The 60,948-nt window shown below is 45.0% G+C and overlaps 1 protein-coding gene across 3 annotated transcripts; it reads right to left on the bottom strand.

Annotated features, from left to right (window-relative positions):
- Positions 1-4,743: 4,743 nt before the first annotated feature.
- Positions 4,744-49,977, bottom strand: GOLM1 (golgi membrane protein 1). Of its 3 annotated transcripts, none has more exons than XM_069961771.1 (11): positions 49,816-49,977; positions 42,101-42,213; positions 20,046-20,195; positions 16,848-17,027; positions 16,082-16,115; positions 11,978-12,071; positions 9,296-9,446; positions 8,349-8,472; positions 7,860-8,114; positions 7,059-7,181; positions 4,744-4,991 (listed from the first exon to the last, which is right to left on the bottom strand). In XM_069961771.1, the coding sequence occupies exons 3-11, from the start codon at positions 20,169-20,171 to the stop codon at positions 4,912-4,914; spliced, it is 1,167 nt and encodes a 388-aa protein (XP_069817872.1). In that variant the 5' UTR covers positions 20,172-20,195; positions 42,101-42,213; positions 49,816-49,977; the 3' UTR covers positions 4,744-4,911. The 3 variants fall into 3 exon arrangements, with proteins under 3 accessions (XP_069817872.1, XP_069817873.1, XP_069817871.1); XM_069961772.1 differs by having other exon boundaries at positions 42,101-42,210; XM_069961770.1 differs by lacking the exon at positions 42,101-42,213 and having other exon boundaries at positions 49,816-49,976.
- Positions 49,978-60,948: the final 10,971 nt, after the last annotated feature.

The raw sequence follows: 60,948 nt of genomic DNA, 5'->3' as shown, positions 1-60,948 counted from the left end.
GTGGTCTTCTGCTGCTGTGGCCCATCTGCCTCAAAGTTGGACGTACTGTGCGTTCAGAGATGCTCTTTTGCCTACCTTGGTTGTAACGGTTGGCTATTTGAGTCACTGTTGCCTTTCTATCAGCTCGAACCAGTCTGCCCATTCTCCTCTGACCTCTGGCATCAACAAGGCATTTCCGCCCACAGAACTGCCACTCACTGGATGTTTTTTCTTTTTCAGACCATTCTCTGTAAACCCTAGAGATGGTTGTGCGTGAAAATCCCAGTTGATCAGCAGTTTCTGAAATACTCAGACCAGCCCTTCTGGCACCAACAACCATGCCACGTTCAAAGGCCTCAAATCACCTTTCTTCCCCATACTGATGCTCGGTTAGAACTGCAGGAGATTGTCTTGACCATGTCTACATGCCTAAATGCACTGAGTTGCCGCCATGTGATTGGCTGATTAGAAATTAAGTGGTAACGTGCAGTTGGACAGGTGTACCTAATAAAGTGGCCGGTGAGTGTATATTGATGAGCAAAACTTATAAAATTAATATCAAAACTCAATTTTAAGTTGTTCTAAGATTTTTTTTTTTTTCAGGCTGGAGTCGGTACAATTTTTCCAACTCAGACTCTGACTCCAGCAAAAACTAGCTCCGAATCAGACTCCACAGCCCTGAATATAAAGTAATATAGCGTTTTAAAAGCAATGTATTAAAAAAAACACACACACCATGTTACTCTCCAGATAACTCTAACTGTAACATGTATAATAAGCAGGAAATTGTTTGCTAATCTTTAGCATCTGATTTAAAGTGAATCCGTGACTGCCTACAATGTGCTAACAGCACCACTGGATAGAACTGCTACACCCAGGGCCGATTCTAGGTTTTCTGTTGCCCTAGGCGAGACTTGAAATGGTGCCCCCAAACCCCTCCCCCAAATTAACAATTATTAGTTCAGAAATCTATGTAACCACCTGCATACACAGATATATACATACATAGATATATATTAGCAGCAATATCCAGCACATATATACAAATTGTGAATATATTACACGGATATATTCTTTTTAGAGCGTTCACCATGCAGGAAAAGTAATGTCATTTTTGTTTAGTTCAGATATTTATTTATATATATATATATATATATATATATATATATAGTTTTAGGGTATGTTCACACTATGGAATACGCTCAAAAATTTCAAGTGGAGGCCGTGTGGCGGACTAAGCTTGAAGTTCCATCTGTCCCACATGATATTCTCAAGCTTAATTCGTCATCCGCCCAAAGAATTGAGTTTGAGAATATCATCAGAGTCAGAGTCGATGGGACAGCTGGAACTTCCAGTGGAGTCTGCTGCACTGTCCCTGCTTGAAATTTCCAAACGTATTCCATAGTGTGAACATACATTCAGTTATATAAATTTTAGATTTTTTTTATTTGAAAAATAGGGGAAAAGTGATTTTCGTTTTTATAAAGTGGATTTTATAAAGGGCACATCTGCTGTACATACAGGGCAGATTAGACACACACACACACACACTAACCTCCTTTGTCTTCTCTGTAGTAGATGTCACATCCCAGGCCAGCAGTGAAGGGGTCAGGACATAAGGATGTATGTGGGGGGACAGTTTCCAGTCATACCTGCTGTGTGTGGGCTCTGCTGCTGTGGGGCTGGGCCTCCCTTCTCTTCCTCTTTACTCCGACACAGACAGACAGCAGCTAGGAGACCAATTCTTGCCCCCAGTGACTGTGCAACAGTAATAATCATTCAGACCTCTGCCACCATACTGTCCCTGCAGCTAGGGGCCGCACAGGGACAGGACTGTCTGTCACTGAGCTAGGGAGAGGGGCCTGAGGAGGCAGGAGTGCCTGGTGCTGTGCCTGCAGACCGGATGCAAGTGGAAAGATAACCAGACATCTTGCCACTTGCAAAGTGAAAGTAAGGGATTGTGCCTCCCCCTAGTGGAGCAAAGAATCTGCCGCCCTTAGACAGTAAGCTCATTCTGCCTCATGGCAGAAGCGGCCCTGGCTACACCTCACTTTGCCGTATGCAGAGTGTATGTGGCTGATAATGCAAAGGGCGCGCATACAGAATGCTAGGGCCTAGGGAATAATAGTCTCAGTCTCTGACCTAATTCACAGCTCAAATAAAGGTTTTTTTAAAAAAATGAAAATAAAAAGACTCAGGCAACAAACATTTGTTCTGAATGCCTAAACTTATATCTATCCAGTAGTGTTGTCAGCGCAATAGGCATTTAGGGGGTCACACACTCACTTTAAAGCTGATGCTAAAGAAAAGCAATCTGACTTTCTGATCGCCTACTGTGCTTACAGCACCACTGAATAGATGGGAGTATAAGCATTCAGAACATACCTTTGTTGCCCAAGTTAGAGTTTCTATTTTCATTAAAAAAAACAACCTAATTTGTGCTGTGAATGGTGCCAAAGAGGCGAAGCCTATTATTCTCTGGGCCCTAGCACTCTTACTGTGCTGTATGCCCACCCCATGCATAATTAGCCACATGTACTCTGCATGCTGTACTCTTCTTGCTGACAAAAGTGAATGAAAACTTAACAGAACTCATTCTAGATGGTGATATATAATGCCTGTAGGGCACAAGTATTTAAATCTTTTTTTTTTTTTTGCAAAATAAACAGAACAGCTACTATTTTAATGGTGTTTGAGCACCTATATTGCTTCCCACTGTAACAGTGCCTCCATATAGTAGACAAACCCCCTATTTGCCCCTTATAAGTAGTTTTGCCAAATATGTGCCACTCTGTGCCCCCATGTGGTATAGGAGATATTGTTTGTGCCTTCATCTAGGTAGGGTGTAGGGGTAGAGGTATAATGGGGTATTATTAGGGGTGTAGTAGCAACAGTTACTACTGCTACAGTTACTGCTGCTGAAGATCTCCCCTGCCATGTACAGGCGGCAGGGATGAAGAGGACGCTGCAGTGCTGGAGCCACTAACCAAGGTTCCCACCTGCCCGCTTTGGAAGTCAATGTGGCCCTGCACCTTGTAAACATGCTTCTCAATTGCCTGGTCAAGCTGTGGCTGGTGGCCATAATCTAGAGGAGGATGTACTGCAACACGGTTTCTCCCGTTTGATTGAATTCATGATTAAAAAAAAAAAAAAGGGGGAGATTTATCAAAGGGTGTAAAATTTAGACTGGCGCAAACTGCCCACAGCAACCAATCACAGCTCAGCTTTCAGCTTTGGTAAAATGAAAGCTGAGCTGTGATTGGTCGCTGTGGGCAGTTTGCACCAGTTTAAATTTTACACCCTTTGATTAATGTCCCCCCATAGATTTTAAAATTCTTGGCAAATTAATTCAATGAAATCGCCTAGCCCTAAATGTCTGTATGAACAGAACCATACTTAAAGACTCAAAAGACAATAATTTTTTTCAAATCTATTTTAATACTCAACAAAAGGTCATATAAATTAAACATTTGCTGTACAATTTAATTTTAGCAGATAAATACACAGTACCAACCCAGTTAAAGTATAAAAATAAAAAAAGTGAATGCAATCTACATAAAATTTATTGATCATCATTATTTTCCTTCACACTACCATTTCATTAAGTCCTTCTTTATGGTTTGATTTAAGCCACATTCACAGTTTATGAAAATGGTCATGTAAGTAGATTAAGGGATTAGGATGCAGATGGCGATTCTGGTAAATCACTGCCCAGCAGTACTATAAGTGGGACAACAGCACTAATAAAATATTGTCAGAAATCTTGAGCTCACAAGCTATGAGGTTCATATAAATGGAGTGCAATTGTTGAAACAGTAAGGCTAAGTCGGCATTGGGATCATTTGCTTTTCTGCATAGCAGTGTAGGGAAGAATAAGCAGCCAATGTATAATAAGCCTATGCATAAGGGCTCACGTACATGGCTGTATAACACAATATTGCTGTAGTTCAGTAAACAGTTTCCCCAACTCCTGATCCATAGTTCCTCTTTGTAGCCGAGATTTATACATGACGTGATCACTTTAGTTTCCATTACTTCCATGTGCAAAAAAGCATAAAGAGACAACTAGGTTAGCTGCAGTGTAGCACAAATATCAAACATGTATTAAGGCAGTGAAATTAAAAGGAAACAAGATTTTATGCCAGAATGATGCACATATAAGTGTGTGCTGAGCCTAAAGTGGTAGGTGTCACAAACTGGACGCAAAACTAAATGGCAGCAGCATTTGCACAGAAGACGGAGACAAGTTTACTAATATAATCAGGTTTCTACACACTCTAAAAAGAACCACAAAAGAAAAAAAACCTATTGGGGTTTTAGTGAAAGTTATAAGAACCTCTAGCTGCATGCTTTTTGTTGAAGTACCTGGAAACATTCCTTAGAATACACACAATGGGAACATGGCTTATATGTTTATTTTCTCATTGACCTATAAGGTACTAGAGTTAAAATGTCACTTGGTCCTCCGGTTATGGTCATCTGTATTAGGTTATTGATGAGAATAAATTTGTTATATGTCAATTTGTATATGTTGCCCTGTCCTTAAAACACATGGAAAAAGCAATAACCAAAAGTTTATCAGCATATTACACACTGTGAAACAGAGCAGACGTGTCTCAGTCCAATGTCCAGCCATTGCCTCTACATATCCATCTGAATGTGCTAAAGATCCTATAAGGCATTGTACTTTTGCTGAGATTTATTATTCAGTCTATGGTAAGGCTTAAAAATGGAGACGAACAAAATTACAAAGACTCTTGATTCAAAAAAAAAAAAAAAAACTAAAAGAAAAATTTAAAAATGGTCTTCCAAGTTTGTTTTTGTACACTAAATCAATCTTTAGTCCTCTAAATCATCGGCAATCCGGTCCACTTTAAGGCATCTCATGTTAAGGACCAATCCCAATGTAGAAAATAGAGTGGGAACAGCACGTTATTTTAGTCTTAAATCATCACCGTCCTCTGCCGGTTGCTTGGCTCCAAATTTCTTTAATGCATTTCCAGTTTTAGCTCCTGTGAAAAGAAAAATGAAAAGTCAGTTAAAGTATCTGAGTAATTAAGGAGCACTACTAAGAAATCTGCTGGACAATCTGTCTAGTAAATCAAATGTGCAGGTCCTGTCAGCTGCCCCAACAATGCAATGGTGGGAGGAGGAAAAGTACTTGAAGGCCTTTAGTGAATCTTGGAAAACATGGATACAGGTAAAGCCCATGTTATATGGGGCAATAAAAAGGAGCAAACGAACGCGGACCTGTTAGGTCAGCGCTCACCTGCTCCTTGTTCCCAGCTTGCTGCCGACGCGTGTAATAGCAGCGGCAGCTGGGGGGAGCTGCCCGGGTGATCGCTCGATCATCAGGGCAGCCTATAGGATATAGCGACGGCAGCATGGAGTGATGGCAGCATATCACTGCTATCTTAAATCATTGCCGTTTCAACATGTTGAAAGACAAAAGATCAGCCGACATCGTGCATGTTGGCTGATTGCTATTACACAAAGCGATTATCAGCCGAAATGGTCGGTATCGGCGTGTAATAGGGCCTTAAGGCTGCATTTAACTTCTTCAGCCACTGGTAATCAAATGCTGGAGGACACAAAGAATGCTTCAGTTGTGCATCTCTTATCTATATACTGGTGTCACCTGTCACTATACTCCTGTATGTTGATAAGCAGGGCATTGCACTGCTGCGAAATTATCAGTGCAAAACAGGATGTATCAGCTTAGGTTTAAAGAAGCAGTTCACAAAATTTTTTTTATTGAACTGGCACGTATACTCACCGCAGGGGATTAGTGTCCCGCATCGTGGCTTCGTTCCAGTCCCTCAGCGCCGTTCAAATCCGGCACGCGCTCACGCCGGCCGCTGTTGTAACTCCTCTTCTGTCTCCGGCGTTCAATCACAGGAGAAAGGAGTCAAAGCAGCAGCTGACGTGAGCGTCCGCCAGATTTAAACGGTGCTGCGGGACCAGAATGAAGCCGCGCCACGGGACACCGATCCCCTGCGTTGAGTATACGCGCCAGCGGGGGCTCAATTCTCTTATATTTATGATATAGAAAGAAAAATAGAAGCCCGTAAAATTTTACTCATATTTTAAGCAATTTGTGCTGCTTTTGGGAATCTGTCATCACTTTCATGTTGCCAGAGTCATCAGTGCAGTCCTCAAACCTTTTGCCTGCTCCGCCAACTTTGATTGACACATCTCCCTACATAAAAACAGGAAGAGATCCATCAATTAAAGGGGTTATCCAGCGCTACAAAAACATGGCCACTTTGCCCCTACTGTTGTCTCCAGTTTGGGTGGGGTTTTGAAACTCAGTTCCATTGAAGTAAATAGAGCTTAAATTGCAAACCGCACCTGAACTGGAGACAACAGTAGGGGGAAAAGTGGCCATGTTTTTGTAGCGCTGGATAACCCCTTTAAGGCTTCAAATAATTTGTGGTTTTGGCAGCATAAAATTGATATGCAAAAAAAAAAAGTCAGTGGAGCCTCATTTAGGAGTCTCGAAACACAGGACTAGCCAGACATCCCTCCGGGAAGGACCCAGCCAGGGGATGGCTCCTGTAGGGAAACCACCAAATGTAATGACAAGGGAAAAACTAAGGCCAGGTATCCATCCACAGACAGCTGTTTTGGGGTGTTGCTCCTCATCAGGGTGGAGCAGGATCCTTGCTAGGTGGGAGCAATACCAGGTACAGTCATTCAGAAAACAGATCACTGATCTCAGGGAGACCAGCCAAAAGATAACACTGTCAGCTGCTGTCCAAAGCGCTCAACACAGTGAAATCCTAGGTGCATTGCTTTCTGGGAAATAAAAATATGCAAAGAAAAAAAAAAAAAAAGGATGAAAGCATGAAATTGATGACAGGTTCTCAATATTACTGTTCTTTCTGATCAGGTATTAGTTACAATGTTAAAACTGTACATTCTAATCTAAATTAATTTTGCCTAGCAAAAATTATTGATCTTTGCTAGTGATCTGCTAATGATAAAAACATATCTAGTTTTCATATCCCAAGTAGAATACAGTGTTTTCAGTCACATATCAGGAGTCCAGTCCAGAAGGCTACAAGACATATGCCTACCTTTAGGCCTTTTATCATCAGCTCCAAGTTCCTCTTGTTTTTCTGTTTCAGATTCAGCCTCATTTGCTTCATCTCCATTGTAATCATTTAATTTTTCTTTGGCCTGTTTGGTTATCTTTGTGACTTAAAAAAGGCAAAGGAAAATAGGTTTACATTTTCTATACATTGTTTTTATTTTTCTTTGTTGAAAGGGACAAAGGTCAGTTTAGAGTAATTCCTGCTTTGCAATATAGAAACCAAAGTCCACTGTAAGCTGGTTATTAAGCTTTAAGGGTGTAGGTGAAAGAGCACAAAATTATCCTATTGAAGATGCAAAATAAATAAATAAATAAATATATTATAATATATCATAATGGCTGAGCTAGAGGGGGACTGTAGAGAGGTAAGGATTTTCATACTTGCAACCATAAAGCTATTGTTTTACATAGCCAGGGAATCCCTTTAAAATCCCTGAGCATGTAGTAGTCCAACGTGTACGTCAGAAGTCACCAAGGGGTTAAAGATACAGATTGCTGTATCTTTTTTGCAGCCCTTTATTTCCATAATTCCTCAGCCATACATCACCTATTACATAGGAAGATGTGCAGCCAATGAAAAAGGCTTTTTTAACTTGCTAAAACAAAGCGATAACAGTCACACATAGCAATATCGGCCTGTTCGACCAATAATTGCCCCATCTAATAGGGCCATACCTGGGCAGTGAATGGTGAAGTAACTTCTATGAAAAGTTCACTAGTTGTTCACATTAACCAACAGGAGAGAAAAGCCTGGCTCAGTTTGTTATTGTTCTACAATACTAACCTTTTTCATCTTCTGCTTGACCATCCAAATTTATTAGGTTTTCTCTTTCAACCTCATAATTTTCAGCTTCTTTATTAGGATCTTCAGCATCTTCTAACTTGGGCTCATCGTCATCCTCATCTGCATTTGGAAGGTTGGGATTCACGTCGCTGGGGGGCTCCTCCTCTTTCTCATCCTTCGCCAGGTGTTTTTTTGGTTGTGGTGATGGGCTGGGTTTCTTTTCATCCACAGCAACATTAAGTTTCTTAGTTTGTTCTGGGAAATAAGTATAATATGCCATACCATCACTTTACAAGAAACACAAACGGTTCTTGATTGTAATAACTGCATTAAAAGGTGGCAACACTCTTCTGTCATCAACAAGAACAGTGAGATAATAAACAAAAAAAACAAAAAACAATAGCAATGTTAATGTACCTCAGCAAACAGAGGTATACACAGTGATACAAAGAAACATATTGTCCAATTGTTTTCCCAATAAGAGAATACCTTTATTTAATGGCAGAGGAGTACCCTCCTTTTTGGAGCTCTCTACAGTTGGGACAAGAACCTTGCTTTTCTGTTCTTTGACATCAATAGCTTTTTGGGTAATTTCTTGTTTTGATGTCACAGGCTAGATGGAAACAAACATTACATTGTAAGCACAACTAAAAGTAATGATACACATGAACTGCCAACTGTGGTCCTACTTAAATATGCACTTAGGAGTCAAGGGTGGTTATGTAAAGGCTTCCTACAGATCACTTTTAACCTCTGTGATGTCTTAGTACATCATGGTAGGTTCATGAACAGATAAAAATAAATACATACTACTTCTTTATGTTTCACCAATCCTCCCAAAGAAAGGAACTGAAACTGTAGTGTTACTTTGGCTCCTCATAAAAATATGTGGATGGAAAAGTAAAAATGACAGGTCTCTTGGCAATGACATTTCTTTGTGTGGGTTTTTATATTGGTCATTTATACCAAATGGTGATCATAAAAACTGCTTTTTTCTTCAATAATAATAATGAAAAAAATAATAATATTTTTGGCACATCCTTAAAGCCAAAATAGGATGTGAGATTGCCCAATCAGTGGTTGAAGTCGAGGTATCAATATAGACACCGATTGGCTGAGTTGGCAATTAACATACACCTTCAATAAATACCTATCAAACAAATGTGGACAAAGTGTCCAGAAAAAGGGTCCAGAAAAAGGGAACTATGGGGGAGAATGATCAAACATGGTGTAAAGTGAATCTGACTCAGTTGCCCCTAGTAACCAATCAGATTCCACCTTTCATTTTCCAAAGAGTCTGTAAGGAATGTAAACTGGAATCTGATTGGTTGCTAGGGGCAACTGAGCCAGTTTCACTTTACACCAGTTGGATAAATCTTCCCCCAATAAATCTATATGGGTTTATATGATATGGAGGTTCTGAAAAAATCACTCACAGAAAATTCCACCTTTATCTTCTTAAACTTGGTTAGAATTGTTTCATTTCCGTCTTCCTCAATTGCAGTATTCCCATCTTTTGCAGTCAACCTACGGATGCTCTCTTCACACTGCTCCTTCACCTCTGCTATCTTGTTGCTGCACTGTGCCCTTGAAATAACAATGTCAATAATAAGGAAGTAAAGATACTGCAGTTATAAGGAAAAATGTACAGTGGTGCCTTGGATTACGAGCATAACTCGTTCTGGGACTGCACTTGTAATCCAAATCACTCTTAAAATCAAAGCAAATTTTCCCATAAAGAATCATTAAAATGCAGATAATTGGTTCCACACCCCAAAAATGACCTTTTTTAAAAAATTCTGAACAGGTTAAACAAATGAAACAAACATTTAGAAAGCTGGATAAGTCATATTATAAGTCACTGTATAGTATGGCAAGCAGCCTATGGAGTATAATGTATAGTAAGAGCATATGTATTAAAACACAGAAGTAGTTTGTACATACAGGATGGAACTGCAGATCTCTATAATGCAGTAGTATAGTACAACAGGCTAGAATAGAGAGGCAGGGCTGCTGTCAGAGGTCTGTGTGGTCACATGACCACAATGGTGGAGGGTGGTGTTTTCACATGGAACAATCATGAAGTGAGAATCACAGAGCTGTGCAGGAGGACAGTGACAGAAACTTTTCTATACAGCAGTGTGAATGGCTGAGTAAGTGCAGGCAGATTATAGCAGCAGTGTCTATAGCTGAGTGTGAGTGCAGGCACAGTATAGCATCAGTGTGTATAGCTGAGTGTAAGTGCAGGCATATAGGAATGAAGGAGGATGGGAAACAGAAGGGCTGACAGAGATTGCAGGGAGGAATGAGCAGGGCAGATGTAGGCACATAACTGCAGCACTCTGTCTGGGGTAGAGAGTGGTTACAGCTATGAAGAGATAACATCCACAGTCCTGTATACCTCACTATGCAGACCATGCCCCTCCCCCACCCAGTACAGGGAGCTCTTTAACCAAAGCAATGCTCTTAAACCAAGTTACAAGTTGAAAAAACTGTGAGCTCTTCTTGCAAAGCGCTCTTAAACCAAGGTACCACTGTATATATAAAATATTAATATTGCTCTTGCTAACACAGGTGATACTATTGCAAATTTTGAAAAAAACAGTAATTCCTATGAGCACTGTGTCCTCTTCATAACTTACCGGGCACATCTCAGTACATTTGGTAGCAGCTGTACCTGGTATTACAACTCCTATTTACTCCAATGAGATGAACTGCAATACCAGGTACAGCTGCTACTAAAATGTACTGACTTGTGTCCTGTAAGTGATTAAGACCTCCTCACTCAAGTGCAGTGATCTTCAATCAGCTGATCTTTAGGATAGGTCAGATATCAGTCAAAAATATTAATATTTTAATGTTAAACAGCCAAAGGAAAGGGGGGGGGGGGACACAAACAGAACTGTTAAAGAAATGGAGAGAGACCAGACTCCTCAGAGAGCAGTATAGATGTGTGTCCCTTTGTAGCTGAACATTCCACCTTTAGTCAAGAGATGACTACCACAGACGTTCATATATAGTTAAGAAGCATGGGGGCCCTACTCCCTTTCACCTTGTTTTAGGATTTCTAAGAAAAGCTTAAGGCCAAGTTCACACAGTGTCTAATCTCATTAAACGGCCGTAGTTGCAGTTTTGCAACCACGACTGTTATTTAATGAAATTGTGGATCACATTAATTACTCTGAAATTCCGGCCGGAATGTACACACACTGTATATGTTCCGGCCGGGATTCCAAGCGACATGTCAGTTTCGTGCATCCGCTATTCACCGCCGCACCAGTGATCGGCTGAGCGGCCTGTCAGCTAAGACAGGCCACTCTGAAGCTGCAGCGCGCGAGACCCGGGGAGAAGCGGACCCCAAGAGAAGCCCTGGACCCGGGATAGGTAATGTATGCCAGTTAAGCAAGGGCTGCAAGGACATCAGTAACGATGTCCATGCAGCCCTTGTTAAACGATTATCGGGCCGTGTAATAGGCACAGTAAACGAGCGCAGATCTAGCAGATCGGCGCTTACCTACTGTTATCAAGCCCCCATCGGCCCGTATAACAGTACCCTGACAGTGCAGATAATGTAAAGTATGGCTCCGTCCGCACTTTACATTGTCTGCTATGGTGATTTGGAATGTGGGCACACCCGAACATGCCTGCAATCCAAATCAAAAGAAATGAAGTTCATCTGGCCAGTACTGCAGTACCAGCCAGGATGAACTTTACTGACAGCGGCTGTTTTGCGAACGTCCGGTTTCATACGCCGTGTGAACCCGGCCTAAAAAAATTTAAATGGCTATAACAGATTGTTTTGGTTTTTTTTTTTTGAGGGGGGGTGGGGGTGGTCTGGGGCAAATTTGAATAAGTTTCACCTCATCTTATCCAGCCAACCATTACCCAACTCTGTACTGACAAAGAGAACTCAGCACTTTCTACAGATGGGTGTGCCTGCTTTGATGGATATGCCTTTTACGATTGGACATTGACTTATTAGCTAATAATAATAATATAATGTGGGTAGTGGTGAAAAGATGTTAATAAAGCGATAGCTCCTCTGAAGCAGGAAGAAAGCAAATTTGTACAACATCTGAGAGCTACCACTGTTCCCAATAGAAAACCGGATTACTTACAACTCGAAAGACAACTTCTTAGCCTGGCTGTCTCGCATTTCATTAAACTCCAGCTGAAAGTCTTCAAGTTTTTTCTGATTATCAGCTATTTCAGCTGAAAAAGGAATAAAAAAAAAAAAAGTTATATTTACAGCTATATCCCAGTAAGGCTGCATTAACAGGAAACAGACTCTAGATGAAAAGAAACAGTACAGTAGTTTCTTTGCCATTTTCAATGTTCTGCCTGATCGGTTTATATGTTGTATTTACCCAGAATTCCAAGGTTGTGAACATATATCATTGAATTATAAGTAATACAAGTATTTAGAAGAACAGAAATTCCAGAAGAGGCTTCCTCTTGTTCTGAGAGCCTTAGTTTAATTTTTTCATTAGATAGCTTTCTGAGGCCTTGGTTTTATTTTTGTTGTTTCTTTAGTGACAAGACATTTTAAGAAATACTATTTAAGCAAACACAAGGTGGAGGAATTTTTATAATTATGAATTTACAATATTCACTGTTATCATAAACAGAGGGTATTAATTTATTGTATAGACAGACAAGTGTGGCTGATGTTTTTTTTTTTTACTTCCCTTAGGGGACTTTAACTTTATTTGTATTATCTGCCATATGTTTATATGAGTGTATATTACTGCATGTGTATGTGAAATGCATAGTCATCCAAAGACATACTTGAGATATGAACTAACACTGACAATACAACGCTGGGGGCCTTTATCCAATATGGGTCTGTAATGGTTACCCAGTTGGCTCTAGTGATCCTGTTGCCAGGGCTAACAGACACAAAACAAAGATTCTCCTCCCTTTGTCCAAAACACCGCTGATATTTAGTGCTTAAGGGGTTAAACAGTCAGGATCTGTGTTTTCTCCAATACCGGCTATTAGTGTTTGAGTGGAATAGTCAATAACAGTTGACCTACAGTGGGTGATCACACAGGCACAAATTAGTCACATATGTACATCAGGATGCAAGAAAGGCACCCTTCCCCCCAAAGTGATGTAAGATGGGGTTAATGTATTACTGTAGGCAAGTAATAAAGTTACACCCTTTTTAAAACCACGCCTTAATTTGGGTTTGAAGAGGTGGTTCACCAAACATTTTTCTTTCAAATTATAGGAGAAGTCCGGTGAAATTTTATTAAAGTATTGTATTGTAATGCTTATAAAGTGCTTTTCTCCCTGCACTTACTACTGCATCAAGGCTTCACTTCCTGGATCACATGGTGATGTCACGACCCAACTCCCAGAGCTGTGCGGGCTGTGGCTGCTGGAGAGGAGGATGGCAGAGGGATGCTCAGTGTCCCTCCAGTGCCCTGTGTCCCTCAGTGTCCCTCTGCCATCATCCTCTCTAGCAGCCACAGCCCGCACAGCTCTGGGAGTCTGGTCGTGACATCCAGGGATGTGGAGTCGGTAAGCCGCAGCTCCGACTCCAACTCAGACTCCTGAATTTTATCAGGACCGACTGACTCCTGCTCCTTCATAAATGGCCAGTCATATACCAGGGGAGTTATTTATCACACTGGCTCAGCAGCTTCTCCCTAATGTCCTACATTATCCTGGGGCGACTTCTGAGGGAATAAGGAAAGATATAAAGAAGATTCTCCTGTGTGTGCAGTGGATGCAGCCAGTCTCCAGCCTTCATGTCCTGAACTACTCACAACTAGACTAGATGGAGCAGGTGGTCTTTTCCTGCTGACAATCTACTATGTTTCTAACTAAATATTCACCATACACACAGAAACACTGCTAAAAATGCCAGATACCTGTAATATAGATGTCAGACATAGTGATATAGAGGGGGTCACACATAGTGATATAGAGGGGTCACTGTGGGTGTGGGGGCACGCCATAGCGCACACACACACACACACACACACACACACACAGCCTGCTGCAGCCATAGCATACACACACAGCCTGCTGCAGCCATAACACACACACACACACAGCCTGCTGCAGCCATAGTGCTGTACATACACGCACAGCCTGCTGCAGCCATAGCATACACACAGCCTGCTGCAGCCATAGCATACACACAGCCTGCTGCAGCCATAGCACACACATACACAACCCGCTGCAGCCATAGCGCACACACACACACACACAACCTGCTGCAGCCATAACACACACACAGCCTGCTGCAGCCATAACGCGCACACACACACAGCTGCAGCCATAGCATACACAAACAGCCTGCTGCAGCCATAGCGCACACACAGCTGCAGCCATAGCGCACACACACACACACACACACACACACACACACACACACACACCTCTGCAGCCATAGAACACTCCTCTATATTACACAGGATATCTTCATATTACACTGCTGCTCATATACAGTCATCCAGCATCCAGGAAGAGAACAGTACAGATCTCCTCCCCTCCCCCCCCACACACACAATGGACTCTTCCAGCTCAGAAACAAACTGCCAGTGGCTGACCACTTCTCCCTGACCACCCTTATATAATAGGGCCAGTGTCCTATTAGAATGTTGCTCATAATACATATTGATTAGCAAAACTTAAAAAAATTCATATCAAAACTCAATTTTTAATTGTTTTTAAAGCTTGAGTTGGAGTCGGTACATTTTTTCCCAGACTCCAGCCAAAACTAGTAACGACTCCACAGCCCTGGTGACATCACCATGTTATCCAGGAAGTGAAGCCTTGATGCAGTAGTAAGAGCAGGAAAAGAAGCACTTTATGTGCATTTCCCGTAATAAGTGTATATTGGGGATTTGTATAACTTTTGGGGGTCAATACAACACTTTAATAAAAAGTTTCACCGTACTTCTCCTTTGGCTGGTGCCAAAAAGTGCCAGAGATTTGTAATTTACTTCTATTTAAAAATCCCAAGTCTTCCAGTACTTATCAGTTGCTGTATGTTCTACAGAAAGTGGTGTATTCTTTCAAATCTGGAGAGCAGGAGAGGTTTTTTATGGGGATTAGCTGCTGCTCTGGACAATTCCTGACACTGACAGAGGTGGCAGCAGAGAGCATTGTGTCAGACTGGGAAGAATACACCACTTCCTGCAGGACATACAGGACTAAACGTTTTTAGTTGGAATGATTTAGAAGAAAATGGCCCAGATTTATCAGCTTGTCTGACAAAATCTAAGCTGGTTACTGGTAAAGTTACTGGTAATCAAAACAGTTTACTTCTGAGAAAGATTAAACCCTGCCGTACTGGGGTATTTTTTGGAATGCTGTATTCTAAATGGTGTTTTTATTTGTTTCTTTTTGTGCAGGACTCAATGGGCCTTCTATTTAAAATTGGAGATGATAATTTTTTTTTATTTCTTTCATGTGTTTGATGTTCTATGGTTTAATGCTTTTTTTTTTTAAATATTACAGTCTTACACCAAAAAGATGGTATTCCAAATATATATACAGTACATTGTATGTGTAAATCTGGGCCTTTGTTCCTAAAACCCCTATTACATGGGGCGATGAAGAGGAGCAAACTAGCACTGTCAACACTCGCTTGCTCTTCATTCCCCGATCGCTGTTGGCGCTATTGCACGCGCTGGCACATCGTGGGTAATTACAGGGGGGGACCCGTCCAGGGGATCGTTAGATTGTCTGGGCAGCCCATAGGAGTGATGGCAATAGACCAAAGACAACGATCAGCCGACATTGTTCATGTCAACTGATCATTGTCTTCTATTACACAAGACGATTATCGTCCAAATACGCCCGATAATCCTTTTTGTGTAATAGGGCCTTAGGTCTTGATATTGTTGTTACATATTTGTTATGGTACCAGCTAGTGTTTTTTCACTGTTTAACAGCAATATCTAGATACAGGATGAAAACATGATCTGTTTTGTGTGAGTAAATATTTAATTGCAGGACAACTTCAAAGTTCATGAATGTGGAGCCTGGCTTGGAATAAGACACACACACTGCCTTCAAAGTATCTTCTCATCTGTTACTTTTTAATCTAGAGCTTCTAACAAACTAATAAATGGTTGATGTGTAGGATTGCACAACACAGACTGTTTAAGCCTTGTAGTTTCCTTAATTGGGCTACTGGGCCCCAACACCACTTGACTGAACTGTATAGCCGTACAAACCATGCAAGACAATAGAGTATATACCTTGAAGAATTTGTACATTGTTCTGTAGGGTCTCCTGTGAAACAAAATATAAAAATGTTAACACAAAAGAAAAAAAAAAGTTATTTACACAGAGCCAGGAGAACCATATCATGTGCTGGTAGATATATACTATGATGTCACCAATCCCTGTCCGTGTTGTATTGTATTCTACTTTCCAACTAGCTTTAAGCATAATGATCAGCTCTTTAGATATCCTTTTTCAGCAGGATTTTTGCCGGTAGGATTCACTGATAATCTCAAGTCTGTGGCATCCTGCCATTATATGGATTGGACAGGTTGCATTATAATATATTTACAGGAGATGCATGGCACTAGATGTGTCTGTGCAATCGCTTACCCTTGGTCCCTTTGGAAATAAACATGTATGCTTGGCCAATGCATGTTTCTGGTGGACTTCGCAATTTACCAAAGCATTTGATTTAGGTCTATGGAAAATCCACATTAGAATAAAGCAGCAGCAAAGAGGTTTTAAACACGCTAGATACAAGTGGTCAGAAAGGTGGGTAAAGAAGTTTGCTAAATGATTGTTTTGTTTTTCTTTTTACAGAAGTATTTAACTTGACAAGCCCTACAAGTTTACCTGCATTAGTTGAGATGGGAATACCCCTTTAGGGTACGTTCACATTTACAGAATTCAGAGCAGATTTCCCACCGCGGGTTCCGCAGCGAAATCCACTGCGATACTCTGTACAAGTCAACCAATGCAAGTGGAAATGGGGAAAGAATGTTGCTAAGGAAATCTTACCTTCTCACTTTTACATGACTGCTGAGCATTCTGCATCTGGGAGCTGTGCAAGGTCTGGATAGTTTCTATTTGATTTTTCTGCTTCGCCAGCATATCTTCAAATTCATTCTTTTTCATCTCAACTGCCCCTCTCTCCGCTGCTGCCCGGCGAATCCTGCCCTCCAACTCCATCACACGGCTCTAAGATTACATAACAGGCCATGATTAGCACAGGACGGAAAAGGTAAAATATGTATATAAAAAGGTATATAATATTTAAAAAAAAACGTACAGATAGTACAGAAGTACAGATAGAAAGCTTTTAATAAGGTTATAATACTGTGCAGGAATGTATATCAATAGCATGCTATCCATGCTGGTAAAAGGATCCGTTCTGCTCACATAGTCTTTTTCATCAATAATTTTGGGCATAAGTGTAACAAAAAACAGATACAATACAGAACCGGTAAGTATTATAACAAATTTGGCAAATAGACAACAAAAAATAACCATCTAATTATTTGTTTTACATAAGCAAAGTAATGCTGGGTTCACAATGCGTTTTTGCAATCCGTTTTATTCATCCGTTTTTTTCCAAATAAAAACGGATGCATTTGTGTGCATCCATTTTGATCCGTTTTTCCATTGACTTTCATTGTAAAAAGAAAGGGATCAAAACGGATCCGTTTTTTTTGACGGACACAAAAACGTAGCTGACACTACTTTTGTGTCAGTTAAGAAAAAAAAAAAAAAAAAACGGATCCGTTTTGATCCGTTTTTTTTTTTTACAATGGAAAAACGAATGCACACAAATGCATCCTTTTTTTTGCAAAAATGGATGAAAAAAAACAGATTACAAAAACGCAGTGTGAACCTAGCGGTTTTTCTATTGACTTCCATTATAAAAAAAAACGATCAAAACGGATCCGTTTTTTTTTTTTTTTTAACGGCCAAAAAAGTAGTGTCAACAGTACTTTATTGTGCGTAAAAAAAAAAAACGCATCCGTTTTGATCAGTTTTTTTTTTTATAATGGAAGTCAATAGAAAAACCGATGCACACAAATGCATCCGTTTTTTGCAAAAAATGAATCCGTTAAACGGATGCTGAAAACGCAGTGTGAACCTAGCCTAAGCAAGAGAAACATCCATTAGCTGACAGTATAGAGGAGGCTCGCTTATGAGAATCAACCAAAGAACCAATAATCAACACTTGCAAACTAAGGGTATAAACCCACACACCGTATATGCAGCGTATTTACTACTGCGATACGCAGCAAATACGCAGCAGATTAGATCTAAATAACTGAACACAGCATCAAATCTTCACCATCACATCTGCTGCGTATTTGCTGCGTATACGGTGTGTGGGTTTATACCCTAACACTTATACCCTAAAACTCTCTGAAGCGCCGAGACACTGTAGTGACAGAGCCCCGCGACTATCACTACAGTACAGCAGCGCTTTAAAGAGTTTTCCAGCTGGCGGTATGATATTGATACTTCACGCCGGGACGGAGAAACATTTCATTGCATACATTCACAGTCCGTAGGTCCACAAAATCTACATACCTGTAAATGCAGCCTTACAACACACAATTTACACCATGTAAATGAGGGATTTTCACCCCCAGTGCAACCATCTGCCCCACCTGTTGCCTCATTATGAATATTGAGGTGGCGCTCATCACTGCACAGCACCAGATGGATATTCATAAGGTGGAAGCAAGCGGATGGCTACACTGGAGAGCTGTAGTCCCACCCCCAGGGCACCAAACCTCCAGGTTTACAGGACAATTAAACTGACTAGTTAATAGAAACTGTGCTCAGGATAAGAAAAAAGTTATTTTCATTCACCGTGTCCCCAGCGCTTTACCAACATGACACTAGGTTAGAGGGAAGTTATGTGATAATCGCTCCGTGGAATAGAGACAACGATCAGCCGATGATCGTGTCATCGGCTGATAGTTTATTTAGGTGCAAACCTAAAATCATCGGGCACCCACTGCGCTTCGCTGCGTGGAACAGCGGTGCGCGGCGGGCGACCGATGATTCCACAAACAGCATACTTTACCTAGCCATGCTGCAGGGCTTCTCCTGCGCTCCTTCTTCCAATCGTGCGCACAGCAGCAGCTTCGGAGCGGCCTCTCTGAGTTGACAGACCGCTCAGTCAATCACTGTCCGGGTCCGCAGCAGCCAGCGATTGACTGAGCGGTCTGGCAGCTCCGAAGCTGCTGCTGCACACAGGACTGGGAGAAGGAGCGCAGGAGAAGCCCTACAGCATAGTTAGGTAATGTATACTGTTTAAACAAGGGCTGCAAGGACATCCATAACGATGTCCCTGTAGCCCTTGCTAAACGATTATCGGGCCGTGGAATAGGCCCAGTAGCAAAATCGGCGCTCATTTACATTATTGATCAGGCCCCCATCGGCCCGTGGACCCTAAGAATTTTGGGCTGCAGATTAGAGCATGTTTTATTTTTTATTTATTATTTTGACCAGAAGCTGCAGTAGAGGCACCAGACTCTCCAACACAGGTGTGAATCCAGTCTAAATACTCTATGGCAGGCTATCAATAGTTCAGCATGATGACCCCCAGCAGGCCCGTATTACACTGAGAACAGAGTTGAAATAAGTTGTCTGTTCCTTGTGTTGCTGCGGCCCCAGGATACTGCAGCCTCTGCTCCTATTGAAGGAAATACCCCTGCCCCTCCACCCCCGCTACATGGGTAAAAGGGCCAACTGATTCTGTCTCTGTTGCTGAACAGCTGAGGTGGCAGCAGAGGGCACTGTCAGACTGGAAAGAATACACCACTTCCTGCAGGACACACAGCAGCTGATAAGTACTTAAAGGCTTCAGATTTTTTAATACAGTTTACAAATCTGTATAACTTTCTTACACCGGTTGATTTGAAAAAGATTTTTCTTATCCAGAGTACCCCTTTAAGTCAGACCTATGCTCTCAATTACAAAAAGATTTATATTCCTACACATGAACAAAAAAGTCCTTTGAAGGCCACTGCAGGCCTTGTGGTTAAGTGGAGAGAATAGAAAATGCATATTACTGCAGAGCACAGATGCCACATCATCTGCTGGCAGCATAACTGATTGACTTTACAAAAACAGGATAGGTTATGGTTTATATGCATGAAGTACGCATCTGCTGCGCTGTAGGAAAATAAAAGTCACTGTGAAGCACAAGACAGAAGAAAGATATCTTACCTGTAACTCCACACATCGAGTGCTTGTAATCCAGTAGTTTATTCCCAGGACAAACACACATGCTAGAAGCACAGCTATAAGAAGTGGTGGAGACTTCATTGCCCTGCGGCCACTCCCCAATCCCATAATATGAAGTTCAGCTGCTCAAACCTGCAGATACATTGAAAACACTGTATCAGCCACGATCTATCTATATCTGTTATACATAAACACTTAAAAGGACAAAAAAAACATATCACCAGAACTGGCTGTGCGTCTTGTCAGAATGTAACTAAAGGAGCCGAGACGTATTATTCACACAGTGATGACAACAGCTTTCAGCAATTTTACATATAATTTCCAGGAACTTTCTGAGAAGAATGCAAACTTTTTTTTCTTTTTAAGGTTAAAAACACAGCAATTTTGTAACTTTACTGGACACACCATCCTGATAATGCAGCAATGTAATCCTCCATACAAGTGTGCACAAGGTCTAGGGGCGTAAGTTAATGCTCCCCCCGAGGACCACGGGGGAGCATGGTGAGGTAAGAACAGCATCTTCATGTTCTACCGAAAGACAGCAGTATATAAGAAGTTTTCCACTGCTGGAGTAACCCTTTAAAACACATCAGGAACCACTCTGACTTTCTCAAGTTGAGATCTCAACAGACATCAATAGAAGAGAATACAAATGTTGGCCACATTTAGCACCTGGATGTGAAACATGCTAAATGAAAGGTACTCAACCTGGCAGGACTTCAGAATTTGCTACATCTATCCACAGTCATATCATGAATATTAGTGACCCATTTCCACTGGGAGCCACACATGTCCATGCCATAACACTGCCCGCAGCACGTTGGACAGATGCTGTTCTCATTCTGCTACAAGTTTATCCTGATTACATCTACCCAAAGGGTACTAGGGGGAATAGAATACAAAGGTTTGCTAGGTTCTGTTAGGACATGCACTAGCTAGCCACAAAAATAAAGCTTGTTTAATCCATTCTATTTGTCAGTTTCCTTTTTGTGTACCAAAATTCATGTTATTAAAAAAAAAAAAAAGTCTTAAGGCCCTATTACACAAAGCAATTATCATCCGTATTCGGCCAATAATCGTTTCGTGTAATAGAAGACAACGATCAGCAGACATGCACGATGTTGGCTGATCGTTGTCTTTCAACGGGCTGAAACAGCAACAATCAGCCTGGCAAAGATCCGCCGCCATCGCCCTGTGTAATAGGTGCGGCAGCAGCTGTCTCCGATAGGCTCATCCAATCACCTTGGCAGACCCCCCCCCCCCCCGCCTCTTACCAGCTCCTCCTTATCTGCAATACAGCCGACGGGTGGCGGGGGAATGACCTGAGAGGTCGGCAGCAGCGAGGGGGGCAGCCCATAGAGGATGGTGGTGGCCTGCTGGCGCCGCTCCTATTCAACAGAGTGACGGCAGAAGATTGATGCTATATTAGTCGCTTGTTTTCAACTTGTTTGAAAAACATGCGACTCAACGATCAGCTGACAAACGATGACGGCTGATCGTTGCCCTCTATTCCATGGGACGATTATCGGCCATTAGGCCTTAAAATCACACCATCTGTACACTACATGATACAAATCAGTAAGGCATTAATGGGTGATATACATTATCTACTACCTCTTTTTTGGTCACTGCGGTGAGTTAATTGTGTTTTGCTCTCCTGCAGGAATACAGGTTTTTTTTTTCTACCTCATATATAGTATTAATTGTATTATATAGGAGTTTACAAACAAATTAACCAGTACCAGGTCACATGACTACTTCGATACAAACATTGGTATACAGCACTACAAGTACCACAAAATTCCCATACTCCCAAACTACAGAGACAAACAACATCCACCAAACAGCAACATAATTCATCATGTAAAGGTGAAAAAAAAAAAAAAAATTCTATAGAAGAGTAATATATGGAAAAAAACTAAAACTAAAACAACCTTTCCACTTAGCAAACACCAACAGTAACCACAAAGTGATTATATGCTGTACAACTTCAAGCTGTCTGAATGATTTCTGGACACATTTTTAAAGTAAAGCCTTTCTGGTGAATGCAGCACCAAAATTCTAGTGAAGTTGCGTACATCTTTCCATTTATTCCCCCCCTGTTCTAGAACTGGACAGCTTTTTGTCAGCGTTTTCTACCAAAGATGTATCTAGCCTTTCTGTTTTTGTGCGTTACCAGTGGTTTGCATCTCCAGAAAAACCTGCTGCATTTACAGTCATGAAGGAGCCTCTTGATTGAAGACTATGACAATATTACGTGTAGCCCTTGAGGGTGGTACTGATGTGAGTAGATTATGAAAGGGTGTCTCTTCACCAAGGAAAAAATTCTACAATCATCCACTTTAGATGTCTTATGCTTTTCTGGGCATTTTAGAGCTATAGAGGTTTCATTCTTTTCAACAGAGTTGTGCATATTTCAAGCCTATGGCTGTATCCATGTTTTCCAGGACTCCCTTGGGCTGCATCCAACTTCAACAGCCACCGCTAATCAAATGCTATACACCATGGGTCTCGGGTTCGGACGAAATCGAGCGCACTCTAATAGTCCTTTTACACAGAGCAATAATTTGTTCAATTGATTGAACGATTTGGTTTTTATGCCAATCAGCATTTAGATAGTGAGATAAATTTTAAAAAATTGTTATTACGATCGCTTTAACCCTTTGAGGACCAGGCCCAAAATGACCCAGTGGACCGCGCAAATTTTGATCTTAGTGTTTTCATTTTTCCCTCCTCCCCTTCTACGAGCTCTAGCACTCTCAGTTTTCTATCTACAGGCCATGTAAGTGCTTGTTTTTTACAGGAATAGTTGTACTTTGTAATGGCGTCTTTCCTTCTACCATAACATGTATGATGGAATTCCAAATATATTATTTATGAAGATATAAATAGGTGAAATCGTAAAAAAGAATGCAATATGGTAACGTTTTGGGGGGGTTCCTGTGTCTACGTAATGCACTATATGGTAACAGCGACATGATACAATTATTCTATAGGTCAGCCCGAACACAACCATATGCAGGTTACACAGATTCTCTAATGTTATATATTTTTTTTTATGAAATCCTTTTTTTTGGCAATTAATTATAAATAAAATGGGCCTATTGTGATGCTTATAACGGTTTTATTTTTTCACCTACGGAGGCATGGAGGCAGGTAAGAGACCTCCGGCGGTCCGTTTTACCGATCGGGACCCCCGCAGTCACACTGCGGGGGTCCCGATCGGTAAGTGACAGGGGACTCCCCCTGTCACTTACACTTAAACGCCGCGGTCTCGCCGCGATCGCGGCGTTTAAGGAGTTAATGACACGCGGCAGCGCGATCGCTGCAGCGTGTCATTACCGGTGAGGTCCCGGCTGCAATCAGCCCCCACCAGCTATGAAGCGCGCTCCGCTCCGGAGCACGCTTCATAGCGGGAGATACACCGAGGGCGTACAGTTACGCCCTAGGTCATCTGGGGACAGACTTCCATGGCGTAACTATACGCCCTGGGTCGTCTAAGGGTTAAGATAGCTTAAGGCCATTTCTCACACTCGGATGAATCTTTTAAAGACTTTACACAAAGCGATCGGCGAACATTATATTATAAGCGAACAAACAGCGATGATTTGAGAACATGTTGAAAGACCAAGATGAATGATTTCTCACTCATCGCTTGATGATTAGCTGTGTTTATACAAGCAGATTATCGCTCAAATGTGATCGTTATTGCGTAAAATTTAAACGATAATCGCTCAGTGTAAAAGGACCATAAGTTTGTTCAACTCTACTATTCATCAATCTCCCAAACTATTGATGGCCCCTCCTAAGGTTTCTCCCATGGCTCTGATTTGTTTTGTTTCAGCCTTCGCCACCTTCATCTTTAGCCAACATATAAAAGGTTCCAATTAATAGTCACTGAATGCAAATGCAACCCTTGGAATCTACCTTTTCTTTCCTGTTTCATCAAATACTGGTACAATATTGTACAGTAACACTGTACAATAAACTGCTTGGAAATTAACTGAACAATTACTTTTGATGGTCTGTTTGCACGAGACGATAATTCGCCCAATTGATCGTTTAACGATTTTGAAGCAACGATTTGGTTTTTATAACAATCAGCGTTTAGACAAAGAGATAAATCGTTAGAAAAATCGTTATTGCCATTGTTTTTAAGATCGCTTAAGCCCATCTCACACATAGGGTGAATATTTGAAAGACTGTTTACATTAAGCGATCTGCGAATTTTTAGCGAATAACCAACTACAATTTGAGAACATGTTAAAAGATCACAATGAACGATTTCTTGCTCGTCGCTTGATCGTTCGCTGTGTTAACAAGAGCCAATTACTGCTCAAATGCGATCGTTATTGTGAAAATTCAACCGATAATCTTTCCGTGTAAATGCACCATGAGTCTCTGAAATCAAAGGGACTACATAAAAAACAGCTGTAATTGCTGCACAGCAGGTGATTGATATGATTTGTAAGTAATGGTGTGTTTACACAGACAGATTTATCTGACAGATTTGTGAAGCCAAAGCCAGAACAGACTATAACCAGTGAACAGCTCATAAAGGAATGACTGAGATTTCTCCTCTTTTGCAATCCATTCCTGGCTTTGGCTTCAAGGGCCTGGCCACACTAGCGTTTTTACTTGAAACCGATGGATCCGATCATTTTTTGTAAATGGATAGCTAATGACGGATTTGCTAACGGATGTCAACGGATAGCCAAAAATGTTAGTGTATCCATTTATTTTAGCTTCTGTTGTCATCCGTTTGTAATTCAGTTTGTTTCCGTTTTTCAGAGTTTTCTTTTTACTTCCTGTCTTCTTTCCCCTTCTGCGCATGCTCCAACTAGAAAACGGAATGGGACGGAAACTTGAACGGACACAAACGGATTAACCTTCCGTTTCGATCAGTCACCATTGACTATCAATATAAAAAAAAAAACACGGATTGCATTTGAATTGCATTGCAAAAAAAAATAAATACAGCAAACACAATTTTTTTGTCCGTTCAGAAAAACGGAACTTGAACGGATTGCATGCTAACGGAGCACTATTTGGTCAAACGGAGCACAATAAAATATAATTGAAACCTATGGGGATTATAACAGATCCGACAATTTCAGTTTTGCTTTCTCTAAAACAGAAAAGGATGACGGAATGGTGGCGGAAGAACGAACGCTAATGTGAACGTAGCCTAAGGAGTGTGGATGAGCTGCATTGTGACCTGCAGCTAGCCATGTACATTTACCAGACTACTTGGGAGGCCATTCTCAAAGAACAATCAATTTGTTGTAAGCTGCCAAGTCATGAGGTAGGAAAAGCTCCAACTTGTGGAGAAGAGATTAGTCAACAGCAACTCTTTTGGATCTTTTGTATACCACAAAGTGGGGAAAAAAGCGAAACATAATAATTGCTACAAGATAGTTCTATAATTTGAGATGATTGTTTTCCCAAATTGGAAAAAAAGCTCATACAGCCATACTGTAATATACTGCCTAGCTGACTGATGTTCATGCTGGCAGATATACTATGTTATACTAAGCTTGGTTTCACCAAGTCAAGAATGTTAAAAGGGGGTTGTGCAACAGTGAGCAGGACTAAACTGCACTACAAGAAAGCGCCCATTGATGAGAGAGGCCGTTTTCATCCAGAAAGAGAGCCATGTTTTTCTAACCTCATATAACCCCCACATCTGAAGGCGCCATCCCTAATGACCAGTATACCTTTCAAAATCAAGAATTTAATAGTCACCTGTTTAACCCATAAGAAAAATTGATGACAGATGAAGAAATGATCTACTATTCACTTTAATCGGAGAAGATTCTGTCTCCACTTTAGCTATAGTAATGTACTTCGGGTAGAGCTACTGGAATCCTGCTAACAATACATCAACAAAGTCAGGCACCTTCAGTGAATACAATCTAATGGGTCGCTTGCCAAATACAACTGAAATGTCTTACACAAGGCCCAATAATACGAGTCAGTGAAGGAAATGCATCCGGGTACTGAGTGTATGTTTATGGTCCTTAGAATAAACCAACAGAAAATAGCTTTGTGTCGTCAGGCCAGGATGCAACATGGAAACTCAGGAGGTCACACAAACAAGCCAGGTTGGCAGTTTGCGGCAAGATCTATTGTATGTTAAGTCCCTGGAATGCAAGTTAAAATTCATTAAGAAAAAAGCCCTGACTTGTGGAATTCATCAATGGTGTAGACGTGGGTTTGTGTGTCAGAAACCACTTCTAGGCTATGCTCCCACACAGTATTTTTGCAACCAAAACCAGGAGTGGATTGAAAACACAGAAAGGCTATGTTCACACACTACGTCCGTTATTTTAAAATAACGGCAATTATTTGCCATTAAATGACGACCATCCACACAATTTCAACAGTGTGGGAACACAGCCTGTGTTTTCAATCCACTCCTGGTTTTGGTTGCAAAATACTGTGCAAAAATACTGGGTGGGAACGTAGCCCTATGCTCAAAAATTTGCAGAAGTGTAGGCAAGTATACCTTTTATTTCCTTTTTTTGCTATGGTCCCAGAAATATATGAATAAAAAACAAACATTGGAATAAGCCTTTTTATTTGTACAGCAGAATCCACCCCGTGTAGCCCTACCCATTTAGGAGAAACCAATTACATCTATACACTTCAGGGCAACTTCATGTTCCAGCAGAGCAGGTGCTGCCAAACCCCTGGTGCATGGCTCCCAGCAATCTGCGTTTTAGAGGAGGTGACATTTTTCTGTAGTGCAGGGGAAGCGAGGAGTGGAGGCAGCGAATCTGGTAACATTACCCTGGCCGCTTCCTTCCCTAGCAGGATTAATCAGGTGCACTACATAGCACACACTGAATGCTAGTTTCCCTGGTCAATATGTTTATTAGTATGGACATGGCTCATCACTTCTCCTCCAATAATACATTTTATGCGGAATGTTTATTTTTTTTTTTTAACTAAAATTCAAAGCTATACCCAGACAACAGGTCTTATTAATTCTGTCTGTAATTGTTACCTCACGACTGCAAAATAGGTATAAGTTGCTCTACACCTCACCTAGGTGGATGATCAAGTGCCCTCTGGGTGGTCCCTTCTCATGCAGTGTCCTGGGATATCTGAGCTGAATGCTCCAAGGTCTCCTGCTCCATAGTCCATTCTGGATACTGCTAGAGACATTAAAGGGGTTATCCAGCGCTACAAAAACATGGCCACTTTTCCCCCTACTGTTGTCTCCAGTTCAGGTGCAGTTTGCAATTAAGCTTCATTTACTTCAATGGAACTGAGTTTCAAAACCCACCCAAACTGGAGACAACAGTAGGGGGAAAGTGGCCATGTTTTTGTAGCGCTGGATAACCCCCTTAATATTAAAGGAGGACTGTGCAGTGTTCAGAAGGCAAAGGACATTGCATGGGAGGGAACCACCCAGACCCACCTGACTATCCACCTAATTTGCTTGCAGCTGCTGATACATTAGAGATTAAAAAAAAAACAACAACATTTTAAATAAAATTACTTTAAAAATCCCAATTGTCTGGAAACCTTAAGAGTCCTATTAGATGGCCTGATGCTTTATAGACAATCTACAAGATTTGCATAGCCACTGACAAAAATAAGTAAAATAAAAAAGGACAAGAATAAAATAAATAAAATAATAAAAGTATAACAATTTTTTTTCTTATTATTGTATCATTTTTTGAAAAAAGTGCAAAGAATTCCCAATCAGGTCCAAATTAGTTTAGTATTTTTAATACAAAGATGAGGAAAATAATATATATAAGACAGAGCCCTTTGATGCACAAAAGTCTGGGTCAAATTAATGCAATGTTCCTCCCCGCCTTCTAAGAGCCATAGCGCTTTTATTTTTCCACCTACAGGGCTGGTTGGGGTGTCATTTTTTTTGCGCAATGATCTCTAGTTTTTATTAATATCATATTGGTGTAACAGAAAAATTTTGATTGCTTTTTTTTTTTTGTGTTATATAATTTAATAAAATCAGCAATCCTGGTGCGCTTCTTTTCTTTTTCCGTTTACACTGCTTAACATACGGGAACAATAATGTTATATTTTTATAGATCGGACAATTCCGCATGCTACTATATGTAATATGTTTATTTTTTTATTTTTTTATAATGGGCAAGGGGGTCTTTTAAACTTTTATTGGGGGGGGGGGGTTATAAGGGTTTTTTTTTATACTTTTATAAAACTTTACTACTTTTTACACATTTACTGTAAAAGATGCAATCATTAGATTGCATATACTGATCTATGCTATGCCATGCCATTATCAGCTATCTATGTATAGATCCTGCCTGAGAGCAGGCTCTAGACATAGATCGCCGAACCGAAAGGACGGAGGCACATGCGATCGGGACCCCCGCAGCCATGGGGTCCTGATCACTCAGTGACAGATGTTTGATCTGTCACTAAGTACCTTAAACGCAGCGCTCCCCCTCACATCAGTAACGCCATCAGTACAGGAACTTATATATACATTCCTACTGCACGAGGTATGTGCAGTGGGAACGTGTATATACACATGTTACTGACGGGAAGGGGTTAAAGGGGTTATCCAGCGCTACAAAAACATGGCCACTTTCTTCCAGAGACGGCCCCACTCTCGTCTCCAGTTTGGGTGGGGTTTTTGATGCTCAGTTCCATTGAAGTAAATGGAGCTTAATTGCAAACTGCACCTGAACTGGAGACAACAGTAGGGGGGAAAGTGGCCATGTTTTTGTAGCGCTGGATAACCCCTTTAATTGCAAACTGCACCTGAACTGGCAACAAGAGTTGTGTTGTCTCTGAAAGAAAGTGGCCGGCTGCCAGCCCACAGCCCTGGCCCCGAGCATACGTAACCTGCTAGGCGCAGCTGCTGTGTGTGACGTTCCCGCCTCCCCTCGTTCCCCATCAGCCAATAAGGCAGCACTGATTGGCTGATGAGGAGCGAGGGGAGTGTCACACACAGCTGCGGCACCGAGCAGGTAATGTATGCTCGGGGCCGCTGTGTGTATGGGACCTATTCAGCTTTATAGTACAGGATCTGCAGCGGATTTCGCTGCAAACTCGCAGCGTGAAATCCACTGCGGATCCGGTACATGTGAAGCTGAACAGGTCCCATACATGTACATGTGAAGCTACCCTTAGGCTAGGTTCACACTGCGTTTTCAGCATCCGTTTAACGCATCCGTTTTTTGAAAAAAACACATGAAAAACGGATTGCAAAAAACGGATTCATTTGTGTGCATCCGTTTTTTCCATTGACTTCCATTATTAAAAAAAACGGATCCGTTTTTTTTGGCGGACCAAAAAACGTTGCTGACCCTATTTTTCTGGACGTTAAAAAAAACGGATCCGTTAAACGGATGCTGAAAACGCAGTGTGAACCTAGCCTTAACTATACCTGAGTGTTTCTTTCAGACATAACCTGCCTACAGAGGACTGATCTGCAATCAGAGAAACTGGCTGACAGCTGAGTTAGCAGGAAGCTGGGCAGCACTGAATATTCATAAAGGAGAGGGAAGAGGAAGGAGTGGTGAAGTGTGGCACAAATACTGAGCTACAACTCCTCTTTGAGTCTTCATTACAGTAGAAGACAAATTACTAAAAGACTAAAAGGCAACATGCTCACAAAGGGACTGCTAGCTACAGCACACTACCAGCACTTCAGGTAGGGCCTGGGTGCTGACAGATTCCCTTTAAGGCCATATTAGACGGCGCGATAAATGGAGTGCATTTGCTAGATCGGCCCCTGCTTACTGAGACTATTAGACAGCTCTATAATCTTGCGGGTGGGCTGCACAGACATGGTTAATGATGTCTGTGCAGCCCTTGCTTTAAAGGATAACATTGCTATATAGAAAAGAAGAGGTTTTTATGCTTACCTCTCCACGCTCCTCCCATGTCTCCTGCCGTATCTCTGGGTCCCCTGCTGAACCAGTCTCTGCAGTAACAGTCTGCTGAGCCAATCACGGAGACTGAGCTCTGCGGCTGGTGATTGGCTGAGGGTCTGTCACTGCAGATACGGGTTCATTATTGTCTGTGGTCAACAGGGGACATAGAGAAAGGACAAGAGAACACCAGGGGAGCATTTACAGATAAGCATAGAACATCTTTATTGTTTTCTATATATTAGAACACTGCTTTAAAACAGTTGTCGGCTGAGCATCACCTATTACACAGAGCGATGCGCAACAGGCAAACAATGACTTTTGAACTTGCTGAAAGACAACGATCAATTGGCCAATTCCTGGCTGATTGTTGTCTGTATTAGGGCCCTTTTACACAGAAAGATTATCTGACAGATTATCTGACAAAGATTTGAAGCCAAAGCCAGGACTGGATTTGAAAAGAGGAGAAATCTCAGGCTTTCCTTTATGACCCGATCTCTGTTTATAGTCTGTTCCTGGTTTGGGCTTCAAATATTTGGCAGATAATCTGTCAGATAATCTTTCTGTGTAAAAGGGCCCTTACACAGGGCGCTATCTGACCTATTTGGCAGATAATGGCTGCTTGTAATTAATAGGCCCTTTAAATGTAAATGTAATGTAAAAATGACTCGTACTACCAGCTTCAAATAGACCCAAACCACACCTACAAGTGTGCATGTATGAATAAAAATCGCGTCTGTGACCCAAATAAAAAAAAAAAAAAAAAGTAAAATCTTCACTTCCTGGATAAACATGGTGACGTAACAACCCGCAGCCTACTCCTGGCTACAGCAGCTGCCCGGGTCCTTCTCCTAGCCCTGGCACCGCTCCATCCGGTACCCGCCTGCTGGCTCCCCCCCCCCCCACGTGGCCGCTGCGGAACTCTCCCCTCCCAGGGGCGGCCGCTGCTTCTCCCTGTCCCGCAGAGGGGAGAGCCCGGTAGTGGCAAGGAAAAGCAGCAGCCCCCCAGGGAGGGAGGGAAGGGCCGGCATGCGGGTGCAAGATAAGCGGTGTCAGGACTAGGAGGTGGTCCCAGGGAGCTGCTGCAGCCAGGAGGTTGCAGGTCGTGTTGTCACCATTTTTATAAAGGAAGTGAGGCCTTGATTCGGTAGCACATGCATTCCCTGCAGGACATACAGCAGCTGATAAGTACTGGAAGACTTGAGATTTTTAAATAGAAGTAAAATACAAATCTATATAACTTTCTGAAACCAGTTGATTTGAAAGAAAAAGATTTTCACTGGATAACCCCCTTTAAATCCTGGTTTAGTACTACATATACAGCTCTAAGCTCTAAGGAACATGTTCATTCTTCAGCGCGGACAAGGCAGGAGCGCGCGCCTCCCATAGACTCCCATTATGAGCGGGAGGCTAACGGCATTCCGCGGCGGACAATTCCGATTACGATTACAACGATGTATAACATGTATAACTTATATTGTATCGGATGGCCTGTAAAAAATTCAAACCATTGTTAACAAATATATGTCACTTAAAATCGCTCCATTCCCAGGCTTATAGCGCTTTTATCCTTTGGTCTATGGGGCTGTGTGAGGTGTCAGTTTTTGCGCCATGATGCGTTCTTTCTACCGGTACCTTGATTGCGCATATACGACTTTTTGATCGCTTTTTATTACATTTTTTCTGGATTTGATGCGACCAAAAATGCGCAATTTTGCACTTTGGGATTTTTTTGCGCTTACGCCGTTTACCGTGCAAGATCAGGAATGTGATTAATTAATAGTTCGGGCGATTACGCGCGCGGCGATACTAAATATGTTTATTTATTTATTTATTAAAGGACAACTCCCACGGGACCCCAAAAAAAAAAACAGACACACACAGACACCATACTCACCATCTCTCCGGTGACGATCGCCACTCGATTCGCCCGCCGTCCGCCTCTCCGTCGCCGCCGTCCGTCATCCAGCGATGTCTCCAACTTCCGGGTCCAGGGGATGGAAAAGGCTGCCAGTGCGCTTGCGCACCGGCAGCCTTTTCATTGGCTGGAGCGCATCACATGGCTTCCAGCAAGCTCAGCCAATCAGGGCTGAGCAAGCTGGAAGCCATGTGATGCGCTCCAGCCAATGAAAAGGCTGCTGGTGCGCATGTGCACCAGCAGCCTTTTCATCCCCATTCACTTTGCATGAAGACGCCGAGGAGGAAGAAGACCCGGACCGCCCCCGGCTCTGACGTCGTCGTCACCAGATGCCGCCCCGGAGAAGAGGACCGTGACGATCGTAATAGGTAATGTATACATTCCTTAACTTCCGGGGTGGGGGGTCGGGGGTCCGAAAGTGGGGGAAGGGGGCCAGGCCGGGTATTTAACCACATTACAAAGTTATATAACTTTGTAATGTGTGTTAAATGAGCAAAAAAAAATTTTTGTGGGAGTTGTCCTTTAATTTATATTTATAAAATGGGAAAAGGGGGGTGATTTGGACTTTTATTAGGGGAGGGGATTTCTTATTAATAAAAACACTTTTTTACATGGACTAGAAGCCCCCCTGGGGGACTTGTATATAGACAGCACTGATCTCTCATAGAGATCAATGCTGTGTATATACACAGCAAAGATCGATTAGATTGGTTATAGATTGCTGTGGCCTGCTGCAGGCCATAGCAATCTACTGCCGAGCCGGGATCAGCGCCATTCCGACGCTGAGGCCCGGCACGGGCAGAAGAACGGATCTCCCCCCCGCGATCGCATCGCGGGGGGGGAGATCCGACCCACTAGACACCAGGGATGTGATGTCTGAAGCCCTTCAATGCAGCTGTCAGGTTTGACAGCTGCATTGAAGTGCTTAATTAGCCGGCTAACAGAGGCACTGCCCGGCTGCACGTGTCAGCCGGGATCAGCGCTGTTCAGAGCGGGGTCCCGGCGGGACCCCGCTCTGAACACCCCCCGCGGCGCCATGACGTATTAGATACGTCATGGGTCGCTAAGGGGTTAATACGTTGCTTTTAATAAGATATATAACTTTATTTTAAAGACTGTATAGTTTTTATTTATATATACAGTTCCATTGATTGGCAACAGTAAGGGATGACACGGCCCCCCCTCCTGCTGCCACCAATATTTGTGTCAGGAAGTGCAGGGCTATATAAAGGCCCTATTACTTATAGGTAATGTTAAAAGGCAACGATCAGTTCACATGCACAATGCGAGCGAAGAACAAGGAGCAAGTGCTGACCTGACATGTCGGCGCTCGCTTGCTATTCAGCATCGGACAGTAAAATAGAGCCTTAAGCCCTGCAGTTCCCGATCCCACGCTCTGATCTAGCGAGGAGGGATTACCAGTGATGGCAGATTACCAGTGAGGGGAGGTTACCATTAACATTCAAAATGTAACATTATGTACCAGCAGAACCTGTTTTTAGAGTCCTGTGTCACCTAAATCAATTAAACCATGAAATTCCAGTGAATTAACAAGCTGTGAATTGATACAAACCCACAGAGTATGGCTCAGCGTGTAGATCAAAGTTGCAGACACGTGGTTTAGGACTAATACACTACAGATAATCAATAATAGGGCTGGGCAATATGAACGATATGCAAAAATATCGTCATCAATTCGGATGACGATATAGATTTTCGGCATATCCTCATATCGCGATACATGCCCACGGAGCGGTAGTGAATAAGCTTCTCACTTACCGCTCCGTGGTACCGCGCTGCAGGGCCTTCCGTTCACGCATCGTCAGCGCGCTAGCTGACGATGCGTGTGACGTCAGGTCTCTCTCAGTGCATGCTGGGAAGAAGAAGCGGCCCGTCTCGCCTCGCGGACTCCATCAGCCAGCCCTGCAGGAAAGGTAAGTAGCAGAGGGGTCGGGGGCGGCAGATGGCTATGGCATGGGGCTGATGATGGCCCTGGCTGGGGGGACATGATGTGGCAATGGCATGGGGCTTGGCTGGCACATAGGGAAAGCTGATAACTGGCAAGGGGGGGGGGGGGCTGATAACTGGCACAGGGGGGGGGGGCTGATAACTGGTACAGGGGGGGGGGGCTGATAACTGGCACAGGGGGGGGGGGGCTGATAACTGGCACAGGGGGGGGGCGGATAACTGGCACAGGGGGGGGGCTGATAACTGGCACAGGGGGGGGGCTGATAACTGGCACAGGGGGGGGGGCTGATAACTGGCACAGGGGGGGGCTGATAACTGGCACAGGGGGGGGGGCTGATAACTGGCACAGGGGGGGGGGGCTGATAACTGGCACAGGGGGGGGGGGGCTGATAACTGGCACAGGGGGGGGGGGCTGATAACTGGCACAGGGGGGGGGGCTGATAACTGGCACAGGGGGGGGCGGATAACTGGCACAGGGGGGGGGGGCTGATAACTGGCACAGGGGGGGGCTGATAACTGGCACAGGGGGGGGGGGCTGATAACTGGCACAGGGGGGGGCTGATAACTGGCACAGGGGGGGGGGGCTGATAACTGGCACAGGGGGGGGGCTGATAACTGGCACAGGGGGGGGGGGCTGATAACTGGCACAGGGGGGGGCTGATAACTGGCACAGGGGGGGGCTGATAACTGGCACAGGGGGGGGGCTGATAACTGGCACAGGGGGGGCTGATAACTGGCACAGGGGGGGGCTGATAACTGGCACAGGGGGGGGGGCTGATAACTGGCACAGGGGGGGGGGCTGATAACTGGCACAGGGGGGGGGGCTGATAACTGGCACAGGGGGGGGGGCTGATAACTGGCACAGGGGGGGGGCTGATAACTGGCACAGGGGGGGGCTGATAACTGGCACAGGGGGGGGCTGATAACTGGCACAGGGGGGGGCTGATAACTGGCACAGGGGGGGCTGATAACTGGCACAGGGGGGGCTGATAACTGGCACAGGGGGGGCTGATAACTGGCACAGGGGGGGCTGATAACTGGCACAGGGGGGGCTGATAACTGGCACAGGGGGGGCTGATAACTGGCACAGGGGGGGCTGATAACTGGCACAGGGGGGGCTGATAACTGGCACAGGGGGGGCTGATAACTGGCACAGGGGGGGCTGATAACTGGCACAGGGGGGGCTGATAACTGGCACAGGGGGGGCTGATAACTGGCACAGGGGGGGGGCTGATAACTGGCACAGGGGGGGCTGATAACTGGCACAGGGGGGGCTGATAACTGGCACAGGGGGGGCTGATAACTGGCACAGGGGGGGGCTGATAACTGGCACAGGGGGGGGCTGATAACTGGCACAGGGGGGGGCTGATAACTGGCACAGGGGGGGGCTGATAACTGGCACAGGGGGGGGCTGATAACTGGCACAGGGGGGGCGATAACTGGCACAGGGGGGGCTGATAACTGGCACAGGGGGGGCTGATAACTGGCACAGGGGGGGCTGATAACTGGCACAGGGGGGGCTGATAACTGGCACAGGGGGGGGCTGATAACTGGCACAGGGGGGGCTGATAACTGGCACAGGGGGGGCTGATAACTGGCACAGGGGGGGGCTGATAACTGGCACAGGGGGGGCTGGATAACTGGACAAGGGGGGGCTGATAACTGGCACAGGGGGGGCGGATAACTGGCACAGGGGGGGCTGATAAACTGGCAAGGGGGGGGCTGATGACTGGCACAGGGGGGCTGATAACTGGCACAGGGGGGGCTGATAACTGGCACAGGGGGGGCTGATAACTGGCACAGGGGGGGGGCTGATAACTGGCACAGGGGGGGGCTGATAACTGGCACAGGGGGGGGCTGATAACTGGCACAGGGGGGGGCTGATAACTGGCACAGGGGGGGGCTGATAACTGGCACAGGGGGGGGCTGATAACTGGCACAGGGGGGGGCTGATAACTGGCTCAGGGGGGGGCTGATAACTGGCACAGGGGGGGGCTGATAACTGGCACAGGGGGGGCTGATAACTGGCACAGGGGGGGGCTGATAACTGGCACAGGGGTGGGCTGATAACTGGCACAGGGGGGGCTGATAACTGGCACAGGGGGGGGCTGATAACTGGCACAGGGGGGGGCTGATAACTGGCACAGGGGGGGGCTGATAACTGGCACAGGGGGGGCTGATAACTGGCACAGGGGGGGGCTGATAACTGGCACAGGGGGGGGCTGATAAAATGGCACAGGGGGGGGCTGATAACTGGCACAGGGGGGGGCTGATAACTGGCACAGGGGGGGCTGATAACTGGCACAGGGGGGGCTGATAACTGGCACAGGGGGGGGCTGATAACTGGCACAGGGGGGGCTGATAACTGGCACAGGGGGGGCTGATAACTGGCACAGGGGGGGGCTGATAACTGGCACAGGGGGGGGCTGATAACTGGCACAGGGGGGGCTGATAACTGGCACAGGGGGGGGCTGATAACTGGCACAGGGGGGGGCTGATAACTGGCACAGGGGGGGGCTGATAAATGGCACAGGGGGGGGCTGATAACTGGCACAGGGGGGGGCTGATAACTGGCACAGGGGGGGGCTGATAACTGGCACAGGGGGGGGCTGATAACTGGCACAGGGGGGGGTGATAACTGGCACAGGGGGGGGCTGATAACTGGCACAGGGGGGGGCTGATAACTGGCACAGGGGGGGGCTGATAACTGGCACAGGGGGGGGCTGATAACTGGCACAGGGGGGGGCTGATAACTGGCACAGGGGGGGGCTGATAACTGGCACAGGGGGGGGCTGATAACTGGCACAGGGGGGGGCTGATAACTGGCACAGGGGGGGGCTGATAACTGGCACAGGGGGGGGCTGATAACTGGCACAGGGGGGGCGGATAACTGGCACAGGGGGGGCTGATAACTGGCACAGGGGGGGCTGATAACTGGCACAGGGGGGGCTGCTGATAACTGGCACAGGGGGGGGCTGATAACTGGCACAGGGGGGGGCTGATAACTGGCACAGGGGGGGGCTGATAACTGGCACAGGGGGGGGCTGATAACTGGCACAGGGGGGGGCTGATAACTGGCACAGGGGGGGGCTGATAACTGGCACAGGGGGGGGCTGATAACTGGCACAGGGGGGGGCTGATAACTGGCACAGGGGGGGGCTGATAACTGGCACAGGGGGGGGCTGATAACTGGCACAGGGGGGGGCTGATAACTGGCACAGGGGGGGGCTGATAACTGGCACAGGGGGGGGCTGATAACTGGCACAGGGGGGGGGCTGATAACTGGCACAGGGGGGGGCTGATAACTGGCACAGGGGGGGGCTGATAACTGGCACGGGGGGGGGCTGATAACTGGCACAGGGGGGGGCTGATAACTGGCACAGGGGGGGGCTGATAACTGGCACAGGGGGGGGCTGATAACTGGCACAGGGGGGGGCTGATAACTGGCACAGGGGGGGCTGATAACTGGCACAGGGGGGGCTGATAACTGGCACAGGGGGGGGCTGATAACTGGCACAGGGGGGGCTGATAACTGGCACAGGGGGGGGCTGATAACTGGCACAGGGGGGGGGCTGATAACTGGCACAGGGGGGGCTGATAACTGGCACAGGGGGGGGCTGATAACTGGCACAGGGGGGGGCTGATAACTGGCACAGGGGGGGGCTGATAACTGGCACAGGGGGGGGCTGAATAACTGGCACAGGGGGGGGCTGTATAACTGGCACAGGGGGGGCTGATTAACTGGCACAGTGGGGGGCTGATAACTGGCCACCAGGGGGGGGTGCTGATAACTGGCACAGGGGGGGGCTGATAAACTGGCACAGGGGGGGCTGCTTGCTAACTGGCACAGGGGGGGGCTGATAACTGGGCACCGGGGCTGGCGCTGATAAACTGGCACAGGGGGGGCTGTGATAACTGGGCACAGGGGGGGCTGATAACTGGCACAGGGGGGGGCCTGATAACTGGCACAGGGGGGGGCTGATAACTGGCTACAGGGGGGGCTGATAACTGGCACAGGGGGGGCTTGATAACCTGGCACAGGGGGGGGCGGCTGATGACTGGCACAGGTGGTGGGCTGATGACTGGCACAGGGGGGGGGCTGATTGATGGCTGGCACAGGGGGGGGGGCCTGCTGACTTGCACATGGGGGGGGACTGATGACCTGGCACAGCGGGGGGGGCTGATGACTGGCACAGGGGGGGGGCTGATGACTGGCACAGGGGGGGGGCTGATGACTGGCACGGGGGGGGGCTCGATGACTGGCACAGGGGGAGGGGGGGCTGATGACTGCACAGGGGGGTGCTGATGCCTGGCACAGGGGGGGGCTGATGACTGGCACAGGGGGGGGGGCTGATGACTGGCACAGGGGGGGGCTGATGACTGGCACAGGGGGGGGGCTGATGACTGGCACAGGGGGGGGCTGATGACTGGCACGGGGGGGGGGGCTGATGACTGGCACAGGGGGGGGCTGATGACTGGCACAGGGGGGGCTGATGACTGGCACAGGGGGGGCTGATGACTGGCACAGGGGGGGGCTGATGACTGGCACAGGGGGGGGCTGATGACTGGCACAGGGGGGGCTGATGACTGGCACAGGGGGGGCTGATGACTGGCAAGGGGGGGTGATGACTGGCACAGGGGGGGGCTGATGACTGGCAAGGGGGGGTGATGACTGGCAAGGGGGGGTGATGACTGGCAAGGGGGGGTGATAACTGGCACAAGGAGGGGCTGATGGCACAGGGAAAGGCTGATGACTGGCACAAGGGGGGCTGATAACTGGCACTATTTTAAACAATTTTGTGTTTTACTAACACTTAATCTTTACATTGTTTGGAAAAAGATCTTTTATACAATACACATCTTAAAAAATTCTTAGTGTTGTAATTTGTATACACACACAAAAAAATTGATATATCGTGATATATCGTTATATCGTGCATGCATCAAATTATATTGTGATATAAATTTTAGGCCATATCGCCCAGCCCTAATCAATAAGATATAAAATACGTTTCTATAGACATAAGCCCAGAATAACACAGCAATAGAAAAGACAGAGAACAAGCAGGTCTGGGCGCAATAAATCCCATCTATTGTTAGAAATACCTGCCAGGAATGCGGTTTGACAACACAATGGTCTAAACTGACAAGTCAAACTGCCTTTAAGTAAGATAGTCTGCTGGCCTGACCTTCCTGTTCTGTACATTGCCGCCGCGTTCCAGTTACGAAACTGCAATGTGTGACAGCTTGTGCTTTGATAAATCATACACAGTAATAATTAGATACGGAAAATGAACGAGTCCAGCTCCCGGCAGGGTGGAATCAAGTGCGTTGTTTATTGTATCTCCGTCACCGTACACACCTGCGGCATGCCCCCAACAGAAGCCTATGCGTTTCGGCTGCTAAACCGCAGCCTTAATCATGGCTATCCTTCACCAAGTTTAAACCACAATAAATAGTCGCTAGCCGGCGGAGAGGCATTGCAGCGATCCGCCCACCTCTCTCACTGCGTCTGCGCCGCCGCACAGCTGCGAACTAATAAATGTGATCAGCCCGTGAGGTCAAAAGACTAGTGATTCATAATAACAAAATACATTATAAAACACATTGCACACTGGTATATATGTTTGTGTATACACCTCTCCCCCAAATGCCATAAATACTTCTAGTATAGACAAGGGCCATAATTATGCTAGGGGTAGAGCAGGAATTCACACTAGTATAGCAATATTGAGAGCAATATTGACAGTAATTAGCTATAATTAGCTGCAGGATCCATGGAGGAAGAAAAAAAAAAATCATCAATAATTACATATACACACACACACACACTTCCTTGACACAATAAACCTCCCCTACAGACTATTTAAAGTGACTCTGTACCCACAATCGGACCCCCCCAAACCACTTGTACCTTCAGATAGCTGCTTTTAATCCAAGATCTGTCTTGCGGTCCGTTCGGCAGATGATGCAGTTATTGTGCTAAAAAAATACTTTCAAACTTGAAGCTCCGTGCCAAACGGGAGTATCTGTGCCCTAACTTTGCACCAACCCTCCGTCCCTCCTTCCCACCCTCTTCATCATTAGGAATGCTCCAGGCAGATTGCCTCCTATTCCCCACCTGTGGCAGCCCGGCACATGGGCTGGATCGTTAAGGACCTGTGCAATGTTCAGCATGGAGAAAATGTTTCAGTGGCATTCCTAATGCTGAAGAGGGTGGGGAGGAGGGACGGAGGGGTGGTGCAAAGTTAGGGCACAGATACTCCCGTTTGGCATGGGCTTTAAATTTAAAAGTATTTTTAGGACAATAAGTGCATCACCTGCCGAAAGGACCGCAGGACTCATCTTGGATTAAAAGCAGCTATCCGAAGGTACTAGTGGTTTGGGGGGGTCAGATTGTGGGTACAGAGTTGTTTTAAAGGGGTTGTTCATTAAAAAAAAAAAAAAAGGTTCTTTAAAATCAACTGGAGCCAGAAAGTGCCAGGGGTTTGTAATTTACTTTTATTTAAAAAAAAAAAAAAAAATCTCAAGTCTTCCAGTACTTATCAGCTGCTGTATGTCCTGCCGGAACTGGTGTATTTTTCAGTCTGGAGAACAGAAGAGGTTTTCTATGGGGATGTGCTACTGCACTGGACAGAGGTGGCAGCAGAGAGCATTGTGTTAAAAATCGAGAGTATACACCACTTGCTGCAGGATATACAGCAGCTGATAAGTACTGGAAGACCTGATATTTTTTTTGTAATAAAGTAAATTACAAACCTCTGGCACTTTCTGGTACCAGTTGATTTAATAGAAAAGGAAATTATGGTGAAAACCCCCTTTAGGGTAGCTTCACACGTACAGGATCCCCAGCAGATTTCATGCTGTGAGTTTGAAGCGAAATCCGCTGCGGATCCTGTAGTGTGAAGCTGAATGGGTTCCATACACGCTGCAGATCCGCTGCCTGTATGAGACCCGGCCCATTTAAATATATTTCGCACATTTAAAAAAATGCACTGCTAATAACTATTACAAAACTGCACCAACTGCAGTAAGCAATATGTGGTTTTCAGCCCTCTGGTACCACCACCCATGGCAACTGCACGATCTAAGAGGGTGCCTTTATTCTAAGAACTGACTATTGGGGCAAACCCTAAAGGGAATTGGCCACAGACAGGTAACTGTTCAGAGGATTCAAGATAGATGTTAGGGGACCAAGCGCTAGGACCCCAAGGATCAACCAAAAGGTGTCCCCGCATCCCCATTTGCATGGAGCCTTTGTCACGTATGCGCCCTGCCCTCTCCTGCTCCTTTCACAGTCTATGAGGCTGATGCAGATGGTCCCATAGACATGTTCACATGTGGCGTAATTGTTACAGATATTTGGTGTGGCATATGCACGAGGACCTGCAAGTTCTTTCAAAGAGATAAAGAGAATGGTCCAGTCTGTCCGGTTGTCCCCACAGTAACCAATCGCAGCTCAGGTTTTATATCAATGAGCTCTGGTAAAATGAAACCTGAGCTGTAACTGGTCACTGTGGGATAAAGCAGTGGCCGTTTCAGGCAGCTTGATAAACCTAGGCCAATGTTTTAGACCATAAGGCCCTATTCACACATGCTCAATTGCAGACAGAAAGTAGGATCAAGGTACTTTAATGGTCCCAATCACACATCCGTAGTTGTGCACAGGCCTGTGATCCCTACCACAAAAAAAAAAAACAGGCACTAGTGCGGACTAAAAATTCTTCCACGGACACACCAATAGAACCCTACGGGATCCTCAATCCACAAATAGTGACTAGATTAACCACACTTTCGTTTTTGTGGATAAGCAAAATATACAGATGGAAATGTGCGAATTACTAATGAAATATAGCAGACTCAAAATTTACAGAGTGAAAAATATACTGACGTGTGAATAGACCCTTAAACCCACAGCATTCCCTATTCTGCCTAGGATTTCACCAAAAGGGCCAGCAGTCATCTGTGCTGCCATTTAAATCGTAACCATGGGCGGCATAGGATGCGGCCTATGCCGGTTGTGCGTCCCACAGTGCTGAACTTGGGCTACACAAACAATACAGCAATTTTTTCTGTATCCAGTCACATGACTTCACAAGTTTTGTAAAGGCTCAGCAAATGAGTGCAAATCAGCAACATCAGCGTTTATTCCCTGGCTCACTTTGCCTGGAGTTCTCCTTTAATGTCCCCTTTATTTAGGGTAAAGATAAAAAAAAAAAAAAAAACAGGGAGGGCAGAGGGTGGTGGAAACACAATAATGAAGTGATACTTACAGCTTACTGTCCCCCTCCGGTCTCCTGGATCTCCCGATCCAGTCACTGATTGGCTGAGCTGGCATTTCTGACCCGGGAAGTGACATCACAGGAGACAGTCATAGGTGGCACTGCTAAAGCACAGGGATGGGTATCACTTTATTATTATGCTCCCATTACCCACATTCCTGTGTTTTTCTTTACCTTTGCCAGAAGTTCTCCTTTAGGGTGCGTTCACACCTACAGGATCTGCAGCAGATTTGATGCTGTGTTCAGTTATTTAAATGAAATCTGCTGCAGAAAATCAGCTGCAGATCCTGTAGGTGTGAACGCACCATTAAAATCCCCATACATTACATATATTATGTATGCCAAACACACGGCTTGTGCAGAATAGGGCAGATATCACCCTGTGTAATAAAGACAATGATCAGCCGAGGAGCTGCCAGCTGCACATTGCTACATGTAACAGGAATGTCCGTGCAGCCTTAAAGGGGTAGTCCACCAAAAAAAAATTTCTTTCAAATCAACTGGTGCCATGAAGTGCCAGAGATTTGTAATTCACTTCTATTAAAAAATCTTAAGTCTTCCAGTACTTATCAGCTGCTGTGTGTCCAGCAGGAAGTGGTGTTTTCTTTTCTGTCTGACAAAGTGCTCTCTGTTGCCTCCTTTGTCCATGTCAGGAACTGTCCAGAGCAGTAGCAAATCCCCATAGAAAACCTCTCCTGCTCTCCAGACTAGAAATAATACAACTTCCTGTTGGGCATACAGCAGCTGATAAGTACTGGAAGGCTTGAGATTTTTTAATAGAAGTAAATTACAAATCTCTGGCACTTCATGGCAGCAGTTGATTTGAAAGAAAAAAAAATTTGGGTGAACTACCCCTTTAACCTAACAGTCAGCGTTTGCTTACATTACTGTTGGGCCCTTACTGAAGGTGTATGGCCACCTTTAGGGTAGCTTCACACGTACCGTATCGCTGCGTTTTTAACGCTGCGTTTATACTGCTGCGTTTTTGGTGCGATTTTTACATGGCAGTTTTGATTTTCACATGAAACGCGCATGTAAAAAACGCAGCAATAAAAACGCAGCGTTAAATACACAGCGTTAAAAACGCAGCAATACGGTACGTGTGAAGGCACCCTTAGGGTGCATTTACACGTATGGGATCCGCAGCAGATATGATTTTAATCTGCTGCGGATCCTGTACATGTGAACACACCCTTAGGTTGTATTCACGTGTTGCAGCCATATCAGTTGATACCAGTTCAAATCGGATATTGCACAGCTATCTGTCACACCTTGTAATGTCACAAGGGTCACTTGACTTCGGTCCTTCTGACCAAACAGAAACATAACCACACAAACCTGACTGGATGATATGAACAATAGCCGAGGCGCAGAATTAATTACGCCTAAAATTCAGAAACAAAGTATATGCTGAAGGAGCAGATCGGGCTGCATTTAAACACACAGATCAGCCAACTCTTTACAAATACAGATACATTGTTAGGGCCAAAAGACAATAATTGCTTTAAGCCTATCTATTCATGATAAAAAATGTTTTAGACAATGTCTTACAGCTACAATGATGGTGAGAGGGGTAATTGTTAAACATAAGGGCCCCATACACTTCATAGTTCCGTATCCGCCACTCACGGCAGGTTTGGCAGTCGGTATAAAGTGTATGGGACTCTCTCGACTATTCACCGACAGATAATGTCAGTGAAGATAGGGCTCAGGCGTGCTGAAAAAATTGGCCAACCCCTTTGTTCTGGGGAGATATCCCGCACCCCCCACCTTTTCATAGAGAACACAGTATTACTCAGCTGTTCCTTTGTACGGGCCAGATGATTGTTCTGACGTCAGTTAGTAAAGGTGTATGGGGACCTTCAAGTCAAACTAAATCAGTCATGTCAAACTATGGTCTGCGGGCCAAATCTGGCTGTGGTGCCATTATTTTTGGCCTGCCATGCTTTTCCATTGCGGTGTTAAATTTGGCCCACCTAACGTATAATATGGATGGTCCATAGAGCTGCTTGGACCACCCATATAATCTTGTAGGCCGCAGGCAGTTTTTAGCCTGTGGCCTAAAAGTATCTCAATAGTGCCCCAACCCTGGCAATGTGGTGAATTCATTGCGTGCACCCTCCGACGGGTGCCTCCTGCAGCCTCTGGAGCCACAGGAAGGGTCCAAGCTAAGGGGGCAGTCAAGAACAACTACAGTAGGGGATGGCTTCTATTTTAGAGACTATTCTTGAGGAATGGCTTCTATATAAAAGACTGTTGGGGAGGGCTGGCTACTACATAGGACAATTGGAGAGGGCTGACTACTATATAAAAGAGACTATTGGGGAGGGCTGGCTACTATATAAGAGACTATTTTAGCGACTGGCTTCTTAATAAGACAATTGGGGAGGGCTGGCTACTGTATAAGACACTATTGGGAGGACTGGCTACTATATAAGACAGTATTGGGGGCTGGTTACTATGTGGGACACTATCGGGAGGGCTGGCTACTATGTAGGTCTCTAAGGGTGGTATTACATGGAACGATTATCGTTCGAAAAATCGTTAAATCGTTCGGATTTGAACAATAATCATTTTGTGTAATAGCAGGCAACGATTAAATGACCAACGAGAAATCGTTGATCCTTTAATAGGATCCGGACCTAGTTTTATCTTTCGCACATCGTTCGGTGGAATACGAATTCACAGCTGAAACGTACGCAATAGCGAGTACTAAACGACCAAAAGAACGATCATAAATACTGATCATCGTTTCGTGTACTTGGGCGAACGACTTCAGGTCGTTTGCCTTAGCGGTCGTTTAAGATCGTTTATCGTTAATCATTAGTCGTCGGAAAATTGCTTGGTGTAATAGTACCCTAAGAGTAGGCCTAGCTAGTATGTGGGACACTATTTAGGGGGGCTACTACATAGGGCACAAATATGGGATTACCTACTGCTTAAAGGACAACTCCCAGGGACCCCCCCCCCCCCGAAAAAAAAACAAAAAACACAGACACCATACTCACCATCCCTCCGGTGACGATCACCACTCCATTCGCCCGCCGTCCGCCTCACCGTCACCGCCGTCCAGCGATGTCTCTGACTTCCGGGTCCTGGGGATGGAAAAGGCTACCAGTGCGCTTGCGCACCGGCAGCCTTTTCATTGGCTGGAGCGCATCACATGGCTTCCAGCAACCTCAGCCATTCAGGGCTGAGCAAGCTGGAAGCCTTTTCCGTCCCATTCACTCTCTATGAAGACGCCGAGGAGGAAGAAGACCCGGACCGCCCCCCGGCTCTGACGTCGTCGTCACCAGATGCCGCCCGGGAGAAGAGGACCGTGACGATCGTAATAGGTAATGTATACATTCTTTAACTTCCGGGCGGGGGGGGGGGGGGGGGGGGCCAGACCGGGTATTTAGTCACATTACAAAGTTATATAACTTTGTAATGTGTGTTAAATAAGCTAAAAAAAAATTTCGTGGGAGTTGTCCTTTAAGGGATATAATGTGTAACTTTCATGTTGGGAAAATTACTTTAGGATAGGGAGTGCCAGGAACGCTGCATGCAATCTTCATAAAACATCATGGTTGGCCCGCGACTTTGTCCAATTTTTTAATTTTGGCCCACTGTGTATGAGTTTGACACCCCTGAACTAAATGTCAAAAAAAATTACAAAAAAAAAAAAAAAAGACGAAGTGCATCTTCAGTACAGTAACTCACTGGCCCCACAGCCCTGGTTTTAACGAATTTTAAGCCCGAGCAAATTTTTATATTTGCACTTTAGTTTGTTCCTTCACGTGACCTTTTAGGCCATATTGCCATTTAGGGCATAAAGTTTCGGTTGGGGCTGGTTGTGTTTCGTCTTTACGCTGTTTGCCATGTGTATCCATGTTTCTTAGGCTAGGTTCACACTGCGTTTTCAGCATCCGTTTAACGGATCCGTTTTTTTTAACGTCCAGAAAAATAGGGTCAGCAACGTTTTTTGGTCCGTCAAAAAAAAACGGATCCGTTTTTTTTATAATGGAAGTCAATGGAAAAACGGATGCACACAAATGAATCCGTTTTTTGCAATTCGTTTTTCATGCGTTTTTTGCAAAAAACGGATGCGTTAAACGGATGCTGAAAATGCAGTGTGAACCTAGCCTTACAAAAAAGCCCCAGCACTATTGCATGCCCATTAGAGAATGCAAGAGGGTGTGGGTCCCCTGTGTCGGGAATTTGTTCTGAACATATACGTGGAAACCAAGCCTAACGTTATGTTCTGTTTTGCCCTGCAGCTGTAGCTCAATGTCACCCTGGTCTTAAGGCCCTATTACACACACAGATTATCTGACAGATTTTTTCAGCCAAAGCCAGGAACAGACTATGAACTAAGAACAGGTTGTGAAGATAAAACGGAGATTTACTTCTCTGGCTTTGGCTGAAAAATCTGTCAGCCATCTTTTGGTGTAATAGGGCCCTTAGGCCGCATTCCCACAAGCTCACCATTAACCATGTGACGTTGATGGGATTGATAGGCAACATTGCACGTCTATTGGAGAATGCAGGGGGGGGGGGGGCATAGTGTCAACCACACGCACTGTAATATGAGAACACGGCCTTTGTGTTAACTAGCAATCATTTCTAACCTCCTCCATAGACAGATCTGTATACAGGATATAGGGTTCTGAATCCACCACCCTGAGAAAACTGTGCAGCAGTGCATCCTACAGCGGCTATTTAACTGTGAGCACATGAACAGGGCCACATCCTGGTTAACCATTACCTGCTGTAAGGCTGGCCATATACTTTGGCTACTTGTCAGCTCATTTGACCACCTCCCACCCCACACACAGACACATGATTGGTCTGGCCATGTTTGCATGTGTTCTGAATGAGCTGCTGCCAGACACCTGGGGCTTATCTACCCTAAGAACAAAAGGGATGGGCACCTGCCATCAGACGACAGCCAGGACTTAGATGGTTATCCTGCTTGGCCAAAAGGCGCATTCTAGCAAAACATCTTTTAGATTTGGTTTGGGCTGTAAAAAAAAAAAGAAGCCATATTCACCTTTACCTGATCCCCTACAGCTGTCACTGTCTGAGGTGGGTCATTGCAGACCGTGAGTGGGTTACAGCAGAAAAAGCCAAAAGCGGCCAGCACTCCAATACTGTTCACACTGTGCAGGTTGTACACTGCTGTGACTATAATACAGACAACAACAGAAAGATCCAACCTGCAAGTGTTAGGACATAGGGTCCATTTACACAGAAAGATTATCTGCCAAAGATTTGAAGCCAAAGCCAGGAGTGGAGAATTCTCAGGCTTTCCTTTATGACTTGATCTCTGTTTATAGTCTGTTCCTGGCTTTGGCTTCAAATCTTTGGCAAATACTCTTTCAGTGTAAATGGACCCTTAGTGTATACAGTATATCCTAGCACTTGCAGGTTGCAGCTTCAGTGATAGAAGGCAGTGCCCGCAGGGACAACAAGTCAAAGGGATCAGGAAGTTACAAATTACTATATACCATAGTCTTATCTCTTACTCCATATCTGTACACATACATACAACTATCCTCCGCCAGACAGAGTGACTGGCTACACCCACAAGTGACATACGGAGAACATTAAGCCACCACGTCACCGTCAATAGAAGATAAAGCAGAGATCACAGGGACGATACTTCTGGACATCTTGTCAGTAATCTTATCAACAAATGCAGCCGGAGCTGGCCGACATGGCTGACAACACTGAGCACTAGACCAGCCCTAAATGCACAGTACATGCAGCTGTGATAAGGCTGCCTTTATACAGAGAGATTTATCTGACAGATTTTTGAAGCCAATGCTAGGAATGGATTTGAAAAGAGGATAGATCTCAGTCTTTCCTTTATGATCTGTTCTCTGTTTATAGTCTGTTCCTGGCTTTGGATACATGCACATTACGGAATGGCGACGGTTATACAGTGGGGGCTCTATACTGCTCTATAGTAATCCAGTAGGGGCTCTATACTGCTCTATAGTTATACAACTGTATATAGTTACACAGTGCGGCTCTATGCCTGTATATAGTTACACAGTGCGGCTCTATGCCTGTATATAGTTACACAGTGCGGCTCTATGCCTGTATATAGTTACACAGTGCGGCTCTATGCCTGTATATAGTTACACAGTGCGGCTCTATGCCTGTATATAGTTACACAGTGCGGCTCTATGCCTGTATATAGTTACACAGTGCGGCTCTATGCCTGTATATAGTTACACAGTGCGGCTCTATGCCTGTATATAGTTACACAGTGCGGCTCTATGCCTGTATATAGTTACACAGTGCGGCTCTATGCCTGTATATAGTTACACAGTGCGGCTCTATGCCTGTATATAGTTACACAGTGCGGCTCTATGCCTGTATATAGTTACACAGTGCGGCTCTATGCCTGTATATAGTTACACAGTGCGGCTCTATGCCTGTATATAGTTACACAGTGCGGCTCTATGCCTGTATATAGTTACACAGTGCGGCTCTATGCCTGTATATAGTTACACAGTGCGGCTCTATGCCTGTATATAGTTACACAGTGCGGCTCTATGCCTGTATATAGTTACACAGTGCGGCTCTATGCCTGTATATAGTTACACAGTGCGGCTCTATGCCTGTATATAGTTACACAGTGCGGCTCTATGCCTGTATATAGTTACACAGTGCGGCTCTATGCCTGTATATAGTTACACAGTGCGGCTCTATGCCTGTATATAGTTACACAGTGCGGCTCTATGCCTGTATATAGTTACACAGTGCGGCTCTATGCCTGTATATAGTTACACAGTGCGGCTCTATGCCTGTATATAGTTACACAGTGCGGCTCTATGCCTGTATATAGTTACACAGTGCGGCTCTATGCCTGTATATAGTTACACAGTGCGGCTCTATGCCTGTATATAGTTACACAGTGCGGCTCTATGCCTGTATATAGTTACACAGTGCGGCTCTATGCCTGTATATAGTTACACAGTGCGGCTCTATGCCTGTATATAGTTACACAGTGCGGCTCTATGCCTGTATATAGTTACACAGTGCGGCTCTATGCCTGTATATAGTTACACAGTGCGGCTCTATGCCTGTATATAGTTACACAGTGCGGCTCTATGCCTGTATATAGTTACACAGTGCGGCTGTATACCTGTATATAGTTACACAGTGCGGCTCTATGCCTGTATATAGTTACACAGTGCGGCTGTATACCTGTATATAGTTACACAGTGCGGCTCTATGCCTGTATATAGTTACACAGTGCGGCTCTATGCCTGTATATAGTTACACAGTGCGGCTCTATGCCTGTATGTAGTTACACAGTGCGGCTCTATGCCTGTATGTAGTTACACAGTGCGGCTCTATGCCTGTATATAGTTACACAGTGCGGCTCTATGCCTGTATATAGTTACACAGTGCGGCTCTATGCCTGTATATAGTTACACAGTGCGGCTGTATGCCTGTATATAGTTACACAGTGCGGCTCTATGCCTGTATATAGTTACACAGTGCGGCTCTATGCCTGTATATAGTTACACAGTGCGGCTCTATGCCTGTATATAGTTACACAGTGCGGCTGTATACCTGTATATAGTTACACAGTGCGGCTGTATACCTGTATATAGTTACACACTGCGGCTGTATACCTGTATATGCAGCTGTATACTTGTATATAGTCACCCACCACTTCTCTGTACTCTCTGCCCGCCCTCACTCACCTCCGGCCGGCGTCCTCGGCGCCCAGCCCCGTCTAACAGCTCCGTCCGTGTGTGACTACGCCAATGTAAACGTGTACTCTCTGCCCCAGGACTGGCTCCTGCCGGGGATCCTCACTCCAAGGCGTTGCCTGGCAACCTGTACTCAACCAGCCAGAGAAAGTGCGGGGCGGTGAGGAAGAGGAAGTAAGGAGGGTGGAAGAGAAGGCGGGGCGCCGGCTGCTAGGTGCGTGTCCAGGTACAGGGAAGGCTAGGTTCACACTGCGTTTTCAGCATCCGTTTAACGCATCCGTTTTTTGCAAAAAACGCATGAAAAACGGATTGCAAAAAACGGATTCATTTGTGTGCATCCGTTTTTCCATTGACTTCCATTATAAAAAAAAACGGATCCGTTTTTTTTTGGCGGACCAAAAAACGTTGCTGACCCTATTTTTGTGGACGTTAAAAAAAACTGATCCGTTAAACGGATGCTGAAAACGCAGTGTGAACCTAGCCTAAGGGAGAGGAGCTGCAGGGGGAGTTACACGTCACATATGTAAGGCGGAACACACACTGCTCGGACACTGATATAGGAAGTTATATGGAAATGATGGACAGCAAAACGCCGGGCTTATGCGCGCCAGTGCGCCCTCTGCTGGGCGACAAGGAAAAGTTCAGAGACGCCAAGTATGGCGGGCTGTGTGTGCACTACCGGCCTCATGTATCAGACCTGTCAGAGTATGGCTGTCATTCCTTCACCTAAGACACAAAGGGATGTTTCTTCTTGAGGAGAGCGCCATAAGACATATGCAGGCATAGAAGCCATTCATGCTCTACTGGGAAGAGGGATATGCAAAGCAGCTCTCTAATATTTAAAGGGGTACTCCAGCCATAAACACTTTTTTACCCTCTCAGCATAAGGCCTTAGTGCAACATTACGTGGACAGTCTTATATATGGACGGTGTGCAATGGAGCGGATGATTGTAACTCCTGGCATCATAATGATACATGCTGCTGGGAGTTCTGATAATCCATCTGTATATACGGACTGTGCACAGAATGTGGGAATAAGGGGTAACGCTGCTGAGGGTAAGTGGCAATCCTGTGCCCCCTGATACAGAGTCACTTCCAATCCCCGCTGCTGCTTAGTGTGACTAGCCGATTACATCGGGACTCGCCGATAAACCTAATGCAAGTCCATGAGCGTCTCATAGACTTAAAGGGATTATCCAGCGCTACAAAAACATGGCCGCATTCTGCCAGAGACAACATGACTCTTGTCTCCAGTTCAGGTGTGGTTTGCAATTAAGCTCCATTCACTTCAATGGAAATGAGTTACATAACCCCACCCAAACTGGAGACAAGAGTGGGGCTGTCTCTGGAAGAAAGTGGCCATTTTTGTGTAGCTCTGGATAACCCCTTTAAAGGGGTTATCCAGCGCTACAAAAACATGGCCACTTTCATACAGAGACAGCCCCACTCTTGTCTCTAGCTTGGGTGGGGTTTTCCTGCTCAGTTCCATTGAAGTTAATGGAGCTTAAAGGGGTTATCAAGCGCTACAAAAACATGGCCACTTTCCCCCTACTGTTGTCTCCAGTTTGGGTGGGGTTTTGAAACTCAGTTCCATTGAAGTAAATGGAGCTTAATTGCAAACTGCACCTGAACTGGAGACAAGAGTCGTGTTGTCTCTGAAAGTAAGTGGCCATGTTTTTGTAGCACTGGAGGCTTCCGCTCCATAGAGCAAGCATTGTGTGAATGAGAACCATGAGATCCAGAGCCAGCGTCATAGCAGAAACACAGAGCGTCTGGTGAGCAGGTGGAGCAGGGCGGCCATTTACCCTCCGCAGCCTTATGCTGGAAGGGTGACTGATGGTTATTACTGGAGTGCTTCTTTAAATAGCCATTTCAAACACCCTGTGTGATTCAAACATATTTGTATATCACTTCATTTACCAGAAATGACTCCTTACTTGAGCGGACGTGTCAAACTGCTTTCCCCGAACCCTCTGTGTTTTATTTCCTGCAGGTGCAGAAGTTGGATGCAGCCCTAGGGAGTCCTGGAAAACATGGATAAAGCCATAGGCTGTATCCATGTTTTCCGCTTAACACTACTCCTTACTAATGTCAAACTGTTCAGGTTCGGAACTGTTCTCCTAATCCTAGCGCTCTGCCAGGGAAACCTGGATACAGCCTATGGCCACGTTCACGCACTGTGTTTTTCCCACCCTGTATACACTACGCCCGTTGTTCTCTGTGGCCGCACCAAATAATTTGTCAGGCCTATTTTGTACAGCCCATGCATAAGGAAGATACGCTTCAGCGGCACTCACCATAATATTCACCTTTATTGGAATACAATCATGCTTTACAGGAAAACGAGAGGACATCACTCCCCACCTACGAAAATTTTACGCCTGTCTGGAGCTTTACCAAGGCATCAAATAATAACAGCCTTTCTGTTTATTTTCCATCCACTCCTGGTTTTGGTTGCAAAATACTAAGCAAAAATACTGTGTGGGACCATAGCTTTAGGCTAAGTTCACACGACGAAAATTTTCTATTAATTACAACCGTTGTTGCCGACTTGCAACAATGGCTGTTATTAATACAAAATTTGCACTGCATAGCAAGTCAATGGAATCCCGGGCGGAGTGTATACACATTGATTTCCCGGCCACAGGAAAAACTGACATGTCAGTTTTGTGCAGCTGCTATTCATTGAATAGCGGTCACACAGAACTGTCAGTTTACACAATGTGCAGTTTCGGCGGCTGTAAGAAATGGAGCTTCATTTCTGTTCCTACCTGTATCTACCTAGAATATAGATAATACACACAAATATATATATATATATATATATATATATATATATATACACACCCCACCCTCTTACTGGGTCTAGATTCGAGGTTGGGCCAGTAAATGAAATACAAGAGTGAGTGTAAAGTAAATCACATATTATCTGAGTGGAATTTTGCCTTTAAACATAAAAGAGCAGAAAGAGATAATAGTTACAAAAATACAATACTAATACAATATAACCAATAAGGAATAACCATTACATAACAGAAAACTAAAATATTCCTTCAATTCCAACAACAAACATTTCAAGTCTCCATCACAGTAGCAGCCCCTTGAGGTCTGATCTCCACTTCCTATCTCCTCCCCTTCCTCCTCCTCCTCTTCATGAGCCAAACATAGTACTTTTATACCATTGTTTCCCCCTATTCTTGCAGACGTGCCGTCTGTACTTCGTTGACCCAGAACCCTTTGATCACGGCAGAGACAATTGCCAGTTGGTTTCACAGTGTTATCGCACATATGTAAACACTCTACCTGTAACACCAAATGACTATCTGATGCGAGAATCTGGGCATACAATGAGTATTTAGCCTGCATGGACTCCAGATATGTAACAATACCCATACATATATACAGATGTAGCGTGTGTCAATCTTGATCACAATGACACATTTAACTCAACAAATTGACTTAACCTAGCTCCCTGATACAATAGTTGTGTCAGAGATCATGTTAACCCTGACTACATCTGTAATCCTCCATCTTGATTCCAATAAATAAATACCTTATAAAATACATCCAATATGGCGGACTATAACATATTAAAGGCTATAAGAGGCTAAGGCTGCATTCACACGTTCCGCACGGAACATGGATGTGGAATGACTGTAACGGACTCTCCCCCCGCCCGGGCAGCATCTGTGATAAGATGCTGGGAGCGGGGGAACTACAGATATGTGCCGCGTGGGGGGAGAGTCCGTTACAGTCATTCCACGTCCATGTTCCGTGCGGAACGTGTGAATGCAACCTAAGTATATAGTTTTCCAGAAACTTAAAAGAGTCCACAGTGACTCTACATGCAGGGTATAGGCTAACAGTCATGCATATGAGGAGCCATGACCATGCAGAAGAAGCTAGATACTATCCTATTGCTAATACTCTCAAAATACACACTGCACTGAACTATAGATAATAGGCTGATTTGCCATAACACCTAGAAGGGAGTAGCTGCAGTTTTAAAGCGACTCTGTACCCACAATCTGACCCCCCCCCCCCCCCCCCCCAAACCACTTGTACCTTCGGATAGCTGCTTTTAATCCAAGATCTGTCCTGGGGTCCGTTCGGCAGGTGATGCAATTATTGTGCTAAAAAACAACTTTTAAACTGGCAGCCCCTACGGGAGTATCTGTGCCCTAACTTTGCACCACCCCTCCGTCCCTCCTCCCCACCCTCTTCATCATTAACAATGCCACCGGAACACTTTTTCCATGCTAAACATTGCACAGGTGTCTTAACGATTCAGCTCACGCAGCCGGGCTCACGCAGCTGACAAATAGGAGACAATCTGCCTGGAGCATTCCTAATGATGAGGAGGGCGGGGAGGAGGGACAGAGAGGTTGTGCCAGCCCAATGCATACACAATCTAGGCCACTCCCATAAGGCACGGGGCTGCCAGTTTGAAAGTTGTTTTTTAGCACGATAACTGCATCACCTGCCAAACAGACCGCAGGACAGATCTTGGATTAAAAGCAGCTATCTGAAGGTACAAGCGGTTTGGGGGGTCAGATTGTGGGTACAGAGTCGCTTCAATGACTGGTGTTCTACAGCTTTTGACCCCGGCCTTAAAACTACTCTGTACCCACAATCAGACCCCCCAAACCGCTTGTACCTTCGGATAGCTGCTTTTAATCCAAGATCTGTCCTGGGGTCCATTCGGCAGGTGATGCAGTTATTGTGCTAAAAAACAACTTTTAAACTGGCAGCCCCTTGCCCTACGGGAGTGGCCTGGATTGTGTATGCATTAGGCTGGCACAACCTCTCTGTCCCTCCTCCCCACCCTCCTCATCATTAGGAATGCTCCAGGCAGATTTCCTCCTATTTGTCAGCTGTGTCAGCCCGGCACATGGGCTGGATCGTTAAGACACCTGTGCAATGATCAGCATGGAAAAAGTGTTCCAGTGGCATTCCTGATGATGAAGACGGTGGGGAGAAGGGACGGAGGGCTGGTGCAAGGTTAGGGCACGGATACTCCCGTAGCGCATGGGGCTGCCAGTTTAAAAGTTGTTTTTTAGCACAATAACTGCATCACGTGCCAAATGGACTTATACCCTAAGTGCTTATACCCTACAGTTCTAAACAGCACTAATGTATTGCATTTTTCTTTAATCTGTTGTCCTACCTTGCCTGCATATGTAATAGGAGTTCTGTTACGTCAGCCATGAAGAGTTTTCTGGCTGTTTGTACACCCCATTTAAAGCAAATGTACCATCACAGGTTCTGAAGCCACTTAAAGGGGTAGTGCGGCGCTAAGAAATTATTCACAGAATAACACACATTACAAAGTTTTACAACTTTGTAATGTATGTTATGTCTGTAAATCGCACCCTTCCCCGTGTCCCACCACCCCCGCCTGTGTACCCGGAAGTGTTGGTGCATTATACATTACCTGATCCGTGTCGCGCATGTCCGCCATCTTGTGCCAAACATCATCTTCGGACAGACGGCCGAATCAATGCCGCCGTCCCTCCTCTGACGCGTCCTGACTGTGCTCAGCCGCGATTGGCTGAGCACAGTTATGCCGAGCCAACTTTGTAATGTGTGTTATTCTGTGAATAATTTCTTAGCGCCGCACTACCCCTTTAATACATGGCAGGTGCTGTCTGGCTGCTATTAGTAGCTGACACACCGTCACTGACAGGCATCAGAGATGAGTCCAATACTGCTCTTTTGACTTTCTAGATGCCACATTTAATAGCGACCGCACTGTTTGAGAGTTATTTCAGAGTTGCCACTCCTGTCCAGGTCAGATTTGTCAGGGCAGCTTGAAACCCCCTGAGGGATTCTGTGGCTGCCATGTCAGATCTGTCAGTACAGCCTGCTATAGACAGGCCATTATAGTAGAACACCAGTCAAACAATACACTACAGTCATATGACAGCTTTTACAAGTCCTTGGGGGACTAAAAAAGTGTAAAAAAAAATCATGTCAGGCACACAAGTGATGGGGCGGTATAAAGTCAGATTGTGTGTTCTTTGGCTACAATTTTACAATTTCACAAAGTGCTTTTCTGTCCCATGCCTCAACATTGAACTATTAACCACAGCTGCCTCCGTAGATGTTTTGCCAGTCTTTCACATTGAGATTTGAACAAGGAAACTGTAAACTTCGACACACCCATCAACTCAGCAACACAGGTCACAGATGTCCCTACCAGGTGTCATTCCCCAGTTTGTCAGGTCTGACATCACAAGCCTAAAATAAATAACAGCACAAGTAATAAAGATTGTAAAGTGGAAAATATTCTGTGTAACTGAGAAAAAAAGGTTACCAGTGGTGGTGGGTGTGTCAGAAAGAGTTTAGTTTGACTATGTAATATGTCTTTTCAAGTTATTTTCCCTAACCCCTGTACTATAGTCAATCAAAGCTGATTTTTTTTTTTTTTTTTTTTGCCAACTGGTAAAAGCAGGGGTTATCCAGCGCTGCAAAAACATGGCCACTTTTCCCCCTACTGTTGTCTCCTGTTCAGGTGTGGTTTGCAATTAAGCTCCATTTACTTCAATGGAACTGAGTTTCAAAACCCCACCCAAACTGGAGACAACAGTAGGGGGAAAGTGGCCATGTTTTTGTAGCGCTGGATAACCCCTTTAATGTGGTCTTGTTTGGGTTGGATGGGAATGGTTCTCATGAAGCCTCAGAGCTTCACTCTACTGCCCCCTAGCGGCTGATCAGTGTATATTATTCACTGATCAGTTGCTTTGGGTAAAAAAGAGTTCTTTTTTCCCAATTTATTTTTTCTCTTTATGCGCCCTAACGCCGCTGAGTGTTAATCAGCTTCGCACGTAAGTGCGCCGCTAATCAGCTACTCCTCCTTTTTGGTGTAGGGGCTTTTTTCCCCCCTATATCTTACCACCACTGTCTGCTGATAAGTGATGCACATAAGTGCGGCATTTATCAGCAACTCCTTTCTTGGCGTAGGGATATTTTTCCTTACTGTCAAAAAAACCCATAAAAAACACTACATTACACCACACTACATGAAATAAAGTTTTACACTACACTACATTACACATTTACATACCCCATATACTAATCCCCGTATAAAGATGGCCCCCAGGGTGTTTTCGGTGGAGGACGCATTTGCTATTATTGCCTCCGACACCGAAACAGCCAGTGAGGATGAATGGGGGGGGGGTCCTTTTTTCCTCCATTCATCCTCATCATCCAGTGACGTGTCTGGGGGTAGCGTAGCATACGCTGCCCCCCCAGACACGTCTTTTCTGCCAGTACCTTCTCAATAAGAGATCACAGTATGGCGTGAAATTCTACAAACTCTGTGAGAGTACCTCAGGGTACACTTACAGATTTAGGGTACGTGCACACTGCGGATTAGCGAAGGATAACCCTTTGTGCATTCCGCAGCTGGCACCCGCCGGCGGACTAATGCAGGCGCGCGTCTCCGCCCGTGTCATAGACTCCATTCTATGCACGGGCGGAATCCGTCATCCGTCCAAAGAATGAACACGTATGCTCGTGCATAGGATGAAGTCTATGACATATGCAGAGACGTGCGCACCCGCATCAGTCCGCCGGCAGGTGCCAGCTGCGGAATGCACAAAGGGTTATCCTTTGCCATTCCGCAGTGTGCACATACCCTTACAGTGTATGAAGAAAGGGTAACCCGAATCCAGCCCCCAGATTGCCCCCCCCCCCCCCCATCCTCGGAGTTAGTGGGAAGATCGTTCGGGAACTGATCTTCCCACTGCTGGATAAAGGTTACCACCTGTACAGGGATAACCTTTATACCAGCACCCCCTCTTTCGGTCCCTCACTGCCGAGCTACTGTAGCTTGTGGCATGATCCGAACATATCAGAAGCAGTAATAGAGCCCTAATATTCAGCAGCCATGAAGGACCCCGTATCGCACCAGGGTAACATTTTCCAGGTGACGTCCCCCACACTGGAAAAAAAGGGAGACCCCAGAAGAAGTGCAGAGTGTGGCTTAACAGGGGGATCAGGAAGGACACCATTTTCCAGTGTGACACCTGTCCTGATCCCCCCGGCCTCTGCATACTGGATCGCTCCAAGGCGCACCACACGTCATTGGAGATCTACATTATCTAAATTCTGTCCCTTATTCCTATTTCAGGGGTCATGTTGATCCAGGGATTATTCTGATTGCCATTATGGAGTTGGGAAGGAATTTTTTCCCTGTGATGAGGCCACTGTCTTCTGCCTCACGAGGGTTTTTGCCTTCCTCTGGATCAACAGAGGGAATTTGATGGACACCTGTCATTTTCAACCTTATAAACTAATAATTGGCCTAATACCCCCAAATAAATTAAAATTGTCCCTTTTCCCCATGATGCAATTACAAAGCCTCTGTGCGGCCAGGACAGTAGAAACCCCCCACAAGTGACCCCATTATGGAAACTACACCCCATAAGGAATCTAACAAGGGGTGCAGCGGGGATATGGCCCCCTGGTGACGGGCACATTTGTGCCGTAAAAATAAAAAAAAATTGTATTTTTTATTTTCACATCACATGTCTACATATGTGCCAGTCACCAATGGGGTCCATATGCTCACTGCACCACTTGTTAGATTCCTTGAGGGGTGTAGTTTTCAGAATGGGGTCACTTAAGGGGGGTTTCTACTGTCCTGGCAGCACAGGAGCTTTGTAATTGCGACATGGCCTCTATCCTCCATTCCAGCCTCTAAATGGCGCTCTGTCCCTTTGGTGGCTTGCCCTGTGCCTATATGGCACATTATGCCCACATGTGGGTTATTTTCGTACTCAGGGGAAATTACCCTACACGTTTTGCATTAATTTTCTTTTTTAACCCCTTTTTTAACCTTCTTTAATTTTTACACTAAATCATTGATCTTGTCTTGATTTTTTCATTTTCACAAGGGGTTAACAGATAAAAAAACACAAAATGTGTAAAGCAATTTCCCCTAAGTACCAAAATACCCCACATGTGGACATAAAGCGCCATGCGGGTGCAGGGTAAGCCTCCAAAGGAAAGAAGCGCCATTTGGCTTTTGGAGGCTGGATTTGGCTGGAATGGATTTCGAGGGCCTTGTTGCATTTGAAAGGCTTCTGTGTTGCCAAGACAGTTGAAACCCCCCACAAGTGACCCCATTATGGAAACTACACCCCTCAGGGAATGTATCAAGGGGTGCAGTGAGCATATGGACCCCACTGGTGACGGGCACAAATGTGGAACAATGTGACGTGAAAATGAAATATTACATTTTTTACACTATAATTTTGGTTTAGCCTTAAATTTTTCATTTTCACAAGGTGTTAATGTGTAGTGCAATTTCTCCCAAGTCCGTAAATACCCCACATGTGGACATAAGCGCCATGTGGGCGCAGGGCAAGCCTCCGAAGGGAAGGAGCTCCATTTGGATTTTGGAGGCTGGATTTGGCCAGAATGGATGATGAACGCCATGTCGCATTTACAGAGCCGTTGTGCTGCCAAAACACTGGAAACCCCCCACAAGTGACCCCATTCTGGAAACGACACCCCTCAAGGAACCTAACAAGGGGTGCAATGAGGATATGGACCCCTTGATGACGGCCACATTTGTGCCGTGAAAGTGAAAAAATGAACGTTTTCACTTTTACGTCACATTGTTCCACATTTGTGCCTGTCACCAGTGGGGTCCATATGCTCAATGCACGCCTTGTTAGATTCCTTGAGGGGTGTAGTTTCCAGAATGGGGTCACCTGTAGGAGGTTTCCAGTGTCTTGGCAGCACGAGGGGTCTGTAAATGCGACATGGCCCTTGAAATCCATTCCGGTGAAATTCAGCTTCCAAAGGCCAATTGGCGCTCCTTCCCTTTGGAGGCTCGTCCTGCGCCCGCTTGGCACTTTATGTCCACATGTGGGGTATTTTCGTACTCGGGAGAAACTGCGCTACAAGTTTGGTGCCAACCTGAAGTGGTACAGTCAAAAATGACCAAATAAAACGGAGGCGTTAAAATTCACTAGGCACTCCTTTATATCTGAGGCTTGTGGTTGCGTCAAATAGCGCATTAGGGCCACATATGGGGTATTTCTATAAACTGCAGAAACGGGGAAATCAATATTGGGGTGCATTTCTCTGGTAATAGGTTTACAATTATGAAAAATATTGGATTACAATAAAATCTGCACAGAAAATTTAAATTTTCTAATTTCTTACACACTTAGCTTTTATTTCTGTGACTCCCCTAAAGGGTTAAAAACTTTCTGGATGTGCTTTTGCAGAGTGTGGGGGGTGCAGTTTCTGAAATGGGGTGCTTTGTGGGGCTTTCTAACATACAGTCCCCTCAAATACACTTTAAACCTGAACAGGTCCCTAAAAATATCTGATTTTGAAATTTTACAGAAAATTTTGAATATATAATTTATGTGGCATAACCATTTTCTGTATAAGCAGAAAAGTTTCAAAGTTGGAAAAATGCATTTTTTCCACAATTTTTCACGTTATTTTGTTTTGTTTTTTTTAATAAAGATTCGTTATAAGTATCGACTCCAATTTACCAGAAATGTAAAGTACCATATGTCACGAGAAAACAATCTCAGAATCAGCCGGATAGGTAAAAGCATCCCGAAGTTATTAATGAATAAAGTGACACAGGTCATATTCATAAAATTTGTCTTGTCCTTAAGGCCATTTCAGGCTCTGTCCTTAAGGGGTTAAAATGTAGCACTGCCATAGAGAATGTATGTAAGTAAAAAGTCGCAAAAAAGCAAAAATTGCACAAGCATATTTACCTGGTACTGACCAGACAATAGCTTGCACCTTTTTGTGCAACTTTTAACCCCTAGACGACCCTGGGCGTACCCATACGTCCTGGGCCGCCTAGGGGAGTTCAGAGCGGTGCCACACGGCTACCCTGCTCTGAACCACTGCGGTCCCGGGTGCCGCATGTAGCCCGGGACTGCTAATTAAATATAGCCGAAAGCAATCGAGTGCCGATCTCATTGATCTATGCAGTATAACTATACTGCATAGATCTCAATGAGAGATCAGTACACTTATACTAGAAGTCCCCCAAAGTGTTATTATTAATAAAAAGCCCCCTCCCCTAATAAAAGTTTGAATCACCCCCCTTTTCCCATGTTATAAATAAAAATAAATAA

This window comes from Dendropsophus ebraccatus, chromosome 3 (assembly GCF_027789765.1).
Source record: "Dendropsophus ebraccatus isolate aDenEbr1 chromosome 3, aDenEbr1.pat, whole genome shotgun sequence".
Taxonomy (NCBI): domain Eukaryota; kingdom Metazoa; phylum Chordata; class Amphibia; order Anura; family Hylidae; genus Dendropsophus; species Dendropsophus ebraccatus.
Note: the sequence above shows the minus strand (reverse complement) of the source record. Positions and strands in the feature narration are given on the sequence as shown.

Excerpts from the sequence above, each read along its gene's own strand:
- GOLM1 (XM_069961771.1), bottom strand. The coding sequence starts at position 20,171 with ATGGGATTGGGGAGTGGCCGCAGGGCAATGAAGTCTCCACCACTTCTT. Across the intron at positions 8,115-8,348 it reads TCCTCTGCCATTAAATAAAG|AACAAACTAAGAAACTTAAT; the intron begins GTATTCTCTTAT and ends CTTATTTCCCAG. Across the intron at positions 7,182-7,859 it reads TCAAGCAGAAGATGAAAAAG|TCACAAAGATAACCAAACAG; the intron begins GTTAGTATTGTA and ends GCCTTTTTTAAG.